The 63189-nt window shown below is 31.4% G+C and overlaps 6 protein-coding genes and 1 pseudogene across 11 annotated transcripts; 5 read left to right on the top strand and 2 right to left on the bottom strand.

The window, feature by feature from the left end:
* The first annotated feature begins 5137 nt into the window (after positions 1–5137).
* On the top strand, positions 5138–10782 carry LOC105127681 (probable inactive purple acid phosphatase 16; annotated as a pseudogene).
* A 6144-nt stretch (positions 10783–16926) lies between these two features.
* LOC105127654 (protein IQ-DOMAIN 14) lies at positions 16927–20855 on the top strand. Of its 3 annotated transcripts, none has more exons than XM_011029028.1 (7): positions 16927–17259; positions 17621–17791; positions 17882–18166; positions 18812–19108; positions 19346–19384; positions 19489–19620; positions 19783–20855. In XM_011029028.1, exons 2-7 carry the CDS (start codon positions 17717–17719, stop codon positions 20314–20316), a joined length of 1362 nt encoding a protein of 453 aa, XP_011027330.1. In that variant the 5' UTR covers positions 16927–17259; positions 17621–17716; the 3' UTR covers positions 20317–20855. The 3 variants fall into 3 exon arrangements, with proteins under 3 accessions (XP_011027330.1, XP_011027329.1, XP_011027331.1); XM_011029027.1 differs by having other exon boundaries at positions 17649–17791; XM_011029029.1 differs by having other exon boundaries at positions 17649–17791; positions 18812–19042.
* Positions 20856–21065: 210 nt separating this feature from the next.
* LOC105127655 (glucan endo-1,3-beta-glucosidase, basic isoform-like) lies at positions 21066–22685 on the bottom strand. Its single transcript, XM_011029030.1, has 2 exons — positions 22546–22685; positions 21066–22261 (listed from the first exon to the last, which is right to left on the bottom strand). Exons 1-2 carry the CDS (start codon positions 22634–22636, stop codon positions 21315–21317), a joined length of 1038 nt encoding a protein of 345 aa, XP_011027332.1. The 5' UTR covers positions 22637–22685; the 3' UTR covers positions 21066–21314.
* Positions 22686–28379: 5694 nt separating this feature from the next.
* AUG1 (HAUS augmin-like complex subunit) lies at positions 28380–31169 on the top strand. Its single transcript, XM_011029034.1, has 7 exons — positions 28380–28656; positions 28929–29246; positions 29701–29833; positions 29917–30051; positions 30190–30313; positions 30624–30761; positions 30863–31169. The coding sequence occupies exons 2-7, from the start codon at positions 28982–28984 to the stop codon at positions 30968–30970; spliced, it is 903 nt and encodes a 300-aa protein (XP_011027336.1). The 5' UTR covers positions 28380–28656; positions 28929–28981; the 3' UTR covers positions 30971–31169.
* A 2317-nt stretch (positions 31170–33486) lies between these two features.
* On the top strand, positions 33487–36436 carry LOC105127656 (uncharacterized). Of its 2 annotated transcripts, XM_011029032.1 has the most exons (4): positions 33487–33766; positions 34283–34617; positions 35700–35765; positions 36111–36436. In XM_011029032.1, exons 1-4 carry the CDS (start codon positions 33653–33655, stop codon positions 36277–36279), a joined length of 684 nt encoding a protein of 227 aa, XP_011027334.1. In that variant the 5' UTR covers positions 33487–33652; the 3' UTR covers positions 36280–36436. The 2 variants fall into 2 exon arrangements, with proteins under 2 accessions (XP_011027334.1, XP_011027335.1); XM_011029033.1 differs by lacking the exon at positions 35700–35765 and having other exon boundaries at positions 33490–33766.
* Positions 36437–47511: 11075 nt separating this feature from the next.
* On the top strand, positions 47512–56886 carry LOC105127658 (putative calcium-transporting ATPase 11, plasma membrane-type). Its single transcript, XM_011029035.1, has 7 exons — positions 47512–47940; positions 51627–51681; positions 51783–53746; positions 53838–53996; positions 55318–55489; positions 55586–55884; positions 56383–56886. The coding sequence occupies exons 1-7, from the start codon at positions 47770–47772 to the stop codon at positions 56683–56685; spliced, it is 3123 nt and encodes a 1040-aa protein (XP_011027337.1). The 5' UTR covers positions 47512–47769; the 3' UTR covers positions 56686–56886.
* A 535-nt stretch (positions 56887–57421) lies between these two features.
* LOC105127659 (probable sugar phosphate/phosphate translocator At5g04160) lies at positions 57422–60552 on the bottom strand. 3 transcript variants are annotated; one of them, XM_011029038.1, is made up of 5 exons: positions 59829–60552; positions 59004–59107; positions 58445–58673; positions 57778–57888; positions 57422–57683 (listed from the first exon to the last, which is right to left on the bottom strand). In XM_011029038.1, exons 1-5 carry the CDS (start codon positions 60273–60275, stop codon positions 57648–57650), a joined length of 927 nt encoding a protein of 308 aa, XP_011027340.1. In that variant the 5' UTR covers positions 60276–60552; the 3' UTR covers positions 57422–57647. The 3 variants fall into 3 exon arrangements, with proteins under 3 accessions (XP_011027340.1, XP_011027339.1, XP_011027338.1); XM_011029037.1 differs by having other exon boundaries at positions 57427–57636; positions 59829–60551; XM_011029036.1 differs by having other exon boundaries at positions 57427–57580; positions 57742–57888; positions 59829–60547.
* Between the last annotated feature and the right edge of the window lie 2637 nt (positions 60553–63189).

A 63189-nucleotide genomic window follows, 5' to 3' on the forward strand; every position in this document is an offset into this window, starting at 1 on the left:
TAATCAATTATAATTTTATTTTATTAAAAAAATTTTACAGTATTGAATGCGTAAAAAACAAAGCTTTCTATGGTGACTTATTCTTCCTTTCCCACAGTTTTCTTTTTTTATTTCTCTTTTGTATCATACTAGTTTATTTTTTTTTATATATCTTGATCATTAAATTTTTTATTTTATTTTGGTTATAGAATATTCATAAATTTTGATAAAACTAATAATCAATTATAATTTTATTTTATAATTTGATTAAAATTATTTTATTAAGATTTTTTTAACGGTATTGAATGCATAAAAAACAAAGCTTTCTATGGTGACTTGTTCTTTCTCTCCCACGTTTTTCTTTTTTTATTTCTCTTTTGTATCATACTAGTTTATCTTCTTTTTTTAATTTCTTGATCATTAAATTTTTTATTTTATTTTGGTTATAGAATATTCATAAATTTTTATATTGATTTTTATACATGTTAATTAATTTGTATAAGACATGTATATTTGATTTAGAATCAAAGTTATATTTAAATAGTCTTATTTTATAAATATTTTCTTAATTTATTTTATTTTTTCACAACTTTTACTAAATTATATAATTTTAAGAAAAAAAATCCCTTGCCATTGCATTTGTTACTTTTACCAGGCCGACATAAAACTGTATCTTTTTTTAATGTTCTTGAGATAAAGTACCACTATAAGTCATAGCTGTCAGGTCCTACAAAAGTTTTGAATTAATTCACCGGTTGTTAAGTCAATCTAGGTTATTTTTTTTAATAAAAAAATCCAACTTTTTAATTTTTTTTTTTTTAAATCACTTAATTTTAACTTTGTTACATTTGAAATGGATCTGAATGTCAAAATTAATTCAAATTTAAATTCAGCCTGGGTTAGGGTTCAGTAGATCAATACACAGAATATATTATAGTATATCTTTGGAAGTGCAGTATTTTATATTTTTGTTTACGTTTTAAAAATATATTCCATTTAAAAAAATATTTAATTGATTTTTTAAATGATTTTAAAGTATTAATACTAAAAATATAAAATTACTATAATATATTTTAAAATATAAAATACTTTTAAAAAATATAATACATCACAATAGTAAATATTTTTAAAAACTTTGATTTTTGCGTGAGATCACGCGCTTGAAGAAGCAGTGTTAGAAAAATCGAGAGCTATAACGCCTTCGTAAGCATCAGTCGGCAGCAAGGGGTTAAGCTTCTTAATTTTCTGCCCGTAGCGACTAATCGACTGTATATAGAGCACGTTTCCCACTCTTTTCTGTTAGATCGAAACCTGATAGTGAGAGATCTTCTGGAAACCTGCGGTTCCTATCCTAGGAACATGCAAAGCAAATTCTTGTAATTGACTAACATACCCTCACAGATTTTTCATATGCAGGTATGCTTGTAGCATTTGTCTCTGTCAATGATACAGAACAGTCATTTTTCGTCATTAGCGAGTTTCTTGTTGGGTTGCGTTTTGGGGACAGCGGTCTGTGTTTTTTGCGGTAGATATATTGAAATAGTTTTTTTTAAAAAAAAAATTATTATTTATATTAATATTTAAAAAATATTTTTTCACAACTAAAACATACATGGTCATGGACACGAACTTGGTAGGTTGTGTAATTGTAATTATTTTTTAAAATATTTTAAATGTATTAAAATAATATATATTTTTTAATTTTTAAAAATTATTTTTTATATTAATCCATCAAAATAATCTAAAAATTTTAAAAATTTTAATTTTTTTCAAAATATAAAAACAAACAAATCCGTAACATGTAGTGTACAATAATTAAAACCCCAAGGGCTTCATTTCATGGCTTTTGCTTTTATTTTCTAAGATAATTTTTAACATGTTATTTGGAATTTTAATAAAAATCCCAAAAGCCTAAAAAAATAATACAAGAACACCATTTTATTAATCTTGTTAAATGTGTGGTTGATACTATGGTTGAATATATTTCTCAACAAAAAAAACTGTCGAGATAACATTTTTCATGTTTATTATTGAAAAAAATTAAAAAATAAGTTTTTGATTTTTTTTAGTTGAAAAACGTGACAAATATCATAAAAACATTTAAATAACACAACCTAAATGTATTTGGTGGACCGAATTTTATTATTTATGCTTGAATTGAAGGGAAAAAAAATACTCAATTTATATTATTCTATGCTTGAATTTACGAAAGGTTACTAGGAAAATAGATTTTCTTTACTGTGGACGAGCATCTTAGGCTAGAACAAAGAGGAACATAATCTCAGGCCAGCCAAAACACACCATAACATTTTTAAATAGAGAAAGAAACAAGTGCAGAAATTCAAAGATGAAGATTCAACATTGGTCTGCGTGTACTGAAAGAATTGATGATAAAATACACACCAAGGAATGGTTTTGTCCTTGGAGCCTTGGACATTCATCCCCACCTGTATCTCTCAATCGTACCTGCTCAGCCATGTGAGGTCTCCATAAATTTTTCCTGTTTTACATGAACAGGCTAGATTTGTACAATATTTTCATGAAAGAAAATCGAATCACGAGACTTATATAGGATGACAGTGACAATATACTCGCTCACCTCCACTTGTGATCGACAACAAGCTACATAAAACACATGAATATCTCACACTAAAATGGGCAATAAGATATTCATGCATAGGATGAAATAATAATTCACTAGTCTGGGTGTTTTTAATTAAAAATATTTAATGTGTAAAATTTAACACGCGTAGAGATTTATAATACGAACATAAACTCTCCATGACATAAACATCTCCACAACATTGAATTATTATTTTGAAACTTGATTTGATTTAATAAGTTAATTCATGGCCTAAGTAATTAAAAGTATAGATGGAGCCATGTTTTAATAAAAATAAGAGTAAAATTAACTTGATGAAGCCTTACAACTTAATTAATTAAAAAAATCTAGCCAAAACTTGTTAATTTTTTCCTTGAATGTTTTTAATAAAATCATATTATTTTTATTTTTTAATAGAATTAAAAAATTGATTGATCCGAACCAAATCGTCTAATCTATTAACTACGATTGAGATGTGTTGTTGGGAGACAGTTAATTCACAATTGCAAACTATAATTTTTTTCTAAAGGTTGACTTAACCTTTCTATAATTTCGGTGATGGTTTTTAGAGACACTAACGACTATCAATTGCTTTTATCGTGGTATGATCAAATTCTTAGCAAACAATTTCTTATCTGCAAAACGCTCAACAGTTTCCTTGGTCTTACAAGTCAGCATTTTTCCTGTTTTTTTCATCGTGTAGAACACCCAAGCATAAACGGGGAAGTTGATCAGGTTCACTTTCAATTTTTTTCTCTCTTTTTAGTCAAACTTTGTACGGAGTCATAGGAGAAAGTCATTTTGGCAGCTGTTTTGGTTGGAGGGGAACAGGAGGAAAGATTTAAGACTGAAAAAATTGAATTAATTGGGGCATGAAAGTCTCAGACTTGAAATTAAAAGAGAAGTGGTTGCAACCATCAATGGACAAAATGAATCGATGCTAGTAGCTAACACTATTTATCCGTTTACAGAAGGGAGATGTCATAATGGATGCCACTAAATGGCATGTCTGTACTGTTGGCAGCAAATTAAAAATGGAATCCTCCTCCTCAAGGGAGGGTATGCCACTCCGTCAGGAGTTGAGTTTATTTATATGAAATCAAGTTTTCCATCTCCTAGTTAAATAGTGTTAGCCACTGATTGCTCGTTTATCTACGTTTCAAGCCAAAAATCCATTATTTCTTTTATGCGTACACCTGCCAATTGGCAGCACTACAGGTCAAACAAGAGAACTTGCTGTGAATATCTTAAGCTAATAAATATTGAAAATTGATGGGCAACAATTATCCCGGAATTTCATAGAAGGGATTGATGATCAGAAAAGGTCCGGTAAGAGGTTTAAATGGGTAAGTTCTCCTCCTTAATTTCAGATCTTAGCTTTACTATTGTTTCTTATTGGTTGTTTCCTGGTTTTTTCCATGGAAATTTAACGTGTTTAAACCTACCTCTTCAGATTTTAGAGGAATTTTGCTGAATAAAAACGACAGACTTAATTTAGCAGCTTTAGTTGTATTTTATTTAAATTCAAAATCTATAGCTTCCTGATCCGTGTCAAGAACTTAGCTGACAGATCCACGTATCATGCCATCAAAATCCCAGAAAAACTGGGAAGAGAGGATAAATGTTGAATTCACCTACTGTTCTTTTCATTAGAGAGTGTGCGTGACCATGCATGCATGATGATGAACAATACTGCTGCAGTGCCTTGCATTTGTATTCAACGTTGGAGTATGCACGAGGGCACCCTAAGCAGCTTCTAAATGGCTGGATGCCGAACCTTCGTTCATGGAGGCAAATGCATCCATGGCATAATTTACATGTCTTTTTGGAGAAGATGTAATATTTTCACAGAGTACTCGCAATGCATGCTGCTAAGCGGCCATTCGACAACTCGTTAAATTAATTCTTGGGTTAATTGAGGTTAGAGTTTGAGAATGGTCTCTTGTGTTTTGCTTCTTTTAACAATTATTTTGGTATTATCAAGGGAATAAATGCTTCTTTTCTTTTTTTCTTGAAATATTATATTTTTCTTGTTTGCAGATTTTGTATTTTGCTTGTGTGCCAAGTGACTCGCTTTTTAGTTTCTTTTCGCACAAGAGCATGTGCATGCCAATTGTTCGCAATATATTGCCTTCTAATTTTTATAATTAATTATGTGTTTATTGATCATGCGTAATTTTTTATTTGATTATTTAATCAAATTAAAATTTAACCTCGACGTCGTCCCACTTTATCTTGAGATTAGTCGACCAGTATTGTTAAGTTCGAGATCATATTCAAATCATGCATGAAAGTTTTTATTTAAAAAACTTGTTGCTTTCAGATTTCTTTCATGGTTATATATGTTATAATATTATTTAACTCTAAGTTTAATTTATTATTCCAATAAATTTATATAATATAAGCAAAAACACATCTTGAATATTGACATTTATTAAATCATAAATTTATAGAAACATTTTTCTTTCTTTTCATTATAAACTGCGCGTCAGCTGTAGACAACGTGAAGCATCTTTTGAACGAAGCAAAAGCGTGCAGTAGTTGAAATTTAAAACAATGCTAGAGACTCCAGATGCCAGGGAATATAACGATGGTGGGCTAATGGCTCAATGTAAAAACAAATTTACCCCTCAGGCATGATACAACCTGAATACAGACAACCCTCTCATCAGTAATTAATTAATTAACTAATTATTCGGTTTTAGTTCTTAAAGTGAAACCAGACATAATAGAATGAATTTTACACTATCAGATTTAAATCAGTTTTATTGATATAAATTTATATCAATATTTATACTAATAATTTATTTATAATTATTTTATTGATGAGATCACGGATGGATACTGTTTATCAAAAAAGTTCTCGCAGGTAATTTCTGTTATATTGATGATTCTATCATTAATAAATTTATTGATAGTTTGATATATAAAAAAATAAAGCAAAAAAACAAAAACACCTACCCACTTCTATTAATAGTGTTGATTTTTTTTTTAGTTTTCTTGGATTAATATATTTTTTTTTTCATAACTAAGGCAAATAAAAAAGAAAAATATATTAATCCAAGAAAACTAAAAAAAAAAATCAACCTTAGTTATGAAAAAAAAAAAAAGATTTTGGTAACGCATTAAAATAGTTGATCATAGTAATTAGGCTAGATGTTATCTACGAAGAAGAGTGATTGTCCTAGCATGCCTCTTGCCTCTGAGTTAAATGTCCCCTGTTCTCTATGGTTGGATAGGTAAACATGGATGTGGTTGGTACCTTCGTTCACTAAATCAATATTAAGTTTAATTCACCAAATATGCCTTTATTTTATCTCATATTATTGAGAAAATATTATCAACAATGGATTCGAAATATGAAATGATCTCCTAAGTTGTTATTAAAATTCAAAACCTAAAATGTTTTCTCAAAAAAAAAAAAAATTTGGTTAGAGAAATAAAGATATAAACATAAAAGAATTTTATTTTTAAAATATTTTTATAATAACTTTTTGTCTTTTTAAAATACTAAAAACAAGGAAAAAAACATATATTTTTTTACTTATATTATTTTTATCTTTTATGTATCTATATAATGACTAAATGTTTATTTAATAGCATACTTTTAACTATATTTGGATGCATTTTAAAAATATTTTTTTTGAAGATATATCAAATTGATATTTTTAAATATTTTTTAATAATTTTAATATGCTGATATCATTAAAAAATATAAAAAAATTATTTTAATATAATTTTTAATAAAAAAAATATTTTTTAAAAATATTCTAAGTCATCCAACCAAATATACAATAAATGCTACCTCAAATGTTGGGATATCTAGGGCTTAGGCATTTAACACTGCGAAGCTAAAAGCCAAAAAACAGAGCAAATCCACAGTTCCTCCAACACGACCACCAACCGCTCTCTTTTTGCTCTCCCTTCTCCGATCATGAAACGACAGTTAGCTCATTCAACTGTCTTGTCGTTCACGGGCGTCTTTATTCTCTTACAATTAATCCTGACCGTCGGATTAGATGGCCATCAGCACGCACATGACCCAGATCCCAGTCTGCTCAAAACGGCACTGCAGCACTAACCAGGCGCACCGTTTAGGATAGCGCTTTTTGCTGACCTTCATTTTGGAGAGGCCGCGTCGACTAATTGGGGTCCACAACAGGATGTTAGCTCTACCAGAGGTCCTCTGCACTCGACGATGAAACACCGGGTGATATTATCATTGTCTCTCATAATCGAAAAATAAAAAAATAAAATTATAAATTCTATTTAAAAAAAAATCCGTGGTAAATGTATTATGTAGCATGCACCATTATTTTGTTTTGAATTAACAATAATGTAAATGCTAGTAATTTGTTTTGCATTTGATACTTGGAAAAAAAATTCAAGTCATTGTATTATAATTAAACCTCCTAAGTTATTCAAAGTAACTAGATTATTATTAAAACAAGTTTAGAATAAGATCCTACTCAAATCAAGCATCATCGAATCACGAATTTATAGAATTAATCCGTTAGGACACAATAAGCCTAATAACTATAACATATACACATAAATGGTGGAAAAAAATTATAGAAAGATGTTTGATGTTCATGCACACGATATATATACCTTGAGTATAGAAGGAGAGATTTATTACACATGTGATTATTAATTTAGTAACTCTATGTAATGTAATATTGTCTACTTTCCTTTTCTTTTTCAGGTTTGAAATCTAGTTAACATAATTCTAGGTATTTGCCAGATTTTGTAATATATCTTGGAGATGTAATAACGGCAAAACAACATACCAATAGCAAATGCAAGCTTTTATTGGGATAAAGCAATCTCTCCGACAAGGGCGAGGGGCATACCATGTGCTAGCATCTCTGGTGATCAACCCACCCTTTGAGTGACCAATGGAGTGGTTTTCTCCTCCCGGAATTCCTCCTATTCATTGCCCTGCACCATCATGTTCCGGCGAGACTTGCGAGTTTTAAGTTTCAATCAACGCGTGGAAATGGAATATTTAATAATTTCTTGATGACCCATCAAGCCTGCTTTTTATTTACCAGTTCTTGTTTTTCGAGATGCTTGTTCTTTCGTTTGTTTCCTTTCAAGATGGATTGAGCGAGTTTGGTCATGTCAGTTCATCTGATATTTGAGTTTCTTGATGTTTTCTTTATAGAGATTGATGTTAACCACTGTATCTTTAGAGGCACACAACGGATAGAGCTAATGAGAAACGAGATTGAGCATAATCTCCTAACGTTGTCTAAAATTGGACCGAGAGATCTGTGGCCAAGTGTATCCAACCATGTCCTGCAGCTCTCATCATCAGATGATCCAGAGTCGCCAGTTCTCTGTTCATGTTTTCTTAGATTCTGGTGGTAGAATTTACATGAAAACATAACTGAGTTGGACCCCTACCCTCGTGGCTCCTAGGGAAAATGCTCTGGCATGCTCTAGCGTGGCCAGTCACCAAGTAGTGGAGGATTAGCTGTGGTATATTCTAGGTATTGAGAGATTTTCACCGGGGAGCAAGGAATCTCACTCAGGTTAAGAATAACATGTATGAGGTGTTTATATATAAGATGGACTCATAACTAGTTAGTGTCAAGCTTTCTCTATAGAGCAAGCTCTATGGAGCAGATCTCTCGGTACAAAGGCACAGCGGATACCCTAATTCACAATGACAAGTGAGGCTATGCTGAACTGAAATTATATGATTGGGAATTTCATTAGCCATGCCCTTTTCTTTTCTTTTTTCACAGGGTTCCTGAGATTATCTTTTGGCATATACCAAGCACAGCTTACAAGAAGGTGGCTCCCTGGCTAGGGATACAAAAGCTAGCCTTGTGCTGGTTCCACGATTAAGAAAGAAAAGGTTGCTGCTCAAGAAGCTGAATTGGGTATTATGGACAGGCTAGCTAAACTTAAGGTCTTCTGTCGTCAAGGTGAGATCTTGCTCAATAAACAATGCTTTAATGCATAACAACTAACTCCCACTTGCAATCGAGTAAATTTGGAGCATTATGTTTTCCTGTCTTCTTTCATGAGTTGAAGGAAGGCTACTGAACAAGTACCTTGCGTGTTTTGACATCCCAACAACCAGTACTTTCATGGAAGGGGACCAAATAGAGGGTGTGCTACCTGTAAACGCAATTTTTTTTTAAAGTTGAAATGCATAAAAAGTCGTTTATTTGCTGTGAATCTTGATAAAACCAAATGTGGCCCCTGTTGATCGTACTTCATTGGATTGTGGCAGGCACTCAGGCAGTCTTTACAGGACACAGCCATGGATTGGAATGGTGCTGCCCCTGCAAGAAACTGTGGCTATGTTTTGCTAGGGATTCTGGTTGTGGTGGGCATGGAAATTGCCCTAGAGGAGCTAGGATTCAGGATGGCAATGCACGTACGCAGCCAAATTATCTTGAGTTGCCAAGGGAGAGGAATCAACCCAAATCGCCATATCTGAAAGTCTAAAACCAGTCGGAATTGATGAACACATCTAAACATGGAGAAGGCTTTTCAAGCATAACATCATTCCAACAAATGCTAGCGCTAGCATTTCCCTTCTTGGTACAAGAGTTTCTGAAAATGAGAAGGAACCACGTTGGGAAAACCTTAAAAAATGCTTCCTAATTATATAGATAATCTCAATTTTGCCTTCGAATATTCTTTTTTTCTTTTGCCTTTTTTTTTTTAATCTCAAATGGGCATCTTAAGCTTCAAAAATCCTCAATTAAGTCTTTCCATCTATATTGATCGCGAACCCGTCCATTATATTATTGTGTAAGAAACGTTATTTTATAAGAAATTCAATATTTTTTTAATTAAAAAAAGTTAATAGAAGACCTCAATTAAGAAATCAAGATTTTTACGAGATAAAACTCGTATAAAAATTTGTTTGGATGCAAATTTGATATTAGCCGAGTGATTGTAGGATTTTTTTTAGGATTACTGAACAATGTTTTATTTGTTTGTTTTTGGGCCAGACTTTGTCGCTCTTGCTTCCAAGTTGGACTCAGTTCTAGATTCAATTAGGGTATTTTCATTTGTGCTAAAAGCTACATTTTGACTTGGGTTAATTAAAGGGATTTAGTAAGAAAAAAATGATTTTTTTCTATCAAAATGTACCTGCTTGAAAATGTTAATGTGGTTATAGTTATTTTTTAAAATATATTTTATGTTAGAATATATTAAAATAATATTTTTTATTTTTTAAAAATTATTTTTAAAATCAAAACAACGTAAAATATATATAAAAAATAATTATTAAAAAAAAATATAGGTGATTCTCATTTCTAAATGGGCTCTATAAGCCATGCCAAGACGTTAGGCCGCATGGTCTTTAACCCTAGCTAAATTTTTTTCCGTGCGAAGAAACCAAAGGAAAGATTATCATTCATCAATGGTGAAAATATAGTGGAAATCTTATGTCCTTTAGTTTCATGAAATCCAATTTCTAAATTTTTCATGTTTGTTTATTGTTATAAAACTTAATCAATTAAAAATATTTTATAGTAAAAAAAATTTTTAGCTTCATTTCTTGAAAATTATTTTTCTTTTATTGTTTAAAAAGTGTTATAAAAATTGTTTTTAAAATATTTTTTATTTGAAAAAACATTAAAATAAGATATATTTTTATTTTAAAAAAATGTATTTTTAACAACATCACTTTAAAATAATCCAAAAACATAAAAAAACAATAATTTAAAAATACAGTTAGACTATAATACCAAACAAAAACTTATTCCGAGTAAAATAAAATTTCCTGAAGTTGCATATAAAAATAAAATGAAATAGCTAAATTACCATGAAACAAACTACCTTGATTCTTATTTCTTAAAATTCTATCTAGATAATTTATGTTTTATGCCATCTTTTACTTCCTTGCTAGTATGGAAGTCAACAGTTATGGACAAGCTAGATATTACATGTGGAGCAGAGGAGGTCTGAGAACCAGGATGTCTTCCTGTATACGTATGTTTCGTAGTTGAACAAATACATCAATATATTGCCTTCCACGAGGGATTTGTGAGCAGCAGGTAGCCAGCACTGTTGAAAGTCGAAACTCAGATAAAGCCATTTTGGGCTGCAGAAAAAGTGATAGAGACAAATGGGTCCGTATCGATGGAACTCCATTGGATCGTGGCAGGCAAGTATTTGGAGGGCATGGCCATGGATTGGACTCTGTACAGCCTCCTCCAGAAACCTAAAGGTTCTGGCTATGTTTTGCTAGGGCTACTGGTTATGATGGTATGTAGCTAACGACGCAAGGACTGAGTAAAACACGAGTGTAGAGGTGGTGGTACAGCGCTAGAACTTAGAATTGTTGAGGACCCCAAGAGCAAGGAAAACTCTAAAAAGCATAGTTGTAAAATTTGTGTTTTAGCCTGACGGTTGACCCAACTGATCTAGATCCTGTACTGATTTAAGCTAAAAATAATAGAAAAAAGAAAAAAAAATGGCCTTGATGGAAACCTACAGTAACTTATCAACTTGAACTTTAATTCATTGATTTTTTTTATAAAAAAATATCAAAACAACCAGATTGTTTTAATTATTATCTTAATAATAATAATATGCTGTGTAGCTAGTTAGTAAAAAGGAAGGGGGAAAACCATCTAGGTGGTGGCCAAGTGGTAAGGACTTGGGATCAAAAGGTTTGCTTCCTCTGTGATCTCAGATTCGAGTCCTTGGTTGCTCATATGATAGCTATTGGAGGTTTACATAGTCGTTAACTTTAGAACCTGTGGGATTAGTTGTGGTGTGCGTAAGCTAGCCCGGACATCCACATTAACCTAAAACAAAAAAAAAAGGGGGAAGCAACTTGTTTATGTGAAATGAGAAGCCATTTGTAGAAGACAATGGAGCTGAGGCATCTAAAATAACGAGACCAAAGAACTGGATGGACCACCTAAGCCAGTCGTTGATTTAAATTCATGGAAGAATAATGGTTGATTTGCACGGCCACCGCAGGTCAATATCCATGAATTAATTCCTAACCAATGCCCGGAGCTTACCAGCCCAGCAACCCAGACGTACAGTCTAGTCAATTATGACGAAAATAATCTGTCAATCAAGCTGCAAAAATCAAGTAGAAGTTTCTGTCTTGAGTCTGTGACATATAACTGAACCAATAAATTTCCATCCATTAATATGACTTTAGAGGCCGGGTGCTTTTTTCTTAGCCACATTGTTAAGCTCGGTTTATTCGACGGGTGAAAATTATGATTTGAAGTGTGTTTCAAGCCTGGTTTTAAATTAAATAAAAGAATATTGATTCAATGAAACACCTGAATAAACCTAATTTAAACTTAATTAAGTAAATATTAAAGAGTCTTTTTGAATGAAAAATAAAATTATATTACTTTTATTGTTACTCATTTTTTTATTCTCATTAAAATAAAATTTGTTGAAAAAAAATATAATAATGAAAAAAAAAACATATGAGTACCTAGAAAATAATCAAAGGTTGGTTGAGGAAATTTGAAGATATAAAGCTTGAAAATTGACAGTATAATTTTTACTGATAAAGGTCTTATTAATAAAAAAATTCAATTTGAGAAAGAAAAACCTAAAATCAGATGTTTAAGGATTTAATGCATTTTTTTTCAAGGATTAATTGAGTTTATAAAGGGTTTAATTGTAAGAAAAATTAATTTTTAAGTCAATTTAAATTTTAATTGAAAGAAATTAAAGTTTGGGGGATCGAATTATATTTTTTTAAAGTTAGTATGATCAAATCAAGAGATTAATTGTATAAATATTAAAGTTTGATAGACAATTAAAGACTTGATTGAAGAAATTCAAAACCAATGACTAAATTGAAAAATCAATTAAGGACTCAATGGGTAATTTGATGTCATTTTTTTAAATAAAATTATGCATTTTGTTCTAAACGACACCATTTCAAGCATTGTCCCAACATTCTTCTAGACCGATATCAACCCAACCCTTTTTTGGGCCAAGGTCAGCCCAATCCCTTTTAAGCCAAACTCACACAATTTACTTTGGGGCCAAACCGTGGCCACATTATTAGGTTGGTCTATCCCAATGTTATTTTATTATATATTCGTAATAATATATAATATAATATAATATTTTTTTTAAAATGAGAAATTTTCAAAAATATCCTTTCAAAATTTATGGTTTCTAGTGTATTTTTTATTAATTTTTTAATATTATTTTGTATTTTATACTATAAAGATACAAATTTAGTATTAAAATATCCGATTTTCTCTTAAACATTTAAAAAATCATATATAAAAAAGGTCTTGTTTTTACGCATGCGGTCAAGTCTTTAAAAAATATAAAATTTTTCATATTATATTTTCATGCAACAAAAATTCAAAACAATATGTATTAGTATGTATGTTGAGTTTTAATAACCAGTTTATTAAAATCATGATAATTAGGCAAATGTTTTAAAAATACCAAAAAATATTTTATTTTATTTTAGTATCTAGAATTATAAACTTATATATAAAATATATTATCAATAATAGAAAGACAATTCTTCTTTTGTTAACGTTAGAATAGTTAGGTTTTATATAATAAGATAAGGATCACCTTATCGAGAATGACTTTTTTTAAATCTTAAACAAACTAAAATTTAAAAAATACGACAATATCTTAGTTTTTATTAGACAATTAAATAATACAACTTATCTTAAATAAAATATATTTATAATATTAATGCATTCTCTTTATATAATCAATCTTCATACTTAATTTTTAAAATTATTTAGAATTTATAATAACCAAAATACTAATTTACAACTCATATTCTCTCTTTCAACTCACAAAACAAAAATTCCCCGTATCTTTTATTTTTTAATACCCAAATATTAAAAAGCATAATCACCCCAATACCACATCTTAATAACAGTTTTAATAAAAATAATCGACCTAGAATCACTGGAATGATTTGACGACTGTCGGATTGATCTAACAATTCCTTTAAACCCGAGACCAGTTCCAAATTTTTTTTTTTTCTTTAATGTCTGTCCAAAACCATTTCTTTGCTTTCACACAACTACCACAGTAGATTAAAATGAGGCGATTTTGGTCCATTTGGGCCATGAACAGCCCTAGACTGGTCAATTATCTTTCGTTTTATGTTTTTTTAACGATCAAGATGATTTTCGAGATATCGTGTGGATGTGTATATATCCTGTATAAAATCATCCATTACGTACCCAAGCAAGTTTTTTTCTTTTTTTGCATTACATCTCCTTAAATTCGAACCTAAAATGCTAGCACGCATAGGAACAAATCCAGTAATCGGTAAAGTTTAGGTAACCCTTCAAGGATCAAAAGCCATGGAAGATGAGGCTGAGCAAAAATTAAAAACTGCTGCTTCGGTCCCATAGTAATTGATGATGATGGCACACTCGTATAATTCCCACATGTGATTATAGAATGTACTTGGAAATTCAGTCCCAGGCAAGAAGTAAGTGCAATGATGATAACACTAGCTGCTAGATTTCTTTATTAACAGCAAAAACCAATGAAGAAATGCATCCATGTTGGCAAATGGGTGGTTTGTGCGAGTAATTATAGCGAGAGTGATGGTGCATGCATGTTCCTCTGATTTTCTTTTTGGCAACTTATACAAAGCTCATTGCTAGTTGATGTTCTTTGCAACCTAGAGAAGGAGCATAATTACAAGGTCAAAAGCTCCTTTCTATCCCAAGTTATGATTAGTCCATCCATGTTTTTCTCCAACTTTTCGCGTAAAAACTCAGCCTAGATCATTCTAATCTTACAGATGAACGTTTTTTTAGTGGTTTTTAGATCTTAAACTAGGCCCGACTACAGCCAAATTAAAGCCAAGAGTGGCTGCAGTGGCTTGGGACTCGAGTACCTCCATAAAAAAAGAATTAGGTTTGGAGGCATCCTGCTAAATAAAGTGAGGCAGATTTTTTAATTTCAGATTCATATCTTTCTGCTTGATCTACATGCAAGAATTATACGCAAGATTCGACCCCTTTCAATGTATTATTGCATGGACCAAATCAATCACTGCATTTTCTTTATTTACTACACCAAATGATCATAAACAATGAAGTCTCTTGAACAAATCAATCGATTCAAACTGTTTTCATTCGATAATTACGTTTGTTTAAGATTTTCGACCCTTAATTATTCCTCCCGGATTAGTTTCACCATTTACACAGCTGGGCTGCCTGTGATAAACAATATTTATTCCTTGATTATCAAATAGAAACAAAAAAAAAAAAAGAGCATCAATTACAACATTTTACAAATATTTCTGACTACTGAAAAAAACTATCTCTAAAATTTTATATAAAAAACTCAGTGGACCAACGCTATTTTTTCAACGGAGTTGGTTTCAAGAGTACACATAGTTTTATAAATGTTCAACAGGAATAACATTGAGAAAGAAAGAGGAGTGAAATAGTTGATGAAAAGAAAGAGTTGACCTCTTTGAGGTCGTGGTTGCATTGGGTTTTTATTAAATTTAATTTTTTTTTGTTTAAAATTATTTTTTTTATGTTTTTTTGATTATTTTGATATACTAATATTAAAATTAAATTTTAAAAATTAAAAAAAATATTAATTATATATACACACACATAGAAGAATTCTCTGGCATTGAAATAATGGGAAAGCGATTTTTCCTGTACAATGTTGACTATTCTTCTTGGGCCATTGAACAGCTCAAAAGCCACTTTCCCCCTTGTTGTGAGCAAAATTCATGATAGCTCAATTGAGTCGAGCAAAAGTTTCACAAACCTCTTTACAAATTTCTTATTTGCACATCAACAGCTCAAAAGCTACGTTACCTTCTAATGCTGGGACATGGGAGAAAGGAGGCAAGAGCAAAAAGTTTCTCAAGTCTGGGACATCAATATGAGGTTCTTCGCAAGAAATGGATCAAGTTTCACATGGGTTATCATGGAGAATGTGGGGCCATGATTTCCTTGCTTAGTCATGGAGATTAAAGGATTATGTTTGTACTTATGGTCGTAAATATCTAACTATCAAATCAAATGTAACAAGGAATGTCCATAAACTATCACCAGCTTCGAATTGGAGTTATTAAACTTGCATGATTTGATAGATTGATGTAATATTAATCTGATTAAAATTTTATTTATGTATTAAATTACTAGATTCATGACTTGGGTAGAGTTTGATAACTCTGCTTTCAAGCCATTTTGCTATTTAAAACATTTAGATTAAGTACATGGAACTCATTCTTTGCATTTAACTCCAAAACATTTTTTATGTACATCTTCTTATATATTCAAATTAAGGACATGAAATTTGCTATTGTTCACATAGAATTTTATGTATTTGTTATTAATTTGATCGAGGATTGTAAGAAAAAAAAAACCCTAATAAATTGAAGAGTAAGCTCCATGAATATTTGAACTAGTTTGCCAGTGCATGAAGATAATGAAGAAAACGAGGTGCACACGCAGAACAAGCTTGAATGCCCCCACTTTTATAGAGATTATGTTAACATGTGGTGCAAACCTCCAAGCCTCTTCTGTAAAGATGAGTTTGATTTCAATAGAGTAATTGAGGTATGGCTAAACTACTTATTCTTACTTATTGTTATGTTTATACTAAACATTATTTTTATTTCCATAATAAATAGATTAATGAAACGATCAAAAAAAACTTCTTCATCTATTAACATAATAAAATATATTTCACTGTTATAAATTTTAAAATTAATGTGTGAACTAGTTCACAAATCAACCAATTTTTCTTATATTAATTATTCAACTCAAACTGGATCTCTATTAATTGCCTGTTAAGTCATTAAGAGTTTGCTTGATATTATAATAATGGTTATAAATATTTTTATATTTGAAAATATATTTAAATAATATATTTTTTATTTTTTAAAATATATTTTGATATCAACGTATTAAAATAATTTAGTAATATTAAAAAATTAATTTAAAATAAAAAAATTACTTCTCAAACACAAAAAAAGAAGAAGAAGAAGAATAAAAAACTACCATTATCACTTGTGAAAGTTTTCCATTTTATATGAACACATTTACAAAAGGCAACATGAGTAATTTCATTAGGTGGTATCCAAAAATTGAGGTTTAACCATATTTTTTTAATTTTTAATTTCAAATTAATCTTTTCAGTTTTTAAATTATTTTAATATATTAATATTAAAAAATAAATAAAAAAAATAAAAATATATATTATTTTAATATATTTTTAAATAAAAAATATTTTAAAAAAACTTATGAATAAAAATATACTAAAACAGACATTGGAATGTTTCAGCGGCAGTTGTAAGAAATGACAGTTGGAGAGTGGGACCCGATGAGGTTGATCATACTTTCTTACAAGTAATCACTCATTTCACTAAGCACCTGCATTATATGCCAGATCAGTGGAGAGACTGGAACCTTTCCTTATATAGTTTTACTTCTCCTAGTGCTTAATTGTTGCTGTTGTTTGTTGTTGTTGATGATGATGATGATGATAAACCCTTGAAAACAGCCACTTCAACAAAGAATTAAATCCCCATTTCAACCACATTGGAATCTGCTTTCTTGAGTTATTATTTTTACACCACGAGTTCTAGGAAATCTTGAACTTTTATAAGGTTTCAAGATTCAATCTTGTTTCAAGGTTCAATTCAGACCAATGGTGTGCTCTTCTTGTGCTTTTTAATATTGCTGCAAGAGGTAAGATTCTTGGCACTAGTGTTTGTTTTTTGGTTTCTTACCAGTTCTGTAACTGGTCAAGTGCCCAGTTTTGCATTTCTGAGTTAGATGTAACAGCTTCCAGAATTTGTTCAAGATACTGTTTTTTAAGTCTTCAACTGTAAGTGTCAACTGAGAAAAAGTGAAATAAAAAGAAGGGAGGTAACTGAATCTGATGTCAGAGGGTGAGACATGAAATGGATATATTGGTTTTGTTTGCTAGTGCATTTTCTTAGAATAAATAATCCATGCTTGGTGTTTTAAGCGTTTGCTTCCCTTCCCCCCCCTAATTTTTCCTGTTAATAGATGTTGCTTTTGACTGTTCTTTATAAATTTGGTAAAGGGTTAGTGTTTTCTTGCCGAAATTTCAGGTTTACTTGAACACAAGAAGATGGTGTTTGATGAGTTTTGGTATAGTGATTGATTTCACACATCTTCAATGGCAAAGAAGAGGTGCTGGTTTGGTTGGGTGAGGAGGCTTTTTGTCTCTGAGCAAAAAACAAAAGCAGAAAAGGTTTTTTTTAATAAACTTTTTTGGTTTCTTAACTGGGGATTTTGCATTTCTTTCTAGTTAATTTTGTCTGCTTAATCTTAACCATTTCAGAAGTCAAAGAGGTGGAAATGGGTTCTTGGAGGGCTTAAGGTTAAACAATGCCCTGCACTTCCAGCACCAGAGAGATCAGTCAGTGAAGCAACAGAAACGCAGAAGAAGCATGCTTTGACTGTTGCCCTTGCAACAGCAGCTGCAGCTGAGGCTGCTGTTGCTGCAGCTCATGCTGCAGCTGAGGTTGTCCGGCTCACAGGTGCTTCACAGTCTTCCCATCTTTTCACCAAGGGAGTTGAAACTTTGGCTGCCATTAAGATACAAAGCGCCTTCCGTGCATACCTTGTGAGCTCTCTGATATCTTTGCTCTTCTTCACCACAGAACTCCTTCCTTTTTCATCTTGATTTTATTGTGGGTTATGCTATATATTCTTAGAACTTCCTGAGTTCATATATGTTGTTGTTGACGCTGCAGATGGGTGTTAGAGTGCTATTTCTCTAATTCTCTAAGATAATGCCTTTTTGTAGTACTTCAAGGGAGATCATTTTATGATTTGTGTATGCAAAAATTATTTATAGACGAGATTTTGATTAAGAAGATTGGAAAATTCAAATCACAATTTGAACTTTGAAGTCATTCTACAAGGAAATAATACACCACTAGGATTTGAGAATGTTGCTGAGAGAACGTTTCAATCATTTGAAAATTTCCAACATGGAAAATTCATGTTGTGCCTCTCTTAATTCACGCATTAAATTAGTAAAAAGCACTTTCTGCAGCCTATTTCTTATGTTCCGAGTGGTTTGCTACTATTTTGGTTGGAACTTCTGTGAAGAAAGAATGAAGATGCTATAGTTTTCAGTATTGATTCGAATTTAAGCTCAAGCAGTTCTGGCACTATTGTGAATTGAGTAAAGCTGTGAAACTAATGGCTCTCTAAAAAAACATGCTGCACTTCGTGATTTGGGTTTTAAATGGGATTGAAACAGGCAAGGAAAGCTTTGCGAGCACTGAAGGGATTGGTAAAGCTTCAAGCCATTGTTCGTGGACGAGCTGTGAGACGCCAAGCAGTCATCAAATTGAAGCATCTGCCATCAAAAGCAAAGATGCTGTCAGAGGTCCAGTCAAAAGATATTGCCACTGCAGATGGATTCTGTAGAAACAGTGACAATAAACAGGTTGTCAAGTCAAAGAAAGAGGTGCGAGAGAAGGAAAATAAGGTAGGAGAGATGACTTCACAGCTCTTCAAATCAAATAAGGAGTTGGCAGAGAAGGAAAAAAAGAAGGTATGAAAGTTTATTCGAATCAAGTTTTTATGTTTCTTGGTCTCGATAAATGTTCTAAAGAGCGTAGTCGAAAGAAAAATTATAGCAAGAATGGGATTCTACAGCGACCGAAATGATTTTTAAGAAGCCATTTTCTTTTCTATCCCGTAGAGGATATTTGTCTCTTCAGAGATTGAAAATACATACCGTTGACTGAGCTCTATGTGATTTAACACTATCCTTGATTTCTCTGTTCAGGGGAAGAACCATAAAAAAGATAATCAACCAGTACACATGGTAAAATCTAATACCTGATTGACATGAAAAAGGCTGCATATTCAAATTTATGTAGGATGCTGAATTCTGCTGCTTGATCCATTCAATTTTTTTTTCGTGGGCAGCATGAATTCAACAGCCAAAGAAGTTGGGATTATAGTATGCTTTCAAAGGAAGATGTGGAAGCTCTGTGGTTAAAAAAGCAAGAAGCTAACATTAAAAGAGAGCGAATGATGAAATACTCATTCTCCCACCGGGTAGTTTTCTCTTAAATTCCCTTGTCAACTGCTCTCTCTTTTTCTACAGCCTGCAACAGGGAAACGAAAATTAAGAAACAGACTTTTTCTGTCTACTGAAAACCAAATTAAGCACTAGCCCTTTTCTTCTCACATTCGAATTCTACAACATTAACTTTTCAGGAGAGAGGGAATAGTCTACTGGAAGAATTGCTACTCGCCAAGGAAAGTGGTAGACAGAGTCATCAGATGGAACGATGGTCAAACAAAGAGGCCTTTAATAGAGAAAAGATGGAGAATTTGAAATCAACGTCCATCTCTAATCTGTTTACTGGTGATGTATTCAGCCCAGCACAAGTTAAGACCAGAAGTACTCAAAAACAAGATTTCATAGAAGGATTGAACTCACCAATGTCCGTCCCCAGAAGATCATTTGGCCGCGCACGACCAAGTTTGGCAGGCGATGGTAATTCGTTGCCAAATTCTCCAGTTTTTCCAACTTACATGGCTGCAACACAATCTGCAAAGTTAAAGGCAAGGTCGATGAGCACACCAAAACAACGAGTAGGATTTCAAGATTCATGCCTTGACCAGAACTTGCCATATAAGAATGCACTCTCACTTTGGTCTACATATAATGGTGATACGTTTGGCATTAGAAGAAAGAGCACTGGTGCTTCCCAGAATCCCTCTTTAAGCATAAACGGACATTACTGAGATGTCAGCATTTAATTTTCAGCATAAATTGGTAATTCAAACGCTAGAGGAAAATAACAAAGGATTTTCAACTAAAATGTTTCTTACTCAGTCACTCAGCGGTTCAAACAAGACACTGAAGCAACTCCAAGATCAGGTCACTCAAGGCCTTCAAAGAAAAACTCTTACAAGGAATTTCTAATGACCCTTCCATATCTGATTGAAGAGCGTTTGAGAGGATAACTTGCAAATCTCATTGCTGCGCTGGTAGAACTCTTTTCAATCTGTGAAGTCCGTAGCTAATTACTTTATTCTTTTTCTTATCTGTATTTCCTTTTTTTCTTTTTGGGTGGAATCAAGTGTGTGTGGAATCAAGTGTGTATCTTCTCATTCAGTCACCAAGTTGTCATGGGAAAAAGAGTCGGTGAATCCTCAATGTAAAATTTGGCCTGTGTTAAGCTTGTAATGAAACTCTGGGTATGTCTGATCATTCAGCATTACAACTGAACATGTCAGTGTTCAGTTTCTTCACGTATGATAGAGTTGGATCTGAATTATTATGCTGCTTCATGGTCATGGCCAATTTTTCATTTGCTATGACAAAATTTGCCTTCAATATTTTCAGGGCTATCACTGTTCATGTTTTGTCATTGATGACTATATATTATGGTACAATTTGCTCTGTGTATCTTGCTAATTCACCCTTTAAGGGAAAGTTTTTTGTAGCTTGAAATTTACATGGGCTCTATAAGATAGAATGAGGTGGTATAGATATAATTTATATTATTCTGCTTTTTAAGTTTCAGCCAACAAAATATTCAAGTGTGAAGTCTACCTTCCCATGAGATGTTGGATTTACAAGGCTATATAATGATATTCATAAGACTTAAACAAACCATTATTCCTTCATAAAGTTGAAAATATGATGCTATATGAACCTATATTAATTAGAAATATGATGTTTCTTGCACAAGACAAATGGCCTGGCTTCTTCCCCTGATACACTTTTTATGCTGCTTCTAGTCAAGTTGAATTTGGTACTTGGGCTGTTTACTTGGAAGAAAGAGCCCCCAGAATTTCTCGTATTCCGGTTGTTTCTGATTCTCGTCGAAAGTTGCGAAGATGTAAGTTTCGATAGGCCTTCCGGGTCTCTTTGGAGTGCCATTCTTCACTTGCTGAACCAGGTTTGTGTTGTATGTTCTTGCATTATCAATGTTGGTTTCTGGTCCCCCTCCTGCCGAGGGCCAACCACTCTCCGATACGACGATCTCCAATGAACCCCCACCAGCCTTTTCAAGTGCAGAGTAAACAGCATCCACCATAGCAGCAAAAAGGTGGTGGTATTCAAATGGTGGATCGGATACTGTGGCAGATGGATCAGGTACTAAAAGTGCATAATTAAGAGGAATGTCATTCTTTCCTGCGATACTGAAGTAAGGGTACAAGTTCACGAGAAATGGCGACTGGTTGCTGACCAAGAAGCTAATAATAGGCGCCAGAAGTGAGTGGTATTCTGCATTGAAAACGCCTCGTGATGGAGGGTAGGACTCGCCAAGTGCGGCAGCGAAGGTAACAGTGGAGACTTTGATTTGATTCCCTAGGCCAGCAGCAGAAACTGAGTTCTGAATGTTTCGCATGGCAGGGAAAAGAGCTGGAGCAAAATCATCACCCGGTTTCACTTCATTTCCAACCGCAATGTATCTGAATTTGACATTACTGTATTTGAGCACATTGTTTTGCACCCATGCATCTGCATTGGCTTGACTGGAAGAAATGCTTGGAAGGTCAGAATTCGGAACACCTAACATGAGCTCGATGCTGGAGCCTCCAAGAGCTTGGAGAGTTCTTGGGTTTGGATCATAGATTCTCATTCTTCGTATATTGTATTGGTTGAAAAGATCTACTACTTCTTGCTCCGATGGTAAATTATCACCAAGTGTTCCATAACAAACTCCCATTTGAGCACCTGCAGTCATTTAAAAGCTGTATTTGATTAGTATCTCAAGACAGACTGAGCAGGTTCAAAAGAGATGAAGATGTGTTGGTCGAAGAGACAGATACGGTGACATCAAATAAATAGTTTTTAAGATAATTTTGAAGTGAATATTTTCTATAATTTCAAAAATAACTCATTGTCTCCGTCTCATCTGTCCGGCACAATAACTAAATACTACCAAGTCTAGGAATGAGTTTTTGGCGAATGTGAAAGTGTTGCGCGCATGTTTGTATGAGAGACGGAGGAAGCCAGACCTGTTATATGTAGGCAACTCATTAACAGTCCTGCAAGCAGAACTATGGAAATCATGGAAGACGTTTTATGAGATGCACAGGATTTAGCCATGCAGGAATTCAGAGATGAAACAATAAGCTAGAGAGAGAATGCAGCAGCTATAATCAATGCCAACTCTTCCTCTTGGCTTCCCTTTTATAGGGAGCAAAACTTTCACGATGTGCACTGCCGGGTCAATCCCTCATCATCAACTTGTATTTTGGGCAATGTATCGATGACTTGGCAGAGAAAATGTATCGAGAGTAAACTGTAGTGTAATCCTCTATACTTGCAACAAGTTGTATTGTGGGTGTGTTCTCCATTACACCAACCTCTTCAAAATCCTGAAGATTTGTTTTTATTATTAATATAGATATTTGTACTAGTTTACATATATTTTGATTAATTTTATAAGTTTTAAAGTTAATAGTCATCAAAGTTTCAAGGTTTGTAAAATTTAAATTAATAATTTTTAAAAAATAAATTTAGAATCAGATAGTTAAACTATACTATCCAGGTTAAAAATTCTGAAGTCTTATTATAGTTTTCCATTTCCATGGACTTGGTTTGTTTCTTACTGGCCGATACTTTTCAAAACAACAACTTTATATTTTTCATGTGATTTTAGATAATTTTAATGCATAAATGCCAAAAATATGTATAAAAAAATATTATTTGATGTATTTTAATCAACTATATTAAGTGTGTGTTTTGTATTGTGGTGTATGGTGTTTTTAAAAATATTTTTTTAAAAAAAATTAATTTAAATATTTTTTTATTTTTAACATAAATACATAAAAATTATTAAAAGAACACAAAAAAATTATATATTTTTTCAAGACAAACACACTCTTGAAAACCATCTAAATAATATACATATATCGCTCTCCCAGACGGTTTTGAAGTTCTTTACATTTTTTTTTTCTATTCTTGTTTTGTTTAAAGTTTACTATTTATGACATTCTCGTACCAAAGCATTAATCACATCATCTAAAATAAATCTTTTTTTTAAAAAAAAAGTTGGTCTTTGGATTTATACATTTAAGAAGAAATCTTAGAACAAATACTTTGTGGTATTGTTAGATTTTTCTTATTCAGATACTTGGAAATTTGGACCGGAAGGGAGACCCTGACTGACTGATGCCACCCGCAAATCACGTTAGCTGTGACCCTTGGAAGGAGGAAACTGAACAAATAAATGAATAGACTTTAATATTATGTTTTTTTGGATGAGGATAGGGTTTGGCAGTGCATTTTAAAAGTATTTCTAAAAGAATTTGAATTTTTTTAAAATTAATATATTTTTAAATTATTTTAATGTAGGGACGCCAAAAATATTATTTTTATATATTTTAAAATAAAAAATACTTTAAAAAATAATATTATTATATTCCCTACCACCCCGTTCGAGAAGTAATGGTTTCCTAGCCATGCCATAATTATTACGTGGCATGGTGTCGACCCGTCAATTCCTAAAACGTGTGATACATAATCGCACGGCTCTGCCTTGTTTGGTCTAATTCCATGAAAAAGGATGAGAACAGAGGAAAACTGGTACACTGGACTTTCCAGCACACCTCGCCCCTTTGCACATTAGGTTTGCAAAAGATTACTGGTTTGCTGTTATTGAATTGAATTTTTTATATAAAAATAATATTTAGATGTTTTTATTATTTATTTTAGTAGAAAAAATTTGAACCACATGAAAATTGATATGACATAACTTACTTAACTTAATATATTTAAAGATAATTTAGATAATATAAAAAACATTATTTGACTTAAAATAAATATTTAAGATGAAATTTTTTAAAATAATAAGTTAAATTTTTAAAGGGTAAAATTGAGGGAGAATGTCAATTGAAAAAAAATAGTTTGCCTCTAATTCTAATTTTAAAATAAATTTTTATATTTTGAAATATGCTACAATAACCAAATGCCAGCAAGTCTAGGAATGTGTCTTTGGCAAATATAAAAGCGCTGCGCACATGGTTTGCCTCTGATTGACCGATTTAGTCCAGGCATGGTGGAATTATAAACCTTATGAAAAATGGATGATTACTATATTAAATTAACATAAACAAACGAGAAGAAAAAATAAAGAAGAAAAGATAAAACCATTCCATGGTTAATTTCGTGCACTATTAACATATGAAATATTATGATGTTGTGTGATATCAATTGTTTTTAAAAATATTTTTTATTTAAAAATGTATTGAAATATTTTTTTATTTTTTAAAATTTATTTTTTATAATAACATATTAAAATGATTTAAAATCACCTAAAAATAATTTAAAACCAAGAAAAAAATGAAAAAAAATTATTTTTTCAAAAACACCTTTTAAACACAAAAACAAATAAACTCTATAATAATTGATATGATATTTACATTACTTTTAAAAATGCTTTTCAAAATATGTTTAAACTTGTATATAAATACTGAAAATAAGTTTAAAAAAAATTATTTGATATATTTTTAATCAAAATATATTTTTATAAAAACAATTCATGACCAAACACATTTATATTAGTGAGTGTTTGTTATTGTGATATAAATTAATTTTTAAAAATATTTTTTATTTAAAAATATTATAATAATTTTTTTAACATCAACATATTAAAATTATAAACAAAATACTAAAAAAAAATATCAAATGCAGGCAAATCCACTATTAAAAATCACAAAAAAAAGAAGCATAATCTATTGCACTTTCTAAGTTCTTTACATTACGGTCAAGCATTAACTTTCGTTTTTTCTCTTTTTTCTTCTTAAGTTTAATATTTATGATATTCTCGTACCAATCTTTTTCTAAACATTAAGCACATCATCTAGATTACTTAAACCTCTCTTTTAATTAGTTCTAAAATATTGATTTGAACTTGAATTTATACATTTACAAAAAATTAGCAGAACAAACTCACTCACCATCTTAGCAAACATGTCTTGTATTGTTGAGTGTTTTTTAATTCAGGTGCTTGGAATGGAACGAAAACTTTGGTACCAACCCAGAAAGAAAGAAGATGAACAAACCCAGAAAACAAATTAGCCAAAAAAATCAAAGAGTGATCAATTATTAACAAGCTAACATTTTGTAATGGCAAATAACAAACCGCTCCCTACCTTGTCATGGGTTATACCAGGATTGACAACATTATCGTCTGATATATTTGAATTTTTTAATTTTCTATATATAAATAAAATCAAGTAATGAAAGATCACGTAAAAAAAATTAAAAATTAATAATAATAAAAGAAATTATTAGAATGACGAGGAATTTATCTAAATTTTTTGTTTTCACTACTCATTGTTAGCTAAAATTATTTCTAATTTACTATTTTAACCAACATCAATTTCAGAAACCAGCATATTTTATATTTTCCAATTCTTTTTGTAAAAAATCTATTTTTTTAATTCTATTTTTTAATATTTTGTTTTAATTTTTTAAATTTCATCAATAATTTTATTTATAATTAAAACTTGAAATTTTCAATTACATCTAAAATTTTCCATGACCCCCAAAATCAATAGATGAAATTTTTCTATGAAATTCTAGTCCATCGTGAATTCTATTTATAATAGTTAGTGATATAATTGTGTAATTTTTATCCAACTATCTAGAATTTTAGATAGAATTTTTTAATAAACTTATTTTGTCAATGATCCTATCTATAATGGTCAATGGTCAACAACATAGTCATATAATTTTTATCAAATTCCATAAAACTTTCCAGCGTAGCTAGTGATTTTGTTAGAAATTTATAACTGTTGAAAATTAACAAAAAGATATCTCATTATCCTTAACTTTAAGAGATTAGAGGTTCGTTGTTTTGATTGATTTTATGGGTTGAAATCAATGCTAAGAAAATTTTATTACATTTTATTTGAATATAAGTTGGATACCTCACATTAAATAATAATAAAGAAAAAACAAAGACTGACCAGTTACTTCTTTGACATCGATTCTTGACTCTTTAAGGCAGTCCCTTGCCCCATTGATACGTTTGGATAATAGTCCGGTCTTTAGAGAGGCACTTTCTGTTGCATTTAAGATTGTTCATGGAAAAATAATTTGTTATGTTGAAATTAAATGTTATTTTTTAAAATTTATTTTGAAAATATATTAAAATAATAATTTATTATTTTTATTGATATTTATATAAAAAACTAAAAAAAAACAATTAATGTTAAAAAAATTAATTTTTATTTTAAAAATAATTGGACCCCAATGCTAAATGGTCCTGAATTAAAGGTCAATTTTGTATTTGAGGTGTTAGTCTAGTGGTGGGAAGGACTTGTTCTCTTTCTTTGCACCCGGTTTCAAGTTTTACTGTGTACGTCTGTCACCCTCGCGGTGCTTTACATGTTTATTGTACTTATAGGATGTTCAGTGAACCGTGAGATTAGTTGTGATACATGCAAGTTGGCCAGCCATTTACGTAAATAAAAAAAATAAAAAGGGTATTATGTAGCCACGGTTAAGGCAATATATGTGAACCTACCTCTGTGTGCTAACAGTTTGATGGATGATCAGATCAAAGAATTCGATTCAATTTTTGTGAACGGTGATAGAGTAATACAATGACGAGGAGCTTGCCTGGATGATCAGTTCAAGAATTTAAGTCTCTGATATGCACTGCTTTGTACATTTGATTGATTGGTGTAATGTATCCTAATATTATTACAGGTAGTTTCAACGAGTTCTTATGGTATGATCACACTTGCATCAATCATCAAATTAATGATGTTTCTACCTATGAAAATCCATCATGTTCATACATAGTAAAATAACAAATTACATTAAATTCTTCAAAATCATTTATTATCCATCCAAGAATCTTGATCACTCCTTAAGCCGCCATCAAATCTTGGCCAAAATCTTCCCTTCCAATCAACAATTCACATAGATTATATCCAGAAACTGCTCGGCAACATCCATGCTTTCAAGGGGATATTGTGTACCAGGTCTGAAGAGTGCTTAGACGGATGGCAAATGCTGCAGCCATTACAGCAACTGTACTCCAGGGTGTCTTGAAAGACACTCGGCCTCGGCCATCGGCCGATTCGCGAAAGAGCTGACACACTCTATCATCACTAAGTAAAGAAGTAGGTAAATTGACTGTTGTGCGGGCATGGACAACTAACGAACGAAGTTCCAAGTTCCCTGAGAAGTATCTCTCAGGCTGAAAAGAAATGCCTCTTACCCAGATTGAGTTGTTAGGCTTCATGTTGCATTGGATTGATTTAAGCTCACTCAGACTCCATGGAGGGCACCAGCGTACAGTTCTTGGATCAGTACTGGAAAATAAATCTTGCCAAAGTATCCTTTGAACAACCTCCTCATCTACCCAAATCCATTCTAGATGTCCCGTCATTCACATCCATAAAAGTTTAAGCAGATGATTCAGCTTTTATTTTTCAATTTTAGGTATGTTTTACCTACAGTAATCCCCTGTCGAGTACTATGTATTTTCATAAAATCATTGATCAAACATTGGACAGTATCTCTGAGAAGTTATCTGTATAATAGATTTGAGTTTGACATTATCACACGACACTTTTATCGCTAATAAATCAAGCACGCGGTAAGAAAGTCGGTGTTTTTTCTTAAGAAAAAAGTTTGAAGCTAAGATTAAGTTGTTTTCTTAATAAAAGTTTGCCAATTGATATTTGATTTTAAGAATTACAAGATTAACATTAGATTTCAAATCTAATGGGGTTTTTTTTTAATAGATATTATTAAATAATTTATACCCTTCTCCCTTTGTCTTTAAAAGAAAGTGAAAGAGTAACAAAGATAAAAGAAAAATTAAAAGTAAGGGGAGTGATTTGAATGATTTCCAACTCCAAGCAACATGATTACCAGACGATTTTAGCCCTTCCAAATTTCGAATTTCCAGTTCTCCCCACATGCCGGCTTCTTTCCCACTCCTCAGGACCTCACTCGAGTTTTTAGATTTGAAATTTCTCGCGACTTCATAAAAGATAATTTTTGGTTACTTATTTCTCCCCGGATTTCTTCTTCCGTAAAGTTCGCTCTTTTAAAGCCTCCAATGCTGTTTGCAAACTGATCCAACTCGGTGCCAAACGAAGGTCAGTCTCTCTCTCGAGATCTGTTTCACCTTTTCCTTTTAAGGGTCTTTCTTCCTTACACTTTGAATCAGTTATTTCATGTCAGATTTTGGTTAAACTGTAATTTTTAGGAGAAATAGTGCAATTTGGAAGTTAAGTACAAATGATTGAGTTTCTATCAATATTAAGCTAAATAAAAACGGCCCAGATGGTTTGAATCAATTTTTAGGGCTTGAGTTCTATAATGGGATCTATGAAAGTTAACTTTTTTGGTACATCTTTTGTTCGTGTAGGTTTTGTGGTGTAATTTAAGGAAACCCCATAAAAAGAAAGAAAAAGATTAAATATGAGTGATTTAATTTCTGGAGTTGATAATATGTCGGTGAATGAGGCGAAGAGTGGTGGTAATGATGCTGGTAGAATTGCAGAAGTGAAGGCGTGGCTTGCCTCACAATTTGATGCAGCAGGGAAAGATGTTCCTGAATTCGAATATACGCCACGCAGCATTGCTCATTTATATAATTTAGCTACTGCTTCGCAAGCGAAAACACAGGCTGCCAACATTGTTGCGAATGATTTTCGCCAGAAAGCTGTGGAGTATCATGCACAAGGTCTTGTCTTTGGATTTTGTTGTCTGTGTGCGTTTGGTTTGGCTTATTGGGTTTATGTTTTCTTGTGTTGGGTTTTGATTTTGATGTGTATGAAATATGATTGTTTGAGAATGATGACGATAGATTGATTTCTCTTCTTTTGTTGGGGCGCTTGGTTTCTTGTTGAATATAGCCTTCCTTTCCCGTGAACATTTTTAATTTCTTGTCTTTGGAAGCCATTGTTTGACATAGGATGTTTTTTCTCTTCAATAATTTGATTACATGGGTTCTTCTAGTTTCAGATTTTAGTAATACTCATGTTTTATGATTCTTATAAAGGTGATGGTTCATCTTTATACAAATGACCACTACTGTTTCTTTTTTCTGAGAAAAAGATTTTCCCGGGTGAAATTTTATCTGGAATTGTACATTTACTTTTCTTTGATGCAATATTTTGTTAATTTCATGGCTCTAGCTGCAAGGATTAGAGAGATACTGGAGAATGTGGGACTAGCACAGGAGAGTTTGCCCTCGAATGTGGTTTCATCAGCTCAAGTTCTTGCAAATGTAGCAAACTTTTTGAATATAAGAGACACGGAACTAAGCAGGTGGGATGCCATTCTAGATACTAACTTGCATCTTTGTTCTTGTCTTTTAATGTCACGAGTTTAAACTGGAGAAATGCAAATAGTTTTCTTGTAGCAATGGGGGATCTTTCTTTAAGAAAGACTGGAGTAGAAGAGAAGAGAGCTAAAGTACAGAAGGAGTCCAAAATTCTCCTTGATTACACACGGAAGGCAATAGCCAGGCTTACCTATTTAAAAAGGTGCTTTATAAAAACTTTGACTTCGATTTCTCTTTTGAGTACATTATAAGTTCTGTTCTATAACAGCTTCAGATCTCACATCTTTCAATCTATTTTGCTGCTCATCTTTCTTCTTATTTTCTGGATCTTCTCTGTTAGAACACTTGCACAACTAGAGGATGATATACCTCCTTGCGAGGCTCAGATGGAGAATTGGAAGACAAATTTAGCAGTTATGGCATCAAAGGAGCGACAATATTTGCAGCAGTACTCTAACTACAAGGTAATTGTTCTTTGTTATTATCATCAGGAAAAAATTTACTTAGACGTAATAATGAAAGTCAAAACTGCCATCTGTTATCCTTGATAAACATTATTAGTGATTACCTATGTATTAATTATCAAGCAAAGGAGTTCCATCTCGACTTTCATGGCCGGCATCTACGTAATCTTTTCTTCAAGATCTTAAGGCTGATGAGCATTTTCAATTCCTTGCGTGTTATAGGTTGTCCTTAGTGATGACTAATTTTGTGCTTGCTTTAGTTATTGGAAGTTACTGAATGTGTGTCTTACATTATCCACTTATCGTGCAGGCACTTCTTAATCGTGTGGGCTACACCCAAGACATTAGCCATGGGATGCTGGTAGAAATGGCTGAGCACAGACAAGATTTGGAGAAGAAGACAAAACCCATCGTGGATACTTTGAGGAGTTATCAGGACTTGCCTCCGGTAATTCTATGCACGGATTGATATGATATCTTTATCATGCATTTAAGCTCGCTCATTTCTGGACAGAAGATGGTTTATGCATTCCTTTTTTGTTACTCCAGGATAAAGCTTTAGCTACTTTAGCCATTGAGGACAAGAAAAGGCAGTATGCTGCTGCCGAGAAGTATCTCGAAGATGTATTGCAATCAGCCCTTGCCACAACAGATTAACGCACTGGAGGATAAGTTATTGTTGTACTCTCTGTTTTGTGCTGAAGTTGACATCTTTTTGATCCCATGGCCATTGTCTCTGTCTGTGTGTATTTACCATCTTGCGTATCTGGACTAGAGCAGTGTCTTGTGCCATCAAAGGTTGTGTACAAGTTTGATTTATATTTACAGAAACTTTTTTTTTTGTTTGCATTGATAACCATAGTTACTGACCAACTCGGGTCATGGTTTGTCAAATCAACTCGTGTCAAAATGATTTTTCTTTCTTCTGTCTTTTTTAAATCAAAATAACATTGTTATTAATAACAAAAAAACAACTGAAAAACATCATAAAAATCTTTGGAATTTGTCTGTTAATGTGCGATTTGTATGTGTATTAATGTATATGAATAAAAATTAGCTAAAATTGACTATTGATTTTCTTTTTCTTTTCTTGGGTTTTGCAATGAGGCAGTGTTATAGGGTTAGTTTGCTGCCGAGAGCTGGACAAAAGTTTGTTTTAAAGTTTATTTTGTATGTAACAGTGATAACAAATGTTTTTTTTAGAAATATATTAAAATAACATTTTTTTATTTTTTAGAAATTTATTTTTAGTATTAATATATTAAAACATTGAAAAACAAAAAAACAAATCAAATCTTTTGAAAACTCCAATTAAAACATAGGCAAAACACCCCTTTACAAGTTTCAAAGCAAGTTACTTGAAACAAAATTTCAAGATTTACAGCTATAATTAGGGTAAGAACTAAAGGCTTAAAACTTGATTATATTAATTAATCTTTCAACATGATTACACATACCTATGGCTATCTTCTCCAAATATTGTATGATCACTCAACTCATTAAGTTAGAATTTATTAAAAAATAATATAAATTATATTATATAACCTTAATTAATAGAACTCGGAGATAATCAGTTCAATAATAAAATTTTATTTTTTTGAAAAACTTAAGCAACTCGAGCACGTGGATCTTTTATACAAGTATTTTCTCGGTCCAATTCTTGATGTTTTTGTTAATGAAACACAATTGATGTGGTAGCAATACCATCTTTACCAATACCATCTTCCATTCTCTCTTAGAAAACTTAAGCAGCTCAGTCACTTGTTTCTCTCAACCAATAAGTTTACTTGTCAAATTCTGAATGAGTTTTCTAACCTCACTCAACTCACTGAGTTGGAACTCTGATATAACAACTTGGATGGTCATGCTTTATCCTCATTAGGAAATCTTGAGCAGCTCTCTCTATTGGATCTCTCAAACAACAATTTTACTGGTGATATTCTCATTGTCTTTCTCAACCTTACCCGACTCGATATGTTAAGTTTTTAGTTCAATAATTTTACTTGCAAAATTTCAGTTGATTTTGCTAACCTCTAATAACTTATCAAGTTGGACCTCTCATGCAACATGTTTGATGGTCAAATTCCATCCTCACTTAGAAACCTTAAAAAACTAGATTTCTTGACACTTTTTTTCAAGAATTTTTCTAGTAAAATTCAAATTGCCCTCACAACACTTGATTTATCCTGTAATAAATTCATGGGAAAGATTTCAGAGTCCTTCAGGAAGCTTAAATCTCTGATACAGCTGAATTTGCATGGTTTGTGAAGATGGTTGAAGACAGTGCACATCAAAATGCCAAAAGGCTTAGAAAAAAGAATGCTCTCGAAAATAGTGGAAGACGATACTAGGCAGCAACAGCGATGTGAGAAGCTAAGTCTTGATAATGCTTTAAACACAAATATTTCATTTCATGATCCATCACCAGTTTAGTGATTAGCTTGCTTTGTATGCTTAGAGGTTTTTTTGAAAATGTGATTGTACTTTTTTTTTAAATAGTATTTTATATTAAAATATATGTTAATAATATTTTTTATTTTTAAAAAAATATTTTTGATATCCATGCATCAAAATAATTTGAAAATATTAAGAATATATTAATTTAAAATTACTAAAAATTTTAATTTTTAAAAAAATATTTTTAAAATACAAAAATAAATAATTCAATCTACCATGACAGCAGTTAAGAAGTCATTATTTATTACCATGTATGATAGGTTTGGATTGATATGTAGTTTATGGAATGCCTAAACGAGGAAGGATACCTTATATCAATCAATGAAAAAATCCCAAGAAAAAAAAAAAAAAACACGTTCAATGGTCAGAATATCGGTGCCTTTTGTTTTTTTTCTTAAAAGACACTATAAAAAAAAAAAAAGGCAGTAAAAGGAAGGTTAAAATAATGTGTAAACACTCATGATACATTAAGATGATTAATTAATTACACTAAGATTTGATATTATAGTTGTTTTTTAAAATGTTTTTTTAATTTATTAAAATAATATTTATTTATATTTAAAAAAATATTTTTAATATTAGCATATTAAAATAATTTAACAATATAAAAAATAATTAATTTTATATAAAAATAATTAAAATTTTATAAAATACTGTACGATATCTAATTTCCGAGATTGAATCTTTTATGATAGTCAAAAGCCCACCTTGCTAGTAGACAAAACTTAAAACTCAAATGCCCATTTACAGTCCATCTCAGCAGGTGCCGTTCTATTGGCAAGACTCGAGAGGTAAGCCTGGGCTCATCATCTGCAATAATCTACACTTATAATCCTGCACACCAAGTTTCTGTAGCAATTTCTGCTAAAAATCTTGTAAGAAATGCCTCGGGTGACCCCAATCTTGCGGAAGGGTCGCAAAGCACTTGAGAATCTGGGCTTGGTCAAAATCCTGCAGTCCGAAATCAAACACGAACTCTCAACTACTCCCTTCCAGGTCTCTCTCTTAAAATCCCATAATTTTGTGCTAGTCTTTCCATCCGGGTATTGGATAATGGTTTTAGTTTCCACTTAATAAACAAACCCTTTATTTTCTTGGTGTTTGATTTACCATTTGATGTTTGGAATTTATTAAGAAATGAAAAGAAAGCAAATGTGATGATGGGTTTTAGTGTTAGAAAGTAAAACGAAGCTAGTTAGGGTATGCTCATGTGGCAGAACGTGGGTGATGACCCATTACTTGTTTGGTGGTTAGGACAGTTGTGGAATTAAAAAGATGTGAGCTTGTGTTAAAAGTTGAAGTAAAGTTGGAATCTTTTCAGTCTTCTGTGAGTATTGATAATATGTTTAGCGTTAAGGTACCACAGAGCTAGTTAGTGTATATTTGTGTGGAAAAGCAACTGCTAAAAACATGTACTTTTCTGCTTTGTTAATTAGAAGAGGTCTGAGTTTGTTTTACAAGCTTGAAGAAATTGTGTTTTTTTAATTTTATATGTTTTTAACATGGATTCAGGGCAATCAAAGTGGTAGTTTGGGAGATTTTAAGGTGGACTGGGATTCATTGGAGTCGCAAGATGTGGTTTTGCGGAGAAAATGTGAGTCGGGTGACGAGATTGCTGTTTCGGCTTTGTTGGGGCAGGAGATGTTTGCAGAAGGAGGAATATTTCCACGGGAAGTTTTGATGAAGGTGTGTGTGAAGAAGCCTGGGTTGAACTCTGTTTTACAGTTTGATTGTGGGGTTTCTGAGAAAGGTAGAGGTGGGTCACAGTTTCACATTTATAGTGCACATTATCTCCACTCGACAACAACCTGTCCCAAGCCGTCAGCTTACAGAGGTCCTTCATTCAGGTAAACTTTTCAAGCCATATTATGTATTTTTGTTAGTTTGCAGATTGTAGATAAAATTCCCAAGCTGGTTGTATGTGTGTAATATTTGCATTCCTGTCATTCCCATTTTTTGAATAATTGTCTGAGATATGATCATTGATTGAAGTAGATGGCATGAATGACAAGAACATTGCTGGATATATGAACGTTCATATTTTCAGAGAAAAAATGTTTTGCGTTGGGGAAATCAGTTTCTAAATTCAAATGGGCCTTACTGGGGAAAATAGTGGTTGGATTTTGGTTTAAGATGAGATCTCTGAAACAGATTTTTATACATCTATGTGAATCTAGATGAGTTTCCCTTGGGAGCAAGGCTAGCATCGCGTTCTGATTATGATGATTTTCAAGGATATATTCTGTTTTCTTTGTCTAAAAGTTGAAAGGAATTTATAGCTCTTTGCAAAGGATATATTCTGTTTTCTTTATCTAAAAGTTGAAAGGGATTTTTAGCTTTATGCAAACCTTGAAGGTGAATCCCAAGTTATAATTTGTCTAGTTTAAGGCAAGTCTTTTTGAAATGGCTGCCTTCTATGATATCCTGCTATTCGTTATTCTTTCTTTCTCAGCAATCACATCTCGTGGTTTGGTCCATGTCTTCCCATTATTCCTTTGCACTTTCTAGCATGTTAGGTTGCATTCTTAATTGCGAAAACTTAACCTAAGAGATACCTTAGTCCCACCTTTTCCCTTAACCTGATTGGATGCCTCGAAGCAGTTTATGTTGGATTGAATATCCAGTATTCAGTAGATCAATGGGGGAAATCTGTGCATTATGCCAAAAAGGGTCAAGGATTAACCTCAAGGGTCATTCCTTTTCATCTTTAGCTTTATCCATTTTCTTTTCACTAGATAGTGTGCTTTGACTTTACCTAGTGATCTTGAGAGTTGGTGTGTTGAGGCATTTATTCCAAATGTGTATCGTGATTTGGTATTTATTTTTTGCTGTTATCTGCAGAAGCTAGAAACCAAAAGTGTAACATGTTTTTCAAGTCTTGAATGGAAAAATTGTATCTGGCAGGCAAGCTAAGTCTTTTTTATTTTAGATCCTGGACAAAAAGAAGGATTCAATATAACATCCGGGGGGTCATCCTTTGTAGCAGTTTTTCTAGGTAATGACATCCATTTAGAGACTGTACTGTAGCTTATGGTAGTCTGAGTAAAAACCAGGATTATATTGAGTGATGTTTTGGTTTTGATGCATACATGGATTTATATAATTCTTGTGCATTTCAATGTTGTTGAATGCGGATTCTAACTGCACTTCAAATTCCAAATCAACTAAGTGTAACTTTGGAACTAAAATTAATCTGTTCTTGGAATTTGTCTATGATGCCTTTATTGCAATATCATTTCCAGTAATAATGAAACCCGATTCCACTGGTTACTTGAGATATCTTCTTTTATGCTTGAGGACATGTTCGTCTCACTTAATTCTTATCTTCATATATCTGCAGTGATTTGGACACTGATTTACAAGATGCACTCAAGGGATACTTGATAGCCAAGGGTATTGGTGAAAACCTAACTAACTTCCTCCTCTTACACCTACACAAGAAGGAGCTCGGTCAATATGTGAATTGGTTACAAAAGCTTGAATCTCTGGTGCTGGGAAAATTCGAGTGACTTCGCTTATTAACAATAACAGCTTTGTTGTGGTAAATGAGTCCAGTTTTCTGCTCAAAGTTCATCGGAGAACTGATCAAACAACTTCCAGTGAAGTTTACCTCATTGAGCAATTGTGATGGTTTCAAACTCAGAGCTTATAGATGCAACAAGCGATGCAACATGCGGTGTTTTTCTTAGAGAGCATTGGGCTAATTCATGTTTTCAAAAAATTTAATTTTTTTTGTTTTGCTATAAAATAATATTTTTTTTTATATTTTGGATTGTTTTGATATGATAATTTTAAAAATAATTTTAATAAAAAACAAAAGGAAATATTTTTCTATTTCAAAATATAGCACCACAAGTTTTTATTCTGGTTTTGAATGGTATGAATGTCAATGCTCTTCCACCATTCATTCCATAGGGATTTTAATTGTTTTGACAGAACGGCAATATTTTCTTGCATCGGAAACGTTGAAACGTATTTGAACCAAGGATTACTGTTGCACCTTTTATAACACATCAGCTTCCAAAACCGTGGTTCCACCTTTATCACCATAGAAATCAGCTTGTGAATCTTTTTTTCTTGGGTTGATGTATATCCATGGTAATTAAGCTGAGCCTAGGACTTGGTTAAAGACCTGTATCATGGGTTTGTATAGGCTAACGTGTAGGTTGATTCAAGTCAATTGAATAAAGTTATTTTATTTTTATTTAAAAAGAAAACTTAAAATGATTTTGTTTTGCCAATAAAAAAGTCAAATTAGGTTAATTATGTTAATCTACTGAGATGTTCAAGAGTTAATTTTGGACTAAATGCGCGGGATTTTTTACTGCAGAGGCAATTATTGTTCATGCACGCACAAATAACTGTGGATGAAATTGTGGTGCACTGTGTATTTGTCAAACATTCATTTTGTTCCTCAATTTTTTTTTATTTAGTCCTAATTGAAGTCCAATTAATTGTGATATTTTAGGAAAACATAGAGTTGAACAAAGAGGGAATGGAATGAAAAATGCATGGTGGCTTGCCAAAAGTTTGAGCAATAAATACACTTTAGTCCCCGAATTTCAAAAATAACATAAATTATACAATTTAGATACCTCAAGATTTTCATAGTTCTGTTTTGGTACGAAAGCTTATTTTTGATATTTTTCAGTTTCTAGGTAGAGAAGAGAGAAAAAGGTCATCGAATTTTAATGGTAAAAAAAAAAATATTATCGACATTAATTTAAATCACCAGAATAGTTGATATTTGTGTCAAATAATTCCATTTGATAAAAAAAGTTCATATTAGGTGTTTTTATGCCTTGAAAAAAACATATTTGAGCTTGGTTTGATTTTTGGTTTCGAGTTGATTTCTACAGCAGTCTCCAACTTGTAAACTTAAATTATATAACATATATTCATGGTTACCAATTTTATTTTATTTTTTATCTATGTATTTTCTTAAAATTTTGGCAAAATTTCCTTTGTGTTTTTTAGATACCGAGTTATCACTCAATAATTCCTCAATCTGTAACATTAATCATAATACTCGTGACTTTCAAAACTCAAGCATATTTCAATATCTCAATTCTATTTTTTATATAACACTATGTTAAAAGCTAATAAATTCATAACATGCATTGTCTCTTTCTCTTCTTCTTTTTTAAGGGATTTGTGCTCAAAATATATGTATAACCAACAATAATTCAACTTAATAATAATAACATTATAAATTACATCATATATAAAATAATAAGTTAACATTATAATTCTCAGATATGAAAGTATATTACAACAAAATATTAGTTTTTTCAATTATATTAATCACATAACAAATTTATTTATTCAAGCATTTACTTTCCAGATCGAGGGTGCGATGCACCTCAAAACATAATCGCATTAAACAAGATTAAAATTGCACATTTTAATAAATAATTGATTAAGGATTAACTATTCATATACATTAAAGTGATTTTCTTATTACTGAATAAATTCTTTTTGAAATTTCTAGTTTCATAGATTCTTTTCTGGACATAGAGATAAATCCACTAAGATAAAAATATCAACAGTGTCTTTCACAAACCCGCCTATTTAAATTCAAAATAAAGTTTTATAATTAATATGTTTTACATCGAGTAATTACCTCATTAATTCGTAAGTTAATTTTCTTAACATGGCCATTCAACTAGACATTAATTCTAGCAATTAGGAAATAATTTTTCAAGGCTTGCTCTATTTACCAGGGCATTATACAATTTATGAAAATTTCTTCTACAATAAAAAAATATAAACTAATTAATTAATCCAAGGTGTCAAATACCTACATGGCGTCTGTGCGCATGAAGAGATCCCTTGTTGCTGATTAGATCATGTGGCCTCCTATGTATCAATAAAATTTACTTTGTTACTGTTCATTAATTTGAACCGGTAAAATTCTAATACCCATTATATATTTTTTTATTAAATCCAACACCCTTTGATTAAGCTTAATTGACTTTTAATTTGAGGAGGATAAAACCCTTCTTTTTGAATCATTTACTTATTTTTTTTTCATAAAAGTCCCTATTCAATTTAACCTATCAACATCAATTGTTTTTAATTTGGTAAGATTTCTCAATAATATTATTAGAACTCCATTCTCTAATTTTTCTTCTCCATTTAGCTAAAAATAACCTAGGGAAAGAAGTGAAGATTTTTCTTTTCTCTTTGAAAAATTCTTACTTCATTCATATAATAATATGTATAAAACTTTATCTTCCTATATTTTTCAAAACATTATATTAAAACCTCAAATCCCTTGAATTATTCCTCTTTTTGCCAAATATTCAATTAAAATGGGGAAAAATAATTTTAGTTTTTTATTTAAAATTAAACACTTATTCAATCATAATTCATGCTTTCTAACATGGTTCAAAAATAATTTGTATTATTCCCATAAATTATAACATAAAACCACAACTTCACGTAATTATAATTTTGTATAATCCTTCATCAAACCTAAAATTAGATAAATTAATCATTTGAAACATGTTATTTACCTCACTTTGATAAGGATTTAAGGAAAGAATGGAAGAAAAATCTAGTTTTCTTCTCCTTCCTCTTCAAACCCTAACTTGAAACCCTTCCTCCAATGTATTCACCACTTTAAAATCACCTCCTCTTGATGTTTATGTAATAGTCTAGCCCAACATACTAGCCCAATATATTGTATATTGTCCGCTTTGGACCTCCCAGTCCATCCATTTTCAGGGCTTCCACCCAAATTCCCCTTATGGTTTTGTTTCTGGTAGCCCACAAACCCCAAAATAGATACAATATGTTGGCAACCAACACTACAAATAAGCAAGCAACCAATTCCTCACTCGTCGATGTGTGATATTACAATCCACTCCCTTTAAGGAGCTTGACGACCCCGTCGGCACTATCAGACAGCCAATGAGGTCAGCTCTGATACCAAATATAATAGCCTAGCCCAACATGTTATATATTGTCCGCTTTGGCCCTCCCAGTCCATCAATTTTCAAGGCTTCCACCCAGGTCCCTCTTACAGTTTTGTTTCTGACAGTCTACATGCTCCAAAATGCGTACAACATATAGGCAATCAGCACTACCAATAAGCAAGCAACCAACTCCTCACCCATCAATATGGGATATTATAGTTTAATTAAGTTAATCACTCTAATTACTCGTTGTAATTAGTGAAATTAATGAGAATTTAAGTAGAAAAATCACACAATTTTTCTCCCTCTCTTTGTTTCCAACTCACGGCCAAATAAGAAAAAAAAAATGAAGCATTTATAGTCTAACATTTACTATTTACACATTGGCCTTTATTTATTGTCATTTTTATTTTTGTCTTTCAATTCTTTTTTTTTTCTTAATTTACATCATAACATCTTATATTTTATTCTATTGTATCCAATTACAATACTTAAAATCCTTTTATTTAATCTATTTTTTATTTTATTTACTTTACTCAAATTATAATTTAGCAATTTTTCACAATTTCAATTTTTTGTGGTTTTTTTAGTTTTTTAAGGCTATAAATAGATTTATCATGATTTTTAAAGTGTTTTTTTTTGTTGTTTTAGATTGAAAATGGATTGAAAAAAAGTTTATAGATTAAAAAAAAGAAAAGATTGAAGCCTAATTCTCGAGCCACCATAGCTACTAGAATCTGGGCAACGTCAAATAACGTGTCGTCTGATTTTTTTAGCAAAAACAAAAAGGTGCGGGCCCTTGATAAATGGGTTAAACAGGTTGGTCTAACTTGTCAAGCCTAGCAGCATCTATCTTTTTTTTTTTTTTTTTTTTCAATTAATGCTTTTTAAAAAAATTCAAATTTTTATTTTATTTATATTTAGATTAATATCTCATCTCTCTCTCTCTCTCTTTAGGAAGTCTTTTTTAAATAATAATTATTTTTTGTTTATGCATAAATTTTAAAAATATTTTTTTTATTCATCTATAATTTTTTTGATCTTTTTTATTGATGAACTTTGTTTTGGAGAGGAGAAAAAAAAATTTACAGATAATATTTTAAATATGTGTAGACCTACATTGTATTTTTTATCTTTTATTTTATTCAATTAATTAATATTTGTCTAGTTTTATTATTGTTTGGTTAAAAAAAATTATTTTAATAAAAAATATAGCAAATACAAATGAATAAATATATTATCTTGTAAGATTAAATATCTTAATATATACATATATGTGTGTGTGTATCTCAATTTTTATGTGTGTGTATCTCAATTTTTATTTTATTTTAGTTATCGTTTATTATTTATTTTTTTATTTATTAACACATACAATAATGCTCGGTTTATCTGATTATATCCATAAACTTTTTTTATTTCCACTTTAAAATCTTTTTAACTACGAAAACAGATTAAAAAATAAAAACTATATATACAGTCCTTTTATTAAGGGGAAAAAATAATCTAACCGTGGCAAAACACGGTGAAGCATGCAATAGGGTTAAGTTTGGTTGCAGTTTTTGTAAACCCAGCTCAGGGCGAGTGGCTGGTCCCGGGTTGACCTTTTTAAGAGGGTCGGCTTTTTCTGGCATTACAAGACAAGCCACGAAACTCTTTGCATTTCTGTTCTGTTCGCCGTCGTGATCTTCTTTTTCCCTGCGAAAACAATAGAAAAAAGAAGAAACTTCTGCGAAGCAAATAGCTTTTCAATCTTTCATGTAATATTTAGAAATCGTTTGGCAACGTGGTTGTGTCCACGTTTCTTGTGTTTTCATTATTAATAAGTGTTTGTTATTGTTTACACATTTTATATTTTACTATATTTGAAACATAAAAAAAAAAAAAATAACTAGGAGTTGCTTTCTGCATAATTAAAATCCTGATATATACTCTACTGTCAGTAGAACAGTAAAACATGCCTTCATTATTCATTAAATAGATTTTTTTTCAATAATATTCTGTTCATTAGACAGTTTTTTAAAAAAATCAATATAGTTAAATAATTTCACTTGTATTGTTCACGTAAACATAAACAATAATTTTTTATTTTTTTTAAATTAATTTAAAGTAAATTAAATTTATTTGTATTGTAATCTTAATTTTATTCTTGATAATATTTTACCTAATTTTGTAGTTTTGTCGGATGAATTTTGTACATAATGAAATTGTAAATAGTTTTTTGTTAAAATAATTTTTTTACATAAAATATGATTTATTTCATGATATAATAATAATAGTTAAATTCACAATATTTAAATTAAAAACCATCAATATTAATATATATTTTTTAAAATTATTTTATAACCTTAATTTCAAAAGCATTCTTAACCAAATATATTAAAATTATTTTTTCTTTAATCTTAATTTCAATCAAAATTTTAATCAAAAATCTATTTTTTCAAACTAACCTTAATTAAAAATATCTTTTATAAAATAATTTTTTTTAAATTACAATCACAATAACCATAACAATACCGGATATACTCTTATCCTGTACATTTCGGAGTTTCTATTTTACTCTTGCATAAAAAATAAAAAATAAAATAAAAAGTCTTTCTTCACTTTTCCCGTCCCCTTTTTTTAATTTATTCAACCGAATCTGTCCTGCCGTACCTTGCCACACGGCATTGGCCATGTCAAGCGGTTTTCTGTCGTAATCTTCGGGTCTGCTTTCTGCGAAGTCCAAATGAAGCTTTCCCCTCCAAATAAGCGGAAGAAAATTGAGTCAGCAACACAAAATTTCTAGGTAACAAAGAGATGTGGTGCTCTTTCAAGTCAATATCACAGATATTTCTTGTGAAAATAATTGTGCCATAAATAATATATATATATATATATATAATAAAAAAAAGAGAGAGAAGAGTGATTGAACAACGTTTGCCTCGTAGCAAGGGGCAAATAAAATTTTCAGATTTTATGAAGAAGACTTCGGTGCGACTTCAAATTCACAGTCTTTTTCACGTTACAGTTTATTATTTTTTAGAATATTTTTCAAATTATTTTATATTTAAAAAAAATATGAAATTGATGTTTTTTTAGATATTTTATAACTTTGATGTAAAAAAATATAAAATATTATTTTAATTAAAAAATACTTAAAAAAATATTATGCATTATAATATCATCACGTGTAAATTATTGATTTAGCATGGAATAGTAGTTGATGAAATATCTAATTTTGTTTTTTATTTTAAAAAAAAAGTTCGAGACCTTCTTCTACTTGAATATTCTATATGGAAAACAATTTTCAACTATTTATTTTAAATCTTTTTATATATGAATTAACATCCTAGTACAAAGAGTAATATTTCAAGCAATTTATCTTTAATTATCTTAATAATCCCATGTTATTGGTGATTGATAAAAATAAAATTAAAATTAAAATCTATTTATTGTTTATGTGAGATGCTTTGGAGTTTATAGTTTAACTAAGAAAAAATTATAGCTCCATAAATTAGGCTCAATGTTAACATGACCAACATGATAATTGAAACATTAATTGGTTTTTAAAATTTTTTATTTAAAAATATATTAAAATATTTTTTATTTTTAATATTATCATATCAAAATTAGTTAAAAACCACTAAAAAATTTAATTTAAATTTTTTTCATTCCAAATATATTTTTAAAATGCACCAAACAACCTCTAAATTAAAATATAAATACAATACCAAACAGCCTCTAAACCGGTTGGCTGAGTTGAAGTAGAAAGTTTATGTTTTTTATAAACTGGCAAAACCCAAAAACCAAAAACAAATATTTTTACACGGCAACGACTACTTCGTGTAACTTGGATTATTTCCTAACCTTGAGAAGATATTTTGCTCACTTGTCGTACGAATCCCTTCCAGTCTATATTGGCGGTTCGGATATTCTATTTACAAAAAGTAATATTTAAATATTGAAATACAATTAAAATAATATATAAATTTTTTATTATAATAAATGTGTGGCTATGGTATTTTAGTAGTAGTTACATTACTATAATTACTATTATAAATAACACAATCATCATTTTATTATTATTATTATTATTATTATACCTATTTTTATTTTTTTTATTAATATGAGTATTCGGGTCAGGTTAAATACATATCGACTAATTCTATAAATTCTGAAATTAATAATTATATAAACTTTCAATGGCCTGAAATTTATGAAACTTGAATTAGTAATTATGAGATTTGTGGAACTTGAACTGGTGATTTTTATGAAGTAAACTTAGAATTTAGTCGGTTGAGCTATACCGTTCAGGGTTACTATATCTATTATTATTATTAGTGGTGGTAGTAGTAATACTATCATTAATAATATCATCATTATTATCATCACTATTTTTTAAAATATTGTTATTGTTATTATAATAATTAAATTTTTTATCATCATTATTATTAATATTACTACTACAACTACTAATATTGCTCCTACTATAACTATAACTATCATCATCATCATTATTATTATTATTATTATTATTATTATCATTAATATTTTTATTTCAATTGTCGTTATTAATATTAGTATTATCATTACTATTTTCACAGCTAACATTACTATTACTATTACTATTATTATTAAAAAAATAAAAACTATGAACCTAATTTAAATGACATAATTGAAAATTATAAAAATCTTAACAAAAAAAGCAATGAAAACAACAAGAGATTAAAAGAAAAGGGACCAAAATAAAATTACTATTATTATCATTGAAAAAACCAAAATTATAAACTTGATTGATTTGAAGGATAAAATTAAAATTCATAAAACTTTTTTTAAAGGGCAAATGGACAAAAATTAAAAGCAGAATGATTGAATAAAAAATAACTATAGATACAAATTAGAAATCAATGGTTAAATAGAAAATACATAAAACTTTAACAAAAGGTACAATGACAAAAATATATATAAAAAAAGAACTTAATATGAAATACTAATAAATACTATAATGTATTTATTGCATTGTTATTAAATCCTGATCGGTCCAGCAGTTCAACTTAAGATCTGGTGACTAAACAGGTTCTAATGAAGTGAAAGATCGGTAAGAGAAAAACAGGAGAAACCCGGTCAACTCGTGACTTGGTAAATTCGGGTAGAATTTTTTTAAAAAAAATATGTTTTTTCTCCTGGCCAAAAATCCCTTATATATATATATTTAGTTAGTTAGTAACTCTTTTCAAAGTTCACTATATAAATACTAGAATAATATTTTATTTTTTCAAAGTGAAATTTGAAGTCATTTAGTAAATATAATCTATGTTCATGGAAAAAAGTTATATTTTTTCAATGTGAGATTTAAAGTCCTTTGATATATATACTAAATGTGGGATAAAATGAAATAATAGTTTAAACTTTATTATTTACAACATATATAACATATATTCATCTAAATTTTTTATTGTTTTTTCTATATGAGATATTAAAATTTCAAATATTTTTTTAGATTTTTTTCATGTTGATTCGAGTTGACTGTAACCTATGACTCGGCTCCTTGATCGGGTCAACTCTTAGGTTAGATTTGACAATTATGATTTATTGGGGTAGGAGAGAGAAATAAAGAAAAAAAAATCACCAGTAATAAATTGAAAATATTTGAATTGCATGCGCCACATACGATGGAAGAGAAGATTGCAGGAGATCATACTATACGGTGAAATCTTTTTTTTTAGATTAACGTGGGTGTCCGGGCCAGCTTGCGCGCACCACGACTAATCCCACGGGCCCTGAAGTTAACGACCATGTAAGCCTCCAGTGGCCATCATATGAGCAACCAAGGATTCGAATCTGAGACCACAGAGGGAGCAAACCCCTTAGTCCCAGAGCTTTACCACTTGACCACCACCTAGATGGTTACTGTACGGTGAAATCTTATTTTGACTACTAGGAGACATTGCACGCGCCGTTTAAAAATCACAACATCTATCATTGTGCATGCACTAACAACTTTTTATAATTAAAAATATTATTTTGATGGTAAATTACAACACTATCTAATGCAAACCAACATTTAATCAGGAAAAAAAAAATGAACCAAAAGACTTCAATACCCCCTATCTTAATATATTAAATTTTTTAAATCCAATGGTATATTTATACTTTAACTGCAGGTAAGATATTGAAAATAATTTTATAAATATATTCAAAATTATTGATTTTTTTTACTCTTGATAGTATTTTTGTTATTTTATTATTAATAAAACTACTATATAGATAAAAATACTCTCACACAAATCAATAATAATGAATAGCCCATATGAATATACCAAAACATCTCTTAATCAAATGAAGACAATTTGCTTTTAGCTAAGTTCATAGATGCCACCCATTATTGTAATAAATAGTTAAATAAATCTATGGTCACAGGAAGTCTATGATGCATTTTAGTTTTGTAGCAGCTTTATTCCATGCGTGGACAGATCTTGACGGTCCAATTCATCAAGTTTCATGGAAATAACATCACATTATCTATCCTGATGTCTTTATGCTACCTCTCCACGTCGCGAAAACGACGGCTAAAATGGGGTCGCAGTTCGATGCTAGTTTGCTCCTATCCGTACCACCCCCCTTCTCCTTGTATGAGAGCAGTATTGATTTGAATTCTCATCTTCTTTTTATTCTTCCCCTCCGATTCCCCGTCGTAAGTCAGCTAGCGCGTATTCTCATTTGACCTTGGACCATCTCTCCCTCCCTCCCTGGTAGATAATCTTTCCCTGGTAGATAACTTAAATTGTTTTTTTAAAAAAAAAAAACTGAAAGAGGACTGGTCTTACCGCTCCACTCCTTGGATTGTACTATTTATTGGAAATGAAATGATGTTTTTAGTTTATTTTATTTTTATAGGTTAATCTGCTTCATTTAAATTCTTTTTTAATTTTATTATTTAACATTAAGTTAGTTAAAAAATAAACTTTATGATTTATTTTATTTGTTTTTTATTAGATTATTCTAGCCTAATGATATGATAATAATGCTTAATAGGTTAGCTCAAGTTGACTTGATTATCTATGCTTCATGATACGAGAATAGTCTTTTTTTTTAATGCTATAAGGTTATTTCAATCTCATGACTTGGGTAATAAATTTGATAAATTGATTTAAGTTATTTTTATATATTTTTAATTTTATTTTTTTAATATTGAGCTAATTGAAAATTAAACCTTGTTATTTATTTTGATTTTTTATATGAATTTATCTCAGTTTTATGACCCGAATCACTAATTTGACAAGTTAACTCGGATAGATTTTTTAAGTTATTTATTAATTGATTTTTTCTTTCATTTCTATACTTCAAGGCTTCAACATTAGATTAATTGTGAATTATTTTTATAATTTATTTTATATAATTTTATCATAATCTCTTAAAATAGATCGATGAATTCTACATGTTAATCCATATTAACCCAGTTGATCTTATTCTTTAATACTTGACTATTTTTTTAAATCAAATTATATTTTTATGAGTTCTTCAGATTGTTTTTTAACATATAAAGTTAATTGTTACATTAGATCAACCCCTACATAATTTATTTATTTTTATTATAGAAAAACATTATCAATATCTAAATAATTTTTTATATTCAAGAAAAAATTAACTTCACATGCAGCGTGCAATGGGAGCCATGATCTAGTACAGAGCCTGTTAATATTATGATAATAATTAATTTTAAAAATAAAATTTATTTTTAATATTATTATTTAAAAATATATGAAAAATTAATTTGAAAAAATAAAAAACTTTTACAGAAAACTCTTTCGAACGACAAAGGAGACCATATATTCGTATAATGAGTTGCCTGTTGCGACTTCCACTACAAAACTACCCACTTGCATCCAGAACGTCGTCTCCACAAACTCTCTCTCTGTTTGCGCTATCATCGCCAGATTATATCGTATTTGTTATTAGATCCATCCATATAAATATACCATATCAATTCTTCTCACTTGTCATTTCGTTGTTGGGTAAACGCGTTTCTTTCACCACCAGTCGCGCAGCACCCGTAGTATAGCGCCGGTGCTGCTGTTCGGCAATTAATTGGAGAAAGAAATGGACAAGTTATTGAAGGATTTTGAAGTGGAGTCCAAGAATACATCGGAAGATGCGTTAAGGAAATGGAGACGAGCTGTTACTATTGTCAAAAATCCTCGCCGGCGTTTCCGTATGGTCGCCGATCTGGCTAAGCGAGCCGCAGCCGAACGCAAAATACGCAGCATCCAGGTCTTTCTCTCTCTATCTTTTTTTAATATACTGGTAACAATTTGCCGTTCTTTAGATTTAAGATCTAAAAATCTGTAGATTGTTTGAAAGGACTGAGAAATGCGAGATGCGTGCTTTGTTATTTCTCCTGTTTTTCTAGGTAACCAAAGGGAATATTGGGTGAAACAAAATTCAATTACTTTGAATTCTTTTTCAGTAAGGAATTCCAGCTATTAAAAGCTACAACTTTTTACGTTTTTTTTTTAACTATCCTTTTCCAGAGGGAAAGGAAGTGTAGCTGATTTTAATTTCTCGGGAACCATACAGGGAGCTTAGGGTTTAGTGCTAAGATTTTGTTAATGCAAACAAACCGTTGCTCTTTTAATATTCGTTAATGTACTGCAAGTGGGTCCCACTTGTACAGGCTGGAATTTTTTGGCCAATGAGTTGCTTTGACGTTGACTGTTATGTGTCCTTGACATGACGACGTGTATTGCTTGAGATTTCGAGGTGGATACACGGAGTGCCAGTTTTTCTTTTCATAAATACTTTTTCTGTTTTATCCTTTCGCTTGGTGGTCCCTTCAAAGACATTAATTGTTGACTTTTTTTATTCAAGTAATGGCAAGGCACGAAGTTTCCGCGACCTTTCCTCTGCAGCCTTGTCTCCATAAATGTGATCTAACCCAGAAAGGCACCTATTTTCATATAAAAGTTTTCATGATGACGATGGCTTATTTGAATCGCTTTTTAAAGAAGTAAAAAAATGTGTTTCTCAATCTAATCCTCTCATAGTGTTTGGCCCCCTTGATGTTGTCTTCATTTAAAATTGTTTGCCATTCGTCGCCTCGGATCTGTTGTCTTTTTAATAATTCAATGCTAGTCTTCAACAGTTTTAAACTGATTTTAGCAGTTAAGATTGTTGCGTCCTGAGCTCACTAACTGGATATTACATCTAGTATCTATTATATTATACTGTGATAGAATACTGTGAACGCGGTATAGACACGGCTTGCAAGAATTTTGATAAAATATTATCACCATCCCATATATTGTGATAGAATACTGTGAACGCGGTATAGACACGGCTTGCAGGAATTTTGATAAACTATTATCACCATTGTGTTCTGTTATTAATCTTTATCACTTTATTTAGTATAAATCTAAAAGATCTGGGTTTTTCACCAGGTAGGCGGACACTCTTTATCCTGTCAGACATTACTTTGAATGGACTGTGTGAAATAATATATTTTTTTAATTTGGTCATCAAATTATTATTTTTTTGATGATTTAGCTGTAATTGAAGACCAATGTATTTTGATTTCCCATGAAATTATGGGATTAAAGGAAGAGGGACTGAAATGAAAAAGACGTCAAACAAACATAGGTGATGTGCTATAAATTTCGAAAAAAATGCATTTGGTCCTCGAACTTAATAAATAACGTGAATTATATAATTTTGACACCTCAATATTTTTCAAATTTAATTTTGATATAAAATTTATTTTTATTATTTTTTAGTTCTTATTTAAGAGAGAGAAGTAAGAGGTCGCAAGAGTTCGGTAGTAGTGAGAGAAACATGCGGTTGATACCAATTTAGGCAACCAAAACAGATAAAATTTATGTCAAATGATATTTGATGAAGAGAGTTCATGTTAGGTGTTTTTTTACCTTTAAAGTTCGTGAAAAACAGAATTGTTCTTGAGTAGATTTTTAGTTTCAAGTTGATTTTTGTTTTTGAGATGGTTTTTTGAGGTTATAGATAAGTTTATTATGGTTCTTAAAGTATTTTATAGGTGTTCTATGACAAAAATAGATTGAAAAATAGGTTTTTTGGCCAAAAAAACTAAAGCCCTGATTTTTCAGTCACCATAGTGGCTATAATTTGAGCAAATTAGACGGTGCATTGTCTTTTTTTTCCAAAAAAATTTGAGGCGAACTACATTTCACCCAGCCTAGTTGCAGTAAAAAAAATAGAGGCCTGACTATTTTTTTTTTTAATCTTTTGTATGAATAAATTTTATTTTTGAAAATAAAGTTTTTTTTTTAGATAATATTTCTAATATATGTAGCACTATGATGATTTTTTTGCCCTTTTATTTTAGTCAATTAATTTAAGTTGTGTCTATTTTCATTATTGTTTGCTTGAATAACAAATTATTTTAATAAACAAATTTAGTAAACATAACCAAGCAAATATCTAGTCTTTCGAGATTAAATGTTTTGATCTATTTTAATAAATAAATTTAGTAAACATAACCAAGTAAATATCTAGTCTTTCGAGATTAAATGTTTTGATCTACATTTATCTTTTATTTTTTAAAGTTTTATTTTTAGATATTATTATTGATTTTTTATTTATTAGTCAGCATATATAATTCTTAATTTATTTAATTATATGTATTTATAAAAAAAAATATTTCAACTTAAATTTTTTAAATTACAGAAACGCTTTGTAAAAACCTATAAATATAATTTTTTATAAAAAATAAAAATATTTGACTCGTGGTGGAGTCGTAGGTCACATAACTGTTTTTAATTTATAGCTTGTAATTAGTTTACATCATCAACGATGAAATAGCTCTTTAAAATTCTGAAGGTAGATCAAATGGTTGTCTGTCGATTGTAAGCACACTCTTCTTTTAGTGAAACCCTTCTGAAAATGGACAGAGAGAGACCCTCATAAAATGGTCATTCTTTTATCTTAACGAAGGCGCGCATAAAATGTCCAGTGACCATCTTGCCTCCAAAATAAAACACCGCATGATCTCCGTTTTATCTGGTCTTTATTTAAAGGAGTTAACCTGTAGCAGTAAAACAAGAAGCATCCTTTTATTCCTAATGTGTAGATAATATTTTATTAAAACGCATCCAAGGGTGCAGTCATAAACTAAAATAATAGTAAAACATGTAACGATCTAAAGAGATGTCAGAGTCAATTGTTCCCTTTTTTAAAAAATAAAATAAAATTGGTAGGTTTAAATGAGATTGTTATGCAATCCTAGTTTAATGCATAGCTTCATCCCTTTTCCATTAAATTATACTTACACATACTCTATTGAACCCATCAACAATGTCAATGAAATGTGCTCTTTACTCTTTTTACCCTTTCAGAATCATTGGATAATTAGTCGGATACATGTTTGATTCTAGCTAAGTTTCTAGCATGTAGATACGAATGACATGGCAGGAGTTTTGGCAATTGTAAATAAGTGTCATTGTAGGAATTTGTAACTCCTGCTTAAATCCACTTAATTATTTCTAAACCTTCCCCAGCATTTCTCAATAATCTTGTGTGAAATCTTGCTTACTGGCCAGTTAGTTGAGTGTGTTGATGTGAATTACTAGTTAGTTGAGTGGATTAATTTCAACCATGATCGTTTCATCTAGTTAGCATCTAATGACCACCATTGTAGCTTACAAACATAATATTATCTCCATGAAGACTCGTCAACTTTATGAACTTCTTTATATCACAAATGGTGAGAACATCAACATGTCTTTCATTTGAAGGGAGTTCATTACCCATTTTGAAGATGGATTTTGGGTTCATTTGAAATATTGCATGTATCATAACCATGAAATAAAGCTTGCTGCATTGAGCATTGCTAAGATGGTTTGAGGTAGCACTTAATTTGTGAAGTTCCCTATCTTTTACAGCTGTAAATGGCTGATCATCACTAACTTTTTTTAATCTCTCTCAATCAGGAAAAGATACGAATTGCTCTTTATGTCAAAAGAGCAGCTCTGCAGTTCCTTGATGGTATATTGCTTGGAGCTACGACCTCCATGTAGACTAAATTTGAGTCTTAAATTGGTTACATCAAATATTTACCCTTTTCTCTCTTCGTGTTTGTTTGACAGCTGGAGCTGCAGCTGAAAATGCTTCTGGTCAATCTGAACACAAGATTTCAGATGAGGTTAAAGAAGCAGGTTTTGGAATTGATCCAGATGAACTTGCATCTATTGTTCGTGAGCATGGCATGAAGGGTTTGAAAAAAAATGGTGGAGTTGATGGGATTGCAGAGAAAGTCTCTGTCTCATTCGAAGAAGGTGTTCGCACTAGTGATGTATCTACCAGACAAAAGATTTATGGCTGCAACCGTTACATAGAGAAACCTCCTCGAAGCTTTTTAATGTTTGTGTGGGAAGCAATGCAAGACTTGACATTGATTATCCTTATGATATGTGCTTTGGTTTCTATAGGTGTAGGAATTGCTACTGAAGGGTGGCCTAAGGGCATGTATGATGGATTGGGAATCATACTTAGTGTATTCTTGGTAGTCATGGTTACTGCTGCAAGTGATTACAACCAATCCTTACAATTTAGGGACCTGGATAGGGAAAAGAAAAAGATTTCTATTCAGGTGACAAGAGATGGACGAAAACAAGAGATCTCCATTTATGACTTGCTTGTTGGAGATGTGGTCCAATTATCTATCGGAGACATAGTTCCAGCTGATGGGATTTACATATCAGGATACAGCTTGGTGATTGATGAGTCAAGCTTATCAGGGGAGAGTGAACCAGTGAATGTATATGAAAATAAACCTTTACTTCTTTCAGGAACTAAAGTGCAGGATGGGTCAGGAAAGATGATAGTGACTGCAGTTGGTATGAGGACTGAATGGGGAAAGCTGATGGAAACTCTTAGTGAGGGTGGAGAAGATGAGACCCCACTTCAGGTAAAGTTGAATGGGGTTGCTACTGTTATTGGAAAGATCGGTTTGGCTTTTGCTGTGCTTACATTTTTGGTGTTAACTGTGAGGTTTCTGGTGGAAAAGGCGCTTCATAATGAGTTCACAGATTGGTCTTCAAGTGATGCGATGACACTTCTTAACTACTTTGCTATTGCAGTAACAATAATCGTAGTTGCTGTTCCTGAAGGATTACCATTGGCAGTGACTTTGAGTCTTGCCTTTGCAATGAAGAAACTAATGAATGAGAAGGCACTTGTCAGGCATCTCTCTGCTTGTGAGACAATGGGTTCTGCTACTTGCATTTGCACAGACAAGACAGGGACGTTAACCACAAATTGCATGGTAGTTGATAAGATATGGATATGTGGAAAAACTGAAGTTATTAAAAGCAGACACAGTGAAGGCATTTTAGAGATGGGAATATCTGAAGGTGTATTAAGCCTCCTGTTTCAGGTTATATTTCAAAATACTGCTTGTGAAACAAGTAAAGATGAAAATGGACAGAACAAGATTTTAGGAACACCGACAGAGAAAGCTCTGTTTGAATTTGGCTTGCTTTTGGGCGGTGACTTTGATGCACAACGCAAAGATTTTCAGATAATGAAGGTTGAGCCTTTCAATTCTGTGAGGAAAAAGATGTCCGTGCTAGTGGCACTTCCTAGTGGGGAGCTACGAGCTTTCTGCAAAGGTGCTTCGGAAATCGTATTAAAAATGTGTGACAAGTTCCTTGATGACAGCGGGAAATCAGTTCCTCTTTCTGAAGAACAGATATTGAGCATATCAGATGTTATAAATGGCTTTGCCTCTGAAGCTCTGAGAACTCTATGCTTGGCTTTTAAAGATCTAGATGACCCTGCTTATGAAGGCGGCAGCATCCCTGATTTTGGCTACACGTTGGTAACAGTTGTTGGAATCAAGGATCCAGTGCGTCCTGGTGTCAAGGATGCTGTTCAGACTTGTCTTGCAGCAGGCATAACTGTTCGTATGGTAACCGGTGATAATATAAATACAGCCAAAGCTATAGCCAAGGAATGCGGAATACTTACTGAGGGTGGTGTGGCCATAGAAGGACCTGATTTTCGTATCATGAATCCTCAGCAGATGAGGGAAAACATTCCCAAAATTCAGGTTTTGGAATTGACTGCGTTGTAAAATTTAACACCTTTGGCACATCCATTCTACAATGCATAACTGTGTTCGTTGCTTTTCTGGGAAACAGGTAATGGCTCGGTCTTTGCCTTTGGATAAGCACACCTTGGTAACCAATTTGAGGAATATGTTCAAAGAGGTGGTAGCAGTAACTGGTGATGGGACCAATGATGCTCCCGCATTGCATGAGGCTGACATTGGACTTTCTATGGGCATAGCAGGAACAGAGGTCTGTCTTCCTGTAATTTTATTTGTCATATAACTGATTCTGACGAGTTTAGAAATGTATTCTTCTTCTTTTGCTATTTTCACTTCCTATTAGTTATTTTCATTCATGCCATAATTATTATTGTCCGCTTCTGCTTCCCCCTTTCTGGTTTTGTTTTTTAATCCAATCACACTTTTCTTATTCACACAATATTTTCCTTCTGTTTGCGTATTTGCTTACAAGCAATAACAATGCTTGCTCATAAGCCTCCACATCAATTACTTACTCACAGGCTTCCACATCAGTTAGTGAAAGTTCTGGTGTCTTTACCATTATTCTTTGCTTATATAATAAACTTCAATGTTGCCTTTTTCAATTGTGTTTTGCAGCACATTGTATATCTGACATGTATCATCCTATTTTTTCTTGAAACACGAGTCTTAGATTTTAAACCCAAGAAAAAATATCACATAGTTTTCATATGGAATGGAACAGTATAAAGATGAGATTTTTTTATTTTCATTTTTCCTTCCTATTATAGCTTGGTGTTTGCTGTCCTTATTCTGTCATAGAAAAAGAAACATGATTAGCTTCTGGGAGGACTGATTTGTGAAATAAATTTCAATTCAAAACTTCTACTTGTTTTGGGACGTTTGTTGAAAACCATAATTGAGGTTCATCCCTCAATCTGCCTTCACCAGAAGATCTCATTTAACCAACTAAACACTCAGCTCTTTCATCTAACCTGTCTTCTTTTATGTTTTCGTTACCCCATAGTTTCATGGAGCTGTGTTGGAGGTTAAGTTCTTCTCTACCTCTGGCAAAACTGAAAATGGTGTAAAAGCAAATTTGTTGATTCTAGTCTAGGTTACTAGTTCCAATCACCTTTAATTAGTCTGAAACAGTGTAAACATAATTGTTTTTCTTTAAGCGTATCTGTTTTCCTTGTAACCATGCAGCTTAAAGAGTACTTTACCAGCCTCATTTTCAAACTTAAGTAAAGTTGTCTCAAGTGTCTACCTTTTTCTTCCTTTTCTTCTTTACTCTTCAAGAAATTTAGTTCCTTGACATTGAACTCTTCTCTTTTGTAATCTGAACGGATTGAAGCCATTATTGCTTCTAGTTAGCAATCTTGACATCATTTTTTTAAGAGAAAAGATTTGTCTGCTTTAATTTTGACATCTGCAGTTGAAACATGATAAGAGATGTTTGTCAAGATGTTTGTCAGATGTTTTCAAACAATTAGACTTTCATTTCTCATTCATTCCCTGAAACTGGAATTGCACCGATGCCATTTGATATTCTGCTAAACACAGTCGCTTCATGTTTTCATGACGTGCAGGTTGCAAAAGAAAGTGCTGATGTCATCATAATGGATGACAATTTTAGGACCATTTTAAATGTTGCTAAATGGGGACGTGCAGTCTACATAAACATTCAAAAGTTTGTGCAATTCCAGCTAACAGTTAACGTTGTCGCTCTCGTAATTAATTTTGCCTCTGCATGCATCACAGGTGCGGTGGTTGGTGACTTTAAAGCCTTTTCATCTTTGAAACATCATTATGACTGCTAAATATTACGTTGTTTTCCTCTTTTTCTTCAATTTTCAGGATCTGCTCCCCTGACTGCTGTGCAGTTGCTTTGGGTTAACATGATTATGGACACACTTGGGGCATTGGCGCTTGCTACAGAACCTCCAAATGATGGGCTGATGAAAAGGGCACCTATAGGGAGGGGTGCAAGCTTCATTACAAAGACCATGTGGAGGAATATATTTGGTCAGAGTATCTATCAGCTGGTCATCCTTGCAGTTCTCCAATTTGATGGGAAGCGTCTTTTAGGAATAGGTGGCACAGATGCTACCACTATGCTCAATACTGTGATATTCAACACTTTCGTGTTTTGCCAGGTATGTAGTTACTGGATTCAGCCTTCTAGTTTCGTTGTGCATTCTTCTTTCTCCATATTGGAATTACTTTCATTTTATACCTGCTCAATTTTTTTTCAACATATTTATTATTTGACTGTAAAATGATCAATAAACCACTGTAAACTAGCTGCTTATTTTAAGAGTGAACCAAACTCTCTTTTTTTTTCTTTTCCAGGGGTTAGAGAGCGAAACCATGTTATGCTGAGTATATTTACATTTCTGTTCCTGGAAGCCAATGTTTCTATTTCCTAAGCAGTCAGTCTGTCAATGATTTCATATTACAGTAGCCCCTGATATTTCTTATATTTAATTTTCTTTGAAGGCATTCATGCATTTATCTCCAAGTCCATTATGTTAGGAAAAAAAAAAAAAATCCTAGTGCATAGGATCTTGGTTGGACCAAACTTGTGTGATATATGAGGAATCCTTAAATTTATTGTCGAACTCAATATTGATTCACTTTTGTTTCACTCTCAGGTGTTTAATGAAATAAACAGTCGTGATATAGAGAAGATAAACGTCTTTCGGGGCATGTTCAGCAGCTGCATATTCATAGGTGTTATGGTTATAACAATCGTATTCCAAGTAATCATAGTCGAGTTCCTGGGAACTCTTGCAAGCACAGTGCCCTTGAGCTGGCAAATGTGGCTATTCTGCGTTCTAGTTGGAGCTGTTAGCATGCCCGTTGCCGTTGTCCTAAAGTGCATTCCTGTTGAAAGAGGGAATCCTAAGCAGCATGATGGTTATGATGCTCTCCCCGCTGGTCCAGACCAAGCTTAAAAAGGAACCCTCCCTGTTCTTCTTCCTTCCGTTTTTTTGTTTTTACTCAAAAAATCCATGACTACTTAACAAACATGCAGGACAGTGACAGGTCTTTTGAATTGTTTTCCTCCTTTTGGGTAATTGACGGAATGAAACCCCCTTACTGCAAATACAGTCGGTCTTTTGAACATATCTTTTTCCTTCAATATAATTTGGCTTGGAAATTATTGAACATCGTTGCTTGAGTTTATAATCCCTAGGGAAATGTCACTTGGAAGAACAGAAGGTTGAGGTCCCATGCATCACAGATCCAACCTGGAATGCCTACCTGCCTTCCAAATCTTCCTCCTCTTCCATAAACTAGGTTGGGTGAATACAATTGCTGACACAAAAAGAAGCGAAAGATAACAGGTTTGTTGTATTGTATCCTTTGTTACAAACTTATAAGGGCATGATTATTCAACAATAAGGCATAGAAATCGTAAATAAAAGTAATGAATACAAGGATTTGTTATAAATAAAAACTCTAAAGAACAAGATCAAGATCCAAAATATCTATTTTTTATTTTTTTCATGTTTCTACTTGCCAAAAGATATTCGATTCCACATAGAAAAACTAAAAAACTTGAATAAAAAAATAAAAATAGAAAAGATATTCTCTTCAAATAAAAAAAAATAATAATAATGTATAAAAAACAATAAAATTAACTAAGAAATATATATTTATTTTTCAGAAAAAAAACTCTTTCATCAATTTTCTTACCCAAACAAATGAGGACACAATCAAATATAATGGTGTTAATGCTTTGTAAGCATCATAAATACACACAATAATGCATATCTCTCTATGAATGAAAAAATTTTAATTGCCCTTACAGCTTCACTAATCTCTACGTGAAGACAGAATAATAATCCGAAACCGTGGCAGATAATTCATCTAAATCTTCTCTTTGCTTCTCCATAAGCAACCACCCCGATGATCATCTAAATCTTCTCTTTGCTTCTCCATAAGCAACCACCCCGATGATCATCTAAATCTTCTCTTTGCTTCTCCATATGCAACCACCCCGATGATCATCTAAATCTTCTCTTTGCTTCTCCATAAGCAACCACCCCGAGAACGGTCATTGAATATCCGGCGATGCCCACAAATGTTACAGGATTCCTGAAGATAAAAATTGAGATAACAACAGCCACAGCACCCTTTGCATTGCCTAACACCTGATTGCAGCATTCCAAAGGAAAAGGCAAAAGGTTCAGAAGAAATGCAAACTGACCAAATTACAAATAACTCTGATTTCTTTTCTCTGGTTGATTTCTACAAACTTGACTACCAAAAATTGGTTTCCTAACATGAGCAAATGTTCTAAAATTATAACCAAGACAAGGGTCATTCTGTTTCAGCTAAAGAAGGCAATAAGGATTTTGGTAGTACTACGAGAGAGTATGCCGAAGCCTGGGCAAAAAGACCAAATGAAACTGTAGGAAGATGATTTTAACATGGAGAGACACGGCCATTTCAATTTCTCTGGTGTATGAAATCATATAGCAATGTCAACAAATCTATGAAACAAATATGTTGATAAGAATTTGACAAGTTTGCGTAATTCAAAATATTGCAGATTACAAGTAGAGCAGTGGTTGGCAGAGACTACACATCAGTATCATTGCCAAATAAAATTCCCAATAAATTATTCCAGCAATGGGCAATATACCATGAAATCCATGCCAATCATTAACAAAAAAGAACATGCGAAAATGCCAAACAATTCCAAACCTGGAGTGTCAGCGGACTTGTATGTTTGGTAACCAAGAAGTTTGTCAAGTTAGCTGAGTAGGCCATTGTTGAATTAAGGAGAAGTAGCAGCCACATATACTTGTGTTTCCTTCCAAGTTCTAAAGTGACATCCAAGACATTCGGCTCCATTATAAGTGCTGCAGGTAATAATACCAAAACAGCAATTGGGGACATGTACAATAGCAAATTCATTGAGTTCAACTTTTCTCTGCAAGAAAAAAGAGTTGCACAAGTCAGGTTGCCATATGTACGCGTGACTTAGCAACATTGACCCAAGTTGGAAAATAGAAGAACAGGTGCTTCAAGATCAACCAACAACCAAACAATCAAAATATTTTGATAAATACTTCTCTTTCTAATCTATCTCCCCTGGACCAAATGATGAAGATTAAGAACAACATAGAGATATTAAAAATAAACTGATGATACTATAAGAGAACAGCTTACCGTTTTGTTTTCATCCACCTTGAATTAAAAAGAAAAAAGAAAATAAAATAAAAGGCATTCCTTGAATATGACCAGACAAATGAAGCATTACCCTTCAGAAGAAAGCAGGATGCCCTGAAGAACAGACTTGAATGCCCTTGCAGCAGTCGCACTTATGCACATAATGAAGCCAAACAAGTGAAAACCTGGCTCACCCTGTCATCAACAGAAGATTTTAAAGCTTAGAACTTCACTGGAATTTGGAACTAACAGAAGAAATTAACGTCACACTCAATCTAGCAAATAGAGATAACTTAAGAAATAAAGCCAAGAAAGGCAAAGAATGCGACGTCATAAACAAGAAATTGAATCCTTGACGAACCACAGCAAGTAGGTGACCATTATAGTATTTTATACGGTAATAAGAAGGTTAGCTAGATGCATAAAACCATCTTCAGCTGAATCTCCTATTGCTTCAGCAGAAACTGGGTTGCTCTCACAGAGATTCACGTGAAAACCACCAATCAATGTAACCGTTGTACGCTTCAGATTTGTGCCAACGAAAATCAGTGTTCTTGCTGTTACAAACTTACATAGTCCAGGAAGTAATTGCACTCTAAGAAATGCACTTTGGCTTTATGACCCACCATTTTCTAATCCAAGAAAAAAGGGAAGGAACAAGATCTGCTTATCACATGTGACATCTGAGACAGAACATATACTCAGCACAAAAACAAGCATAGATTATCACACACGAACACGAATAGACAAGATCCTAGATCTGCATGATCATTATCAATTGCCATTGCTTACAAGACAAAAATCAATCTCAAGACTCAAAATAAAAAGAAAAGGAAAAAAGTTTCAGATCAACCTTGAAACCAAAAAACAGTCCATAATTCTAAAACCAATTGAAGATCCAAAGAATAGAACTTACTCCACTGGCAATAATTACACCAACAACAACAGGCACAAGAGCGCCATAAGTAACCCAGGCTTCCCTCTTGAAAGTCATCAAGTAAGCAAAAACAGCAGTAAAAAAAGGTGTAGTGGCCCCAACAGCCTGGTTAAACGACACGGGCAAGTACCTCAAAGAAATATTGCCACCAACAACAGACCCACAAAACACAACACTCAAAGCTGCAATCTTTAACAACTGGGGTTTAGATTTAACAACTTGCAAAGGCACAATCTTGAAGAAAACAATAGACAAGTAACTAAGTATAGCGCAAGCTGACATGTGGCACATTGTGAGAAAGATTGGAAATCTAAAGCCATAGTTTGATAATAAGAGCTTGTTTAGAAGCAAAACACCAATGTTTGATGAGTACCAGAGGATTATAAGACTAGCTATGAAAAGGGCTTGTTTCTTAGATGATGACATTGTTGGGTTTTGCTTAGTTTTGTAAAGGCTGATCTGTGTATCTCATTTGAGCTTCATCAATGGCAGTTTTGGGTGTTTTGTCTTCTGTTTTCAGTGTGTTTCTGTCTTTTTGATTCGGTGAGGTGGGTTTTGTCCTTTTGTATTGTGAGATGGGATACGTGGGATAGTGAGAGTGTGTGCGTGGTGTGGAATTTTTCAGAACGGAAGGTGCAAAACATGGAGAATTTGGTGTCCCATAATTTTAACATCGAACTATTCTATTGTAAGATCGAATCTAGAAAGAACATAGATGGAATATTGTAAGACATCCTCCCATCTTGTTGGCAAATTTGACTATAAATTATTTTAGTTTATAGTGGTATAAATTATTCTATTGTTGAATACCGAGTCTTAACTACGAGTAGATTGGATGACATCCCTGTATCTTCACATCCTAGGTGATAATATTCTAAATTTGGTCTCTATTGATATGAAAGATTGAAATAGCATGTCTTTTCTTTATTTAACCACATTTATTTTTTAAATTAAGGGAATAAAAATGCCTCTAATTTTATTAGCCATTAAGCCTTTGAGTGAGAATTGTACTCGAGTTGTTATAAACGTCTGATGCTCCTAGATGATAAAAGGAGTAATAGTTATAAAATCATGATTAATTTGATAGATTAATCTCAATTTTAACTGGTATAAATTAAAAAAAATAAAAATAATTTAACTTGACCTATAAAAAATTAGCTCTTAACTCATTTATTAAAACAATATTATTATTTTTTTTTTTAATAAGTTAGATTGATCCTCTCAATACCTTATGTCAAGTTTTATAAGTACGAGTGTAACAAAGAAAACATGGGTAGAAGAGGAGACAAGGAGGTGTTGCCTTTGTTATGGATATATAATTCACAATTATTAAACGTTATTAGAGGTCAACCTAGGATAAATCAGGTGAACTCACTCGGACTAATCTAAATTTTTTTTTAAAAAAAATAAATTAAAATGGTGTCATTTAAAAAAAAAAAACAAATCAACGGCAATTTCCACAGCATGTACAGGGTTGAGCCTTGGAATTTGATGACGGTTTGACTGGGCATAGGGTTAAACCTTCGAGTTGATATTTCTAGACCCGTATTGGGGGAGGGGAGTGCTGGCTGATTCTTGAGTTAAACTATCAGGCTGGGCAAATTTAATAACAATCATATAATTATCTATATTAGGTAAATTATTGTAAAAGGTAATATATATATATATATATATACACACACACTAACGGAGATTTATGTTGCTTTTCATATAAAGAAAATGCTATCACATTGTTATTTCATAGAGATTGTAAATTCATGAAAATGCTTTTCATGTAATTTTTTGAACTTCTAAGACATTATCAATCGAAACAGTACGGTTAGAATGGACTTTTGTTTTATTAATTAATTAAAAAAAACTAAAAGAGAAGGTGAGCAGTATTTTTTCTGTTTTTTATTTATTTTATTTTTTAATATTAAATTTATTTGAAATTGAATTTTATATTTGTTTTTACTTCCTTTCAGATTATCTTGGTTTCGTTTAAAAAAATTATTTTTTTTTTAATTTTATCTTTCAGTGTTGGTTTCAGGTTTATTGAGGATTATATTTTATATTTATTTTGATTTATTTTTTGAGGTGTTATCCAGTTTTATAATTCAGGTTACAGATTAACTCAAGTTTACCAAGAGTTTTTTTTTTCAATTTCATTTTTCAATATTGAGTTAATTGAGAATTGAGTTTTATAATTTATTTTTAATTTTTTATAGGGTAACTTGGGTCTTATAACCCGAGTCATGCTTTTATTGGGTTAAACTGAATTTATTCAAGTTTTTTTTAATCTTTTTCATTGATTATTTTAATATTATTTTTTAATATTGAGTTTATTGAGAATTGAACTTAATAATTTATTTTAATTTCCTTTTCAATAAATTATAATAGTCTCATGATATTGATTATAGATTTAATAAATTAATTTTGATCAATCTGATTAATTAAATGTGTTGTTGTCTTCATATTAAAAAAATAATGTTATCTTAAATTTTTTTAGTTAAATTATTATTTTATTAATTATTTTTAAATATATCAAGTTAATTAAGTGATATTAAATTAATATTTACATGATTTAATATTCTTTTATCAGTAAACATATATCCGTGTCAAAAAAATATTTATGTTTAAACAAATTTTGATGTGACCCGTAACATAAAATGTGACAATAATTTAGCAACTTCCTTAAGGAATTTATTAAAGAGAGTCGCATCTAATAAAATAATTAAATAATAAGTAACAATATTAGAAGTTTTGAAATTGTTTTCAAGATAATTAGCTAATGACTATTTTATGCAGGCCGAAAAGAAGAAGAAAAGACGCTCGTTTATAAAGCTTTAGACATGCGAGAATATTGGCGCTAACTAGTCATGAGTTGGATTATTTTTTTTAAAGTAAAATTATTTAGGTGTTGTTAATATTTTTTTATTAATTTTTTTTAAATAATTTAGAAAATTCATAAAAATATAATTTTATTTAAAATAAATATTCAAAATGTAATTTTTTATAAATATTAAGATGACAATATATTTGATGGATTCGAGTTAAACCGATAATTCACATATTAGTCATGAGATAATGATAATCTCAAAGAAAAAAATCAAAAAAAATTATAAAATTTAATTTTGAATAAATTTAATATTGAATGATGTAATTAAAAAAATAATTTATAAAAATAATATAAAAATAACCTATATTAATTTAAATTAAGCTGTTAAACCTGTGATTTAAGTAATGAGATTATAATATTTTAATATAAAAAAATTAAAATAAATTATAAAATTTAATTTTTAATTAATCTAATATTAAAAAAAATTCAATTAAAAAAATAATTCGAATCAATTAATTAGAC

Source organism: Populus euphratica, unplaced genomic scaffold (assembly GCF_000495115.2).
Source record: "Populus euphratica unplaced genomic scaffold, PopEup_1.0 scaffold13.1, whole genome shotgun sequence".
Taxonomy (NCBI): Eukaryota; Viridiplantae; Streptophyta; class Magnoliopsida; order Malpighiales; family Salicaceae; genus Populus; species Populus euphratica.

Bases quoted from the DNA above. Each gene is read 5' to 3' on its own strand.
- AUG1 (XM_011029034.1), top strand. From the start codon at position 28,982: ATGAGTGATTTAATTTCTGGAGTTGATAATATGTCGGTGAATGAGGCG. The intron at 29,247-29,700 runs GTCTTGTCTTTG...TCATGGCTCTAG, and splicing joins TGTGGAGTATCATGCACAAG to CTGCAAGGATTAGAGAGATA. The intron at 30,314-30,623 runs GTAATTGTTCTT...CTTATCGTGCAG, and splicing joins AGCAGTACTCTAACTACAAG to GCACTTCTTAATCGTGTGGG.
- LOC105127659 (XM_011029038.1), bottom strand. From the start codon at position 60,275: ATGTCATCATCTAAGAAACAAGCCCTTTTCATAGCTAGTCTTATAATC. The intron at 59,108-59,828 runs GTAAGTTCTATT...TGTTGATGACAG, and splicing joins GTGTAATTATTGCCAGTGGA to GGTGAGCCAGGTTTTCACTT. The intron at 57,889-58,444 runs GTTTGGAATTGT...TGCTGCAATCAG, and splicing joins CAAGTCCGCTGACACTCCAG to GTGTTAGGCAATGCAAAGGG.
- LOC105127654 (XM_011029028.1), top strand. From the start codon at position 17,717: ATGGCAAAGAAGAGGTGCTGGTTTGGTTGGGTGAGGAGGCTTTTTGTC. The intron at 17,792-17,881 runs GTTTTTTTTAAT...TAACCATTTCAG, and splicing joins AAAAAACAAAAGCAGAAAAG to AAGTCAAAGAGGTGGAAATG. The intron at 19,385-19,488 runs GTAAAATCTAAT...TTTCGTGGGCAG, and splicing joins ATAATCAACCAGTACACATG to CATGAATTCAACAGCCAAAG.
- LOC105127655 (XM_011029030.1), bottom strand. From the start codon at position 22,636: ATGGCTAAATCCTGTGCATCTCATAAAACGTCTTCCATGATTTCCATA. The intron at 22,262-22,545 runs GTCTGGCTTCCT...AAATGACTGCAG, and splicing joins GAGTTGCCTACATATAACAG to GTGCTCAAATGGGAGTTTGT.
- LOC105127656 (XM_011029032.1), top strand. From the start codon at position 33,653: ATGCCTCGGGTGACCCCAATCTTGCGGAAGGGTCGCAAAGCACTTGAG. The intron at 34,618-35,699 runs GTAAACTTTTCA...TTTTTATTTTAG, and splicing joins TACAGAGGTCCTTCATTCAG to ATCCTGGACAAAAAGAAGGA. The intron at 35,766-36,110 runs GTAATGACATCC...ATATATCTGCAG, and splicing joins CTTTGTAGCAGTTTTTCTAG to TGATTTGGACACTGATTTAC.
- LOC105127658 (XM_011029035.1), top strand. From the start codon at position 47,770: ATGGACAAGTTATTGAAGGATTTTGAAGTGGAGTCCAAGAATACATCG. The intron at 51,682-51,782 runs GTATATTGCTTG...TTTGTTTGACAG, and splicing joins AGCTCTGCAGTTCCTTGATG to CTGGAGCTGCAGCTGAAAAT. The intron at 53,997-55,317 runs GTCTGTCTTCCT...CATGACGTGCAG, and splicing joins TGGGCATAGCAGGAACAGAG to GTTGCAAAAGAAAGTGCTGA.